Raw genomic sequence first — 72,089 nt, 5'->3', positions numbered from 1 at the left:
TAATTGTTTCATATAATACTGTGGTCTCTCTCTGTCTCTACAGTTAGTTTCCCAGCCACCCTCCCTGTTCTTGTTCTGGTATTCATCTTGGTGGCTTTGGAATTGCCTGCCCCTCCTGTAAATTTGTGTTTGAACACTCCTCCTGGATCTATCTCATTTGGTCACGCAACCGAGTACAGTGAGATCATATTTTGACTTCAGACACTCCTACCAGTCCCATCTGTTCAGCTCTATCTCAGCTCTATTCCAGTCAAGTGTCACTACCTCATTCTACCTAATACAGAGAAAACATTTGTGAAGGGCATGCCACTTAGGTGCTTAATTTTGAATTATTTTCTGTTTCCCCTTTCTCCCTTTCCACATTCCAAAAAAAATTCTAAGCTTGTTTCTTGCCTTCCCTGTAACTAATCTAGTCCAAATACAGACTTGCTGTAACCATGATGGTTTGTAAGCTTCTGAGCCCCCAAAGCCTTTCTGTGTTGGAAGGAAGCCTTCTTGCTTATCAGTGGGAGTGGTAAGCACTAGGTAGCTAATCTACCACAAGAGTGGTTTCTGGCCGAGAAATTGTAGTTTATTGGCTGTTTGGGCAGTTTTTCCAGCTCTTTCAACCTTCTGGTTTAAAAGCCCATGTTTGCACTTGTTTCCCACCTTTCCTGTAACTAGTCTAGTCTAGATACAGATTTGTTGTATCCAGGACTGCTTGTAAGCTTCTGAATGCCCCCCCCCCCCCAAGCTTTTCTGTGTTGGAGGGAGGCCTTCTAGCTTATCAGTGGGAGTGGTAAGCACTAGGTAGCCTATCTACCACAAGATTGGTTTCTGGCCAAGAAAGTGTAGTTTATTGGCCGTTTGGGTAGATTTTCCATTTCTTTCAACCTTCTGGTTTAAATGTCCGCATTTGCACTTGTTTCCCACCTTTTCTGTAATTAGTCTAGTCCAGATACAGATTTGCTCTATCCAGAACTGTTTGTAAGCGTCTGAGCCCCCCAAGCCTATCTGTGTTAGAGGGAAGCATTCTAGCTTATCAGTAAGAGTGATAAGCACTGAGTAGCCTATCTACAACAAGATCCAGGTACACATTTTTAGTTTTAGCACTTGAATTTGCTTATTCGTGCTCAGCACTTGTTCAGAACTTGTTGTTAGCACTAAATAAACTACAAATTACTACAGCACTCAACCTTCATCTTTACCTAGAGGAAAATAGTTTTTGTACTTACTTTTGTACTTACTTACTTTCCTCACTTGCTTAAAGAAAAACAGCTCTTATACTCACTTTCCTCACTTGTCTAGAGGAAAGTAGTTTTTTTATTCAGGCATATCCAAGGGTCAGCTCCCAGTGTTCTCTCCTGTCTATCTGATGAATCTGGGAATCTTGGGGCAATGTAGCAATTGCCTCATGTACACAGGCAACCCTCTCCTCCTACCACCCAACACCACAACCTGTGAGAGATGCACTTATCTAGCCAAACTAGAGGTTAGGCTCTCTCCAACCAAGAGGAGAAGGTAAACACTTGCACCACACCACACTCATCAAATACTCCCACTAAACCTACACCACCAAAATCCACACATAGAAACACAAAAACATTTGTGGAGGCTCTCAATAATAATCTGCTCAAGCAACAGAGACCTCCAAAGCAGAAATGCAAATAACCTCCACCCCCCCCAACACAACCCAAGTAACGCATAGCTCGCAGACTCAGTGTGCCACTCAACCAGAGCCAATAAGGCAAAACAACGTACCCAGCACACTAGTCATAGGTGACTCTATAGTCAGGCACACTGATGTCCCACTCACCAGGCTAAACAAGAAGAAGGTAACTGTCAGCTGCCTGTCAGGTGCCAGGATCTGCCACGTAACCCACGCACTTAGGTCACTCCACAAGTACAAATAAGACTCTATCATTGTACATGTTGGTGTGAATGACCTGATACGTACCTCCCTGGACTACATGAAAAGAGACATGGAAGACCTCCCTAATCTTGTAGCCCAGGCAGGTATGACCCTAGCCCTGAGTAGCATCCTGCCATCGCCCAGAGTGATACCGCAGTACAAGGACAAAATGATTGACTTCAACAATAGGGTAAGCTTCTGGTGTCATTCTAAGGGGATCCAGTATATGTATGCCTGGGACGACATGGTAGACAGACCACAATGCTTTGCCTGCACCTCTCACCCCTGGGATTCTGGATACTGACTAAGGCTCTTGCTGCCCCTATAGCACCTTTTTTAGGCAAGGTTCAAATGACAAATTCACCACCATAACAGGAAAAGGGTAATGCTACTCAATGCTAGAAGTCTAAATCTCAAAATGTACTCCCTCAACGCTCTCCTTAAAATGGAGAACATCTTGATATCTGTGCAGTGATTGAGACCTGGTTCAAGGCTCCAGAGAGCACCCCTGCATTACCAGGCTATAACTTATACCACAATTTTTGGCCCCCTAACCTGGACTGGAACACCAAAAGTGGAGGTGTGTCCATGTTCATTAAGGATATCCACACCTTCAGGCTAATTGCTTAGCATATACAGAGAAATTAGTAGAAATTGTTATGTTTTATTGGACACATTTGTTACAAGATCCATGCTTGGGTGAATTGTTACCTCAAAAACCTATGGTGTCTTATAGACGTGGAAAAAGTATTAAAGATATGCTAGTTCATGCTTATTTTATTTTTTCTGCTGCCAGTCTAACTAAATGTATGTCTGATTATGGTTTTAAAGCATGTGGTCATTGTAGTATATGTAACCAAACAATAAATTCTTTTGACTGTATAAATGGAAAGAAATTTAATGTGAATGGTAATTTTAGTTGTAACACAGAGGGTATTGTATATGTACTCAAATGTGAATGCAATTTATTTTACATAGGTGAATCAAAAAGAAGTTTTCGAGTCAGGTTCTTAGAACATCTGAGAAATATTAAAAATGAAAAGGTAGAAAGCCCTTTAGGCTTTCATTTTAAAAAAAATATCATAACAGTGATGGTAAGAATTTAACAGGCACAATTTTGGAAAAAGTACATTGTGTGAAAGGTATGTGCTTGAAGAATAAACTACAATGGAAAGAAGCACTGTTTATTTTAAAATTTGACACTTTACACCCTAAGGGGTTAAATAGAGAGCTTGATTGGAAATGGCTGCTATAATTAATTGTTTTATTAGAATAGTTTTTTACTATATAAAGGAATGAGAAATGTGTTTTGTTATACTCTGTTAAAAGGCTTATGCCGAGGCGCTGGAGAACATCAATTGTTGGTACTATAAAATAAATTCTTTGGATATACTGGCTGAGTCATTTCCTGGACTATTTTTCCTTCTTGGTGGTTTAATATAATTGCTTAGCATAATGCATCTAAGGTTATCCAAGTGCAACTAACTCTGGGCAAAACTGCAATCCAAATTGTAGCTTGCTACAGATCCCCCACCATGCCCCAGGATTCCCACTCCTGTTTTCTTGATATACTGGAAAATATTAGGGTTCAACCAAACACCCTAATAATGGGCAATTTCAACTACCCCACCATTAACTGGGAAAACTACTCATGTACCAACTCCTTCACTCAACACTTTCTGAAATTCATAAATTCCAATGCCCTGGATCAACTTATCCACACCCCTACCAGGGGCAACAATATCCTAGACCTAGTCATTACCAACATGAGTGAACGGTGTTCCACACCTGAAGTCAACTCCTCATTGTTCAGATCCGACCAGAAGCTAATCACCCTAGATATCCACATCCCATCCCCACCCCTGCCCCCATCCCCCATTAAGGAAATCATGGCAAAAAAATTCTCCAAAGCCAACTTCATGCTTTTTAAGACAGAAATGGCGAACTTCATGACACCCATGCAGATGGACAATACAGTTACGACTGCTGAATCCTACACAGATGCACTCTATAAGCACTTACACAAGTGCATGGATCATGCTATCCCAAACAGAACCAAGATGCTATCCTCCAAAAAAAGGAAGCAAATCTGGTGATCCCCTGCCATAAACAAACTTTACAACAGAAGGAAGAAACTGTTGCAAAGGAGAGTAAAATCCCATGAGTGGAGTTGTTCCCTGGTCAGCCTCAGTAAGAAGCTGTGATCCCCTTATAAGATCCTCCAAAGCTAGGTACGAAAACAAAATCACCACTGACTCTAGGGACAACTACAAAGCATTCTATAGCTATGTCAAGAATCTCAATGGCAACACAAAGATCTGCTCTGAGTTACAGCACAATGGCACAAAAATTACAGAACCAACTTATATTGCCAATGTCCTGGCAGATAGGTTCATTGTTAACTTTACCCTCCCTCTCACTCCCTAAAGGGCCCATATCTATACAGGAATAATGCATATTCCCTGTAATCACAACTATGCAGGTAAAAGCTGCACTCTCTAAAGCCAAAGACACAGCATCCATGGGACTGGACAACATCCCAGGCTGTGTTTTACATGAACTTCAGAACAAACTGGTTCCCCACCTAAGCACCATGTTCAATCATAGTCTCACATCAGGTTTTGTGCCCATTGGATGACACACAGCAACAGTTATCCCACTCCACAAAGAGGGAGCCACCACTGATCCTGGGAACTATCGCCCTATTAGCCTGACGAGCCTGGTCTGTAAGGCCATAGAATGTATCATCATGGAACTCATAAACAAAGACATTGGTAACCTCCAAACTCTGGACCCCACTCAGTTCGGGTTTGTGAAAGGCAGATAATGCCTCCTGAACCTGATTGACTTCCTTAAGGCAGTCACCAAAGCTGTAGACAAGGGTAAGGTGGTTCACACAGTCTATCTTGACATTGCCAAGGCTTTTGACACCATACCCCATTCTGGAATTATAGCTAAACTCTCTAAACTAGGTATAAATCCCTACATCACAAGATGGGTTGCCAGAACCCACACTGTAAATGGTGCAGACTCCAAATTTGACTTCAAACCGGTGACAAGTGGAGTACCACAGGGTTCAGTCCTGGGACCTCTCCTGTTTGGTATCTACTTCTCTGAAGTACAGGCTAACACAGAAGGTTCATAGGTTCATAGGATCATAGGTAGGTACTAGGCCATCTGCCCAAGGGCATTTATAAGCCTAGCCAGAATGTGTTGGCTTTCACCTCCCTTTTAAATTAGTTTCCTGGGCCTCTGTCTAGCAGGGCCATTGAAGTGATCCCCGGGGTGAATTTGCGATTTCCCATCCACTCGTCAAGATTTCTCATGAAGAGTGTTAGTGAGGGGCTCTGCCTAACATAAACTGGGATTCTATTCCAGAGTGAGGGAAGTCTCCGGGACAAGAATCTATCCTTTCAGCATGTCCTGTTTATTGTTGTGTTGAAGTTTAATTTACTGGAGCATGTGGCTCTAAGAGATTTGGTTTTCTTGAGGTAGAGCATGCCCATTAATTCTGGGTTGGACATGGCCTTATACATCAGGCAGAGATCACCTCTGAGCAGGTGGTAAGCAACTGAGTAAAGCTGGAGTTTCTTTAGTCGAGCTGCATAGGGCATCTGCTTGAGGCCCATGATCCTCTTGGTGAGGCACTTCTGTAGCCTTTCCAGCTGTTGGAAGATGTTGAGTAAGGTACATTCCAAATGGGGCATTGTACTCTATTATGGGCCTAATGAGTGATGAGTAGAGGGGCACAATGACCTCTCTTGATCTAGATGTGAACCCTTTCATGATTAGGTGGGCTACATAGAAAGAATTTCTAACCACTTTGGCAATGTGGTTATCAAAGGAGAGGTTGTTATCTACCTGGGTCCCCAGGTCCCTAATTACATCTTCTGTACTTAGTGGATTACCACCTATGTGATAATTCGTGGGCACTTTGTTTTTCACAAAGGGGATGACTATGCATTTTTTAGGATTTAGCTTGAGGCCATGGTTCTGACACCAGGTATCTGTCTCTGTGAGACCCTTCTGGAGGATGTCTGTGTCAGCCGGAGAGTCGATTATGGCCCCCAGTTTGTAGTCATCTGCAAACTTGGTTAGCCATAGTCCTCCCATGCTTGCCTGTACCTCAGAGAAGTATATACCGAACAGGAGGGGTCCCAGGACCGAGCCCTGTGGGACGCCACTTGTGACTGGTTTAGAGTCGGACATGGCACCCGCAACTCTGACCATGTGTGTTCTATCCGTGAGCCAGTTGGCAACCCATCTCGTGACATAGGGGTTAATGTTCAAGCTGGTGAGTTTATCTATGATGCCAGAGTGGGGAATGGTGTCGAAGGCCTTAGCGAGGTCCAGATAGGCTGTGTGGACTACCTTTCCTTCATCTATGGCCTTGGTAACTGTTTCAAAGAAGTCAACTAGGTTTAGGAGGCATGATCTTCCTTTAATAAAGCCGAATTGGGTAGGGTTCAGTGTCTGGAGGTTCCCAATTTCTCTGTTTATGAGATCCATGATGATTTGCTCCATAGCCTTGCAGACCAGGCTAGTCATGCTTATAGGGCGATAGTTCCGAGGTCCTGTTGTGGCACCACCTTTGTGGAGTGGGATGACTGTAGCTGAATGGCATACAGCTACAGTCATCCCACCACCTTTGTGGAGTGGGATGACTGTAGCTGTATGCCATTCTTTGGGTACATAGCCTGTGGTAAGGCTGAGTTTGAACAGTAAATTTAGGTGAGGGTTTAGTTCATTTTGGAGCTCATGTAAGACGCAGCCTGGGATACCATCCGGTCTCATTGATACTGTGTCTTTAGCTTGGGAGAGGGCTGTTTTTACCAGCTTGTCTGTGATGTCTGGGGCTCTGCATTCTTCTGGGATGGACACGGGCCCTTTTGGGGGTGAGGGGGGGGTAAAGTTTGCACTTAACCTGTCAGCCAGGACATTGTCAATGTCAGTTGGTTCAGTGTATTTTTTGCCATTTTGCACTAGCTCAGAGCATATCTGAGAGTTTCCATCTAGATTCTTGACATAGCTAAAGAAGACTTTGTGATTATCTTTAGAGTCTTTTGCAATTTTTCTTTCGAAACTGGCCTTGGATGATTTTATGAGGGATCGTAGTTTCTGGCTGATATTGATCAGTGATGCCTTTCCTTTTTGGGATTTTGCTCTATCATGTAATAGTTTCCTCCTTCTGTTGTATAGTTTATTTATGGCCGGGGACCACCAGACTGGTTTCCTCTTTTTGGAGGAGTGAGTCTTGGTTTTACTTGGGATGGCTCGATCCGTGCATTCCTGTAGGTGCTCATAGAATGCATTTGTAAAGGATTCTGTGGTTTGGGCAGTATTATCCTTTAGCAGGGGGGCATGGAAACTTTCCACCTCGGTCTTGAGAAGTGAGAAGTTGGCTTTTGAAAAGTTTTTCACGGTGGTTTCCTTGACCAGGGGTGGGGTCGGGATGTGGATATCCAGTGTGATTAGTTTATGATCTGATCTTACCAGTGAGGGGTTTACATCTGGTATGGAGCACTGATCCCCATGTTGGTGATGATCAGGTCTAATATGTTATCACCTCTTGTGGGCGTGGTGACCAGCTGTTCCAGGGCATTTGAATTTATAAACTCTAGGAAGCGTTGGGTAAAGGAGTTTGTACTTGAGTAGTTATCCCAGTCAATGTTTTGGTAGTTGAAATCTCCCAATATCATGGTGTTTGGTAGGACCTTTATATTTTCCAATGTTCTCAGGAATGCTGAGTGGGGGTCCTGAGACAAGGTAGGTGATCTGTACCAAGCTATGATCTGAAAAGCAGCTTTGCCCACCATTAGCTGCACAAATGAGGCCATGTGCTGTGCTACTAACCTGGAGGTGCGGGTATCCTTTATGAAAATGGATACACCCCCTCCTTTTGTATTTTGGTCCAGGTTCGGAGGCAGAAAGGTATGGTATGAGTTGTATCCTGGTAGTGCTGGGGTGCTCTCTTGAGCCTTTAACCAGGTTTCTGTTACTGCACAGATATCAATTTTCTCCATGCTAAGAAGTGCCTCGAGTGCATGCATTTTGAGGTTTAGACTTCTTTGGCTAACGAAGTTCACAGATGACTGCAAACTAGTAGCCATAGTTGAGTCCCCAAATGGTGTGGACATCCTACAGGAGGGCCTCACTGAGACAGATGCCTGGTGTCAGAGCCATGGCCTCAACCTCAATGCCAAAAAGTGCATTGTCATCCCCTTGGTAAAAACTCTGTACCCATTAACTACCACATAAGCATCAGTCTACTTAACACTGAATGTGTGATAAGAGACCTTGGGACCCAGATGGACAATAGTCTCTCCTTTGATAATCACATCCCCACAGTAGTCAGGAAATCCTTCTATGTGGCACACCTCATCACAAAAGGGTTCTCAGCTAGGAAAAAAGAGGTCATTGTTCCCCTCTACTCGATACTCATTAGACCCATTATAGAGTACAACACCCCTTTTGGAATGTACCTCGTACGTCATCTACAGCAGCTGGAAAGGCCACAGATGTACCTCACAAAGAGGATTACTGGCCTCAAACAGATGGCCTACATTGACCGTCTCAAAAACCTCCAGCTTTACTCCATAGCATATCGCCTACTCCAAGGTGATCTCCGCCTAACATATACAGCTATGTCAAACCCAGAGCTTTTGGACATGCTACACCTAAAGAAATCCCAATCCCTCCGAACTACATGCTCTAGTGACCTAAACCTTTTCACTGCAATAAACAGGGCATGCTGGAGGCATAGATTCCTGTCCCAGACACTTCCCATACTCTGGAACAAGCTACCCATCTATGTCAAGCAAAGTTCCTCATTAGCACTCTTCAAGAAAAATCTTGGTAAGTGGATGGGAAATAGGAAATGCACCCCGGGGATCACTTCTGTGGCTCTGCTCGACAGGGGCACAGGAAAATACGATAGCCTAGTACCTACCAATGAACCTATGAATTTCATAGTGCATAACCTTCAGAAAATGCTTGCTAATATGAAGCCTGCTATGCTAGCAACTTTCTAAGTATATAAGGTCAATATTTAAAACCTGATTTGGATTTTACATGTTTGTGTCTGATTCTTGAGCAAAGAGGTTAAAAGATCATGGGAGGTGCAATGGGATAAACTGTATGGTTCTTACTACAGCAAGATATTTATACATGTAGGTCATTATTTATGTATTCTTCCATTCATTTGCTCACAAGCAAACATCTGATGTGTACTCAGACATACAAGGAGCAGTAGCTGATGGTCACGCGCATGTGTGTGTGTGTGTGTGTGTGTGTGTGTGTGTGTGTGTGTGTGTGTGTGTGAGTGTGTGTGTGTGTGTGTGCAGCATGTACATAGGAGCAAGGTTGCCATAACGGTTAAGGTCTTTACCTCACAGGCACAAGGTAAAAGGTTTGATTCTTACCTCTGATTATTAGCTAAACTTGTGATAGTCTGCAAACTGATAGCTTAGTATTTACATATGAACAAATTATAACATATGAGGTGGGAACAGCTTTCAGGATGGGGGTTGGCATAATGGTTATAGTATTTACCTCATAGGCACACAGCAAAGAGGCTGATTCTTACCTTTGAAAGGGAAATTGATTAGGCTTAAAATGGCCCACAACAGCACGTAGCCTAGTATTTACTTATGGTTCCTGCATCCCAAAGTAGTTGTGGAGTAATGGAAAGACTTAATTACGCTAAACAAGTGCATCATCATATGAGTCATGTTCTTTGGTTATGAACCCCAGTTTTCTTATTGTGTTGAATGTTGACAGTGTATTTATTATTTAACTGCAAATAAATATTTTAACTAATACATTTTTATTTAGCTTGTTTTTTGCAGGCACACAGATGAGGCACACACTATTCTTGGGTTATAACTCTACTATGTAACTTAGTGTGAATGAATAAGATTATTAGATATTATTGAGCTATTTCCTGTAACACAGCACTTGTTTCAATCAGCTTTTGCTTGTCTTCTGTTGGACTCTGACCAAATCATTTTACCAGACAATACTCCAGGACAGCTAATGAAAAGGGGATATCTGTGTCCAGTGGACTGTCTCAGGCTGTTAATAAATGCATTACACATTTGTCTTTTGAATTCCTGCACCCTTCACATAGCTGCTAAGTAATACTTTATTATATGTTACTAGATTATGAATCTCAGCATGTCTCCTGTAGTTTAATGGGCTGACACATGCATTTCCAACACATCTGAATTTGAAGGAAAGAGAAGTTTACTATTGTTTTAAATGTTATTCTGTTTTTGTTTAGCAATTGTCTGCCAGAATTTTTCCTGTAAAATTTCAAATAAGTTTTAAATTAAATCCCAGTCTGTGATCAGTGCAAAAGGGTACAACCTGCTGTTCTTGAATTTGTGTTATGAGACTCGTTTTTTTTCTGTTTTTATGGAGGTATAAATGTCTTCATCCCATTCTCCCACTTCTGTTGTATTGTTAGCTACCAACTTGATTTGTTATACTGCAGCATGCTAACATGCTAACACTTCATCCAAACTATAATCCTTGAGAATGACAAATGTAGTTGTTATCTGTGTTGTGCATATTTCCAGGATATGTCAAATATGTAAATACATTGTTAAAATGTGGCATTTGTTGTCTTACATAGAGAGGTATAAGGAAATTGTTCTTCATGTGTAAAAGTAGATTCCGAGTGAATTGCTACCATGAGTTATATCCAGAGTGTCACTTTAACAGTGGCAATAATCTAGAGCCAAGGTTCACACTGCCGGGTGGCTATTTATATAAATAAATACATTTTATATATATACACACACACACACACATATATACATACACATATATCTATATCTATATATATATATATATATATATATATATATAGATATGTATATATATATATATATATATATATGTGTGTGTGTGTGTGTGTGTGTGTGTGTGGTTTACTATCGTATACTTGAAGTTCAAAACAAAATCCTTCCAATGTCTCATATTGTTGGTCATGAAGTTTAAAAACACTAATTAAGTCATTATGATGTTATAGTCATATGGTATAAAAGAAGGTCAATGGGATTGTTTTTTGATTCTGATGAAATCCCTATGTATAGGGAAGAAAGCGCTCAATCAACTTATTTTATTTGTTAATAAAGAGTCAGTGGTGAATTCTATCTCAGCACTGTTTTTCTAATGTTATAGTGGACCTTGGCACTGTTGGGTTCATTAATTCATTGTTTTTGTCGACTTTGAGCCTTGAGATGGATTCACAAGATGACATTCCTGGTATTTTGTCACCAATTCGGAGGGCAGAACTCTACCAGGTTCAATTGGAACTGGCGAACATTAAAGGCGAGCTCACACGCTTAATTGAGCTCTTTACTTAGTCAGATGGGGCTAGTACATACACGCAACTAAAGAGGAAATGTTTTTCGTCGCCGGTTGATGACAATATGTTAAGAACGCAGCGAGGCGAAAGGCCGGGTGTGGACATCTGTGGGAGCGAGGCGAACACCAACTCTAATAGAAGCTTTAACAAAGTAAAACGGACTTCTTTTGACCAACAAAATGATAAACAATCTAAAAATAAAAACAGGTATGCCCAAATGGGAGCGAGACCAAAAACGCTTGAGCAGGGCTACCATCACCAAAGCAATGGGAATATTAGTAGAATTGCTGCTTACAATGATCAAGAAGGGGGTAACCCATTGGAAACTACAAATGCTTCATTAAGATTTGTGAGTAATGGGCAAACTAATAATAATAATTTTAATAGAACAATGCTAAAGAAAGGGAAGGGATTTGATTATGTACTGAATAAGCAATATGAGTTTTCTGACCAACAATTAACAGAGAAAAATGGTAAAAATGATGAGAATTTTAATGTGAATTCAGAATATTCTCTTAAAGACATGATATTTGCCTTTAAATCTAAGCTATTTTCATTGAAAAAACTGCAAATTGAAAATGGTTATCTAGCTGAATGTATGTTGAAAAAGATTGTTCCAAAGGGACTTAGAGTGTACAATTTTCCCTTTGGTATTGAGTATGACGATAGTACTAAAGCAGAGTTTATTGAAATGTTTAACAGACATGGTATAGAACTAGTGGAGAAGATCATAACTAATAATGACAAAAAATCAGTAATTTAATTGAACAAATGGAACTGTTGAATGGCAAGATTAGAAATGATTTAATATTTTCGGATCTGGAAGACTTATATTGTAGAAAAATTGAAAATGTTGATTTTAAATGTGACAAATTATTTCAAACAAAATGTAAAAAACTGAATCGTGATTTGAATGAATATAAGAATAATAAGGCATACATTATAAAAACTGACAACAAAGAAAGAAAAAGTAATAAAGTTTGGCATAATAGGTACCAACCCAAAACACGAAAAATGGAGGGCACAAAAGAGAACATTGACTATATTAGTAGAGATTATTTAGACAACAATGAACATCACCATTTTCAGTATCGACAAGAATGGGATGTAGGCCCGAAGGAAAACAGGGACCAGTGGAATACGGGATGGAAAACAAACAGACAAAAGAACAAGGGATGGTAGATTCAATAACACAAGAAGGAATTGTGTACACTATGGGAGGGTGCCATATTTATAATTATTCAGGGGTCGAAATACAAAAAGAGCGCTTTCAGTTATGCACGAAAGGCTTAACATTTGTTCCTAACAAACCTTTTGACTACGTAGAAACAATCTTAGAACTAAAGATGTTCATTAGGAAACTGAATTTAGCCTACATGTTTTACGACCAAACACAGACTGGAAATGCACATAAAAATACTGAATTAAAAAACAAGAGTACATATAATCCACCAATAGACCCCACGCTTAACATCTTGGAAAAAGCAATTGAGGAAGACATTTACAAGTTAAAAAGTAATGAAAAATATGGCCTTATGAACTACAACTTAAGTAAAAGGGAAAATGAAGTTTTACAAGATTTAAGAAATGACGACACTATTAGGGTTATGAGGCCTGACAAGGGAGGAGGGATGGTCTTTTACAACTCATTTGAATACTCCCAAAAGATCTTCGAGATTTTGAATGATATACATACCTACCAACCCACATCAATTAATGAAGTTAATATAAGCTACAAAAGAATTGATTTCTATTTGGAAGACTACCTTATAGAAGAAAGAATCTCAGGGGACTTATACAAATTTCTTAAAGTGACAAAACCCAAAATTGCAACTATTTTTGGAATACCAAAAGTACATAAAAGGTTGGACCAACTGTCTTTCAGACCCATAATTGATGGAAGGGGTTCCAAAACCTACCCCTTTAGGGTTGCAATTGACTTTTGGTTAAAACATCAGATATTAAATGGGGAACACTTAGTGAAGGATTCCTGGGATTTCTTAACTAAGGTAAAAAAGACCTTTGGGAAAATGATTTAACTTTTTTAACAATTGATGTAGTAGACTTGTTTTGTAGCATCCCTAAAAAAGAAGGAATTGAATACTTTTCAGGGAGCCTTAATAACAACACCCACTTGGATAATAACAAAAAAGAACTAATAGTAGACTTTATGGAGATAGTGTTGGATAACAACTATATTCTATTCGAAGGTGAATACTACAGGCAATCAAAAGGAGTAGCTATGGGGGCGTCTTGTGTCCCAGTTTTTGCTAATCTTGTGCTTTTATAATGGGAGCAAAATCAGGTTTTTAAATGTCAATATCATAAGTACATGAAGTTATACGTCAGATTTCTTGACGATATCTTTATTTTATGGAAAGGCCCTGAAGACTTAATTCAGGAATTAATTTTATATCTAAATGGTAGTACAAGTTTCTTCAAATTTACATACACATATAATAAGAAAGGATTGAACTACCTTGATACATACATAGAGAAAGGAACTAATGGATTTAAATCCAAAATTTACAGGAAACCTACTTTTAGTAACTCTTATTTAGAATTCTCAAACAGCCACCCGACCAAACAAAAGAATAGTATTATTAAGGGACAAATGATCAAGGTTGCAAGAATGACCTCTGAATGGGAGGACCTTGAGGACGAATTAACTCAGGTTTCCAAATTGTTTGAGGACAGGGGCTATCCAAAAAAAGTGATTAAGGAGTACAAAGAATATGTTTTGGGAGAATGGGGCAGTAAATATAAGCCCCTGTTAGGTAATTATGAAGGTATGGGACAAGTTACAAACACAAGAGAATCTGAAACCATTAGATTTAAAAAAGCTATGGTAATACCATATGGGAGTAAAGCACAAGAGGTTGAAAAAATAATAAACAGAAATTGGGCTATACTTAAAAAATAATCAAAAATTATGGGTTATAGGGGGACACAAACCCAATTTTGTTTACAAATTGGAGCCTAACTTAAAAAAACCTTTGAAAACGGACAAAGAATAAAAACATGGTGGTACTAAAAAATGTGGACGTTGTTCCCAATGTAAATATATTTACACCAATGAAAACATAACAATAAACAACATTTTTATCATCCAAAGTCAATTTGGTTAAGGGTAATTGTCAAACTAAAGGAATAGTTTACCTGGCTATTTGTAAATCCTGCACTTCTTTTTATGTAGGAAAAACGGAGAGAAGACTAAGGGACAGTATTTATGAACACACATCAAATTGCCACAAAGAATTTGAATAATGCCTTATATAAACATTCTTTAAGTTGTAACAGTTTTATTGAACTTAATTTTGCCATTTTAGAAAAAGTGGCACATCAACCGAGAGGCGGTGACTATAGAAGCCACATAGAAGAGAGGGAAACATGGTGGCAAATCAAATTACAAGCTGGTCAACTGCCTGGGTTGAATTAAGTGATTTCAACCAAACCTATTTTAAATAAAAAGGTTTTAAATGTAAAATGAAATTAGAAGTAGTAAACATGTTTGTTGTAACATTTTTAGGAAGTTTTTAACCAACTTATGTATTTTATGTTTTCAGGAAGTTTTTAACCAACCTATGTATTTTATATTTTCATAGATATTTAATAGAGTCAAAATGTCTCATATTGTTGGTCAAAAAGTTTAAAAACACTAATTAAGTCATTATGATGTCATAGTCATGTGGTATAAAAGAAGGTCAATGGGATTGTTTTTTTGATTCTGATGAAATCCCTATGCAAAGGGAAGAAAGCGCTCAATCAACTAATTTTATTTGTTAATAAAGAGTCAGTGGTGAATTCTATCTCAGCAGTGTTTTTCTAATGTTATAGTGGACCTTGGCACTGTTGAGTTCATTAATTCATTGATTTACTTATGGTTCCTGCATCCCAAAGTAGTTGTGGAGTAATGGAAAGACTTAATTACGCTAAACAAGTGCATCATCGTATGAGTCATGTTTTTTGGTTATGAACCCCAGTTTTCTTATTGTGTTGAATGTTGACAGTGTATTTATTATTTAACTGCAAATAAATATTTTAAGTAATACATTTTTATTTAGCTTGTTTTTTGCAGGCACACAGATGAGGCACACACTATTCTTGGGTTATAATCGCTACTATGTAACTTAGTGTGAATGAATAAGATTATTAGATATTATTGAGCTATTTCCTGTAACACAGCACTTGATTCAATCAGCTTTTGCTTGTCTTCTGTTGGACTCTGACCAAATCATTTTACCAGACAATACTCCAGGACAGCTAATGAAAAGGGGATATTTGTGTCCAGTGGACTGTCTCAGGCTGTTAATAAATGCATTACACATTTGTCTTTTGAATTCCTGCACCCTTCACATAGCTGCTAAGTAATACTTTATTATATGTTACTAGATTATGAATCTCAGCATGTCTCCTGTAGTTTAATGGGCTGACACATGCATTTCCAACACATCTGAATTTGAAGGAAAGAGAAGTTTACTATTGTTTTAAATGTTATTCTGTTTTTGTTTAGCAATTGTCTGCCAGAATTTTTCCTGTAAAATTTCAAATAAGTTTTAAATTAAATCCCAGTCTGTGATCAGTGCAAAAGGGTACAACCTGCTGTTCTTGAATTTGTGTTATGAGACTCGTTTTTTTTCTGTTTTTATGGAGGTATAAATGTCTTCATCCCATTCTCCCACTTCTGTTGTATTGTTAGCTACCAACTTGATTTGTTATACTGCAGCATGCTAACATGCTAACACTTCATCCAAACTATAATCCTTGAGAATGACAAATGTAGTTGTTATCTGTGTAGTGCATATTTCCAGGATATGTCAAATATGTAAATACATTGTTAAAATGTGGCACTTGTTGTCTTACATAGAGAGGTATAAGGAAATTGTTCTTCATGTGTAAAAGTAGATTCCGAGTGAATTGCTACCATGAGTTATATCCAGAGTGTCACTTTAACAGTGGCAATAATCTAGAGCCAAGGTTCACACTGCCAGGTGGCTATTTATATAAATAAATACATTTTATATATATATATATATATATATATATATATATATATATATATATATATATATATATACACACACACACACACACACACACACACACACACACACACACACACACACACACACATATACATATATCTATATCTATCTATATATATATATATATATATATATATGTGTGTGTGTGTGTGTGTGTGTGTGTGTGTGTGTGTGTGTGTGTGTGTGTGGTTTACTATCATATACTTGAAGTTCAAAACAAAATCCTTCCATATCTGCAAATCAGATGTGCAAAGTTGAAAATATCAAGTAGGTCAGAATGTCAAAGTGCACACACCAACATCATTGAATTTGCACTTCTGTCATTCAAGTAAGCAAGTCCATAGTGTGCAATACAAAATGCCATCTTTTTGCAGGGGGGGGCTATGGCCCCCTGCACTTCCCATGTGGGGGGCTATGCCTCCCACACCCACTGCAAATAATATATTCCAACTCCGGGATCGCACTACAGTGGGGAAAAGGGGTATTTCCCGATCCCCACTGTACCGCAATCTAAATTCAGAATGCCTAAGGCATGTGTGAATGCACTGTTGCATTTGCGATTCTGAACACTCGCCCTTCTGCAGGTTAGACGAAATGAGAATCATCCAACTGGTGTTCCACATTCCCCTTTCCATCTAACACACACACACACACACACACACACACACACACACACACACACACATATATATATATATATATATATATATTTTTTTTTTTTTTAATATATATGTATAGATGTAGATAGATAGATATATTGCTTCAGATATCCTACCAGCTTGCTACTGTATCCCTTTAAAGGAATTCTGAGGCTGTCATTACATGCAGCTTCTGAGCACACTTTGCAATACAGGGGTATTTTTTTTTTTTTTTATTGGTAGAGCTGGGTGATTTTAAGATATGTGTGCTTGTCTTGGATGAGCATTATTTCTGAGTAGCTGTCTATTGTTTGTGTTTTTTGTAGAAGTGGGTTGCAGTTTTACCTTGTTGTTAGATTGCATGCCATATTGGTACTTATATGTGATTCCCCTGGCTAGCAGCATTCACATAGTTCAATCCTGCAGATGTAAATTTGTCAATGTTTTCCCCATACATACACATTAAAATCAATATGTTTAATTTTAATGTGTATCTCTGGATACCACTTTTCTGTAGTGTACTTGTAGGGGGTCCACATGCATGATACTCTAGACAGAGGCAGTCACTTTTTCCTGCATAAGAGTACTACTTATGCTGTATTTGTAAGTCTCAGGAGTGCTTATTTACCAAAATATTAGGTTGGCAATGAATATCTATTCATGCATACCTCTCAAGTGTACCTCATTCCGAGGAATGTACCTCACTTGGGATATTAAAAGTGGGTTGCAGTTTTACCTTGTTGTTAGATTGCATGCCATATTGGTTCTTATATGTGATTCCCCTGGCTAGCAGCATTCACATAGTTCAGTCCTCAGATGTTTTCCCCATACATACACATTAAAATCAATATGTTTAATTTTAATGTGCATCTCTGGATACCACTTTTCTGTAGTGTGCTTGTAGGGGGTCCACATGTATGATGCTCTAGATGGAGGCAATCACTTTTTCCTGCATAAGAGTACTACTTATGCTGTATTTGTAAGTCTCAGGAGTGTTTATTTACCAAAATATTATTTTGGCAATGAATATCTATTCATGCACACCTCTCAAGTGTACCTCATTATGAGGAATGTACCTCACTTGGGATATTAAAAAGTTCATGTTTCTCAAAGTTCCACATTGAAAGGGTCTGCCACATATTTAGTGTTAGGAATTTTTTAACTGATATCTAGGGTAAATAGAAATGAATCATATTAATTCATTAAAAGATCTTTTTATGAGTAAAACCAACATGTTTTAATCATCCTATGATCTTCCCAGATGAAGTTGTTAGTAAGACCTTAGTATGTGTTCCACATTTTGCCCATTTGTTCCACATTATGAGGGTTAGTGTTCCTCATTTTGAAGATAGAAGGTTGAGAGCTATGTATTCATGGGTGGGATGTTTTTTCTCCCTGCAGCTGATCATTGGCTGACACTGTTGCCTCTGCTGTGCACTCTTTTATGCCCTTTGACTTATTCCAACCCATGGTCAGAGTTGATGAAGATACTGACGGATCCTACTGCAGAGGCATATTGCTGTCAGGGTTATTTTTCTCTTTATGCCCAAGCACCCCATTTCCTTCTCTGCATGCCTGTGCTTCTTTACAGTTGGACATGCGATGGAGACATGCATGATGCCTCAGCCAATGTGCTGCATCTATTCATAATTTAGGACATGACCCTCTTTATTCACCCACAGCCTCCACCAGGGATCTAGTGCAAGAAGCATGCAGGCACATAGCTTCTCCCAGATTGTGTTGAAATGAAACATAAAATAAAACATGTAAGATAACATCCCCTCACCCAAATAGGCATGGCCATCCTTCACCTGGTGTGCATCAGACATGTGTGCCACTAAGTAAAATTTTGGTTGCCTGAGCCATAGTTAGGACTTAATCCCTCTACACCTGCCAACAGAGAAATCTGAAGATAATTTTTGTGAAAAAGCTGAGATGTGGTCATTTTAGTGGTTTCTGAATGAATATATGCACCCCTTGTAGCAATGCATAAATGTTTTCCTGGATAAGAAACATTAAGAACATAAGCTACATCACTTTTTAGTGTCTGCCCATTGGCACATAGGTCTAAGGCTGTGAGATGTAGTTCTCCTGGTACAGAGATTGATTCTTTCAGCCCGCATTTGACTACTGTGTAACCTTGAGCAAGTCACTTAAGCAGTCATACCATCTGATTAACAAATGAATACTATCATTCACCAGTGTTCATATTGTTCCATTGTATGTGCATAATTGTATTGTTCCTACGTCTTATCTCTTTTTACATTGAGGATTACACATCACCTTTGCTTAACTGATGTAACCCTTTCTCTCCAACATTGATATAATCCTTGTTCAAAAACTGCAGTCAAACTTTCCCTTTTCTACCTTTGCATATTTGTTGGAAAAGCCATGAAATGAATACATGCTCATTCATACACAAATAGGTGTATCAGTGTGTGTTTGTATAATAATACCTATTAGTTAGCCATGTAATCCCACTGGACACATAGTCCCTTTTCAGGGAGACCCAGGAGCAAGGAGCAATGTTTGGCTAAGTCACTTGCTCAAGGTCAAACAGTAAGCAAATGAGAGCTAAAGGGACTCAAACGCTGTACCACAGGAAATAAATATTGCAACCATAATCTCTGAGCCAACTGCCAGGAGACATGCATATATGTATAGGCACACATGTATGTCTGTGTACAGGAAAAGCCCTCACAGAAGTGCTTAATAGTCAGAGCAAAGTAAATATTTTCTGAGTAGCATTAACAACACTATTTGAACTCCACAGCTGTGGAAAAACACCTTTCATTAATATTATGTACATAGGGCTGTAGATCAGACCCATTGATAAATCCTTTTGGGAAAATGCCAAGTCTCCAAAAAGGATATAGTAGCCTGCATAATTTTAATTTATCATCACTTCTGTTTCCAGTCTTAAAATCTCGGGTCTTAAATACTGGTAATTAATTATTTTGCACTACATGATGTCTAACTGTGAGAAGATTTTGTCATTCTGACTATCTTGAGGAAATTACTGTGTTTTTTTTTTTTTTACATTTTGCTATAAGATTGTGATAACTGTCTTAGGACCACTGCAGAGTTGAAAAGGATCTTTTCTTAGGTAAAAAAATAATCAAACAATAAATAAATAAAACAAATAAATAAATCCATAACTAGACTGACTGTGACAATTCGATAGTCTGCGATTCTAGTGGGAGTCCTGAAACTGTGATATCGAATGACCGAAAATGAGGACTTACACTTATTAAGTACAACATCACCATTTCTCAGAATATTCCCTTTTTTGTGAGGTATGACAGTCTTACAGTTGTTACAGATGAGTTCAAAGAGTGTGTGGGGGGACCTACATAGGTGGGTGCAGGGGTGCTGCCCTCCCTGTAAACACAAATTTAAATGAGACCAGCTGTTCAATATTTTCTGTTCTCCCATATTTTCAGACTTTTTTTAGTTCATAATTCCACATTTATTGAATGTTTAAATTTCAATAGGTAGTCAACATAGATATATACATAAAAAGATATATAAATAGATAGATAGATAAACAGTAGTACCTGCTTACATTGTGTCTGCTAGTTTTACAGATCTTTAGTATCTAGATTGTGTGGTTTCCCTGCACTTGAGCTCTAAAACCAACATTTTTACATTAAGAGGATTTTCTGACTGCACTCTTCTGGCAGAAATGTGCTATACCAAACCTATGTGAGTTGGGAGCTGCTGGTTGAAAGCTCAATGCATGTTTTCTTGATTAGTCTGTAGGCCTTACTGCTATAAAACTTTTTTTATTCTACATAAGCCCAGTGTTTGTATGGGTTTGAGCTTATTTCCTCAGAGCTGCTCTTGGTTTGGCTACTTCGCCTGAGAGTTCCAGAAAATCTGCTGCATTTAAAACCATCCACTGCTAAATGAATGAAAATAACTATCATTTTGCACTTCTGCTGATTGCTTTTACTGTATTTCATAATAATTTTGTATTATTTGTTACATTTCTCGAATTTTAGTAGCATCTCAAAGCTGAACTGTGAATCTATTGCATCTAAAGTCATCTGCTGCTTAAACAACAAAAATAAGTATCATTTTGCACTTATGGTGATTATTTTTACTGTATTCCATAACAGTCATGTATTATTTATTATATTTCTCACACTTTAGTAGTGTCTCAAAGCTGAACTGTTTCCACTGCTGCTGTAGCACTTAATTGCAGTGTCTTCTAATTTTACAGGACTCTAGTATTTAGATTGTGTAGTTTCCCTCCACCTGAGCTCTAAAACCAACATATTTGCATTAAGAGGGCTTTCGGACTGCACTCTTGTGGCAGAAGTGTGCTGCAACAAGCCTCTCTGAGTTCGGGGCTGATGGCTAAGTTTATTATGTGTTTTTCTCGTTCATTCGTAGGCCCTCCTGTTGTAAAATTTATTTTTCTGATTCTGTATAAGTCCACTGTTTGTGGTAGGCTGCTGTGCATGCAGCAGCAGTTAGTAGTGGCCTGGACAGATGCAAACGCTTTCAAGTTAACATTTCTATTAGAATAACTATTTCTGCAACCTTCCCTAGTTCCCCTGCTGCCCTAGGAGCATCTGAGTTGTGCACAGAGCAGCTTTGCCTTGTTGGAAAGCTGCAGCTCACACTGAGCACAGCATCCATTTTTCATTTGTGTGTTATCATCCAAGTCCAGTTTAATCTACCCACTCTTCTCCCTGGTTAAACTCATAGTAAAAAAACTTAAACTGTGGATAGGCTCTTTTCTGCTATCTCTGAGGCCAGCCTGATGGACATGGGCATCCTGAGGCAATGTTGCAATTGCTTCATGCATACTGTTAACCACTTAATCCTGATACAAACACAGTATGTGACAGGTGTAGAAACACTATGAAAATAAAGACATGACTCTCACATACTGAGAAATTAAATGAAAGTTTGTCAGCACATGCACTTAATTTCCCTCACTAAACAAGGTCTCATTCTCATCTCATAAACCCACATATGCAGAGGTACTCCCAAGTAACTTATCAAAACCTCAGATGCCTCCTGTATGCTGCCATCAGAAACCAGATGCAAATAAAACTAAGTCAACCCCAACTACTCCATATAAAAATACACATCATAGTGTCTCCATAAGCAAGCACTAAGGCAAAACACTATGCATTCAAACAACTTGGTCTTAGAAAGTTCCATCATGAGACACACAGATGCCCTCCCTCACCAGGATGGATAAAGAGAGGGTTACAGTCAGTTGCTTGTCAGGGGTCAGGATTCACCAGATCACACAGGTACTCAGATCACTCAACCACAAGTACCAGTATGACTCAGTCATAGTCCATGCGGACATGAATGACCTGAAACATGCTATTCTGGACTATATGAAGAGAGGCATGATGGACCTCTCTTAATACATGTTGCAGGTTGGTATGAGCCTCACATTGAGCAGCATTCTACCCTCACCAAGAATGATGCAGCAATACAAACAGAAAAATTACTGACTTGAATAATTGGCTTATCTACTGGTGTCATTCCAAGGGGAACCAATATTTGTCTGCCTAGGATGACATGATTGTCAGACCATGCTGCTTTGCCAAAGATGATCTGCACCTGTCACTGCAAGGCTTTTGAATAGCGGCCAAGGCATTAACCACCCCATAGTGTTTTTAGGCAGTGCCAAACCAACAGACCTACCAACGTAACACATTCTTCTAGTGACAAGCTGAAGCTCAATGCTAGGAGTCTTACAAGAAACTGCACTCTCTGGAAGCTCTCCTCACCCCGGAGAATGCTGACTTCTGTGCAGTTACAGAGATGTGGTTCAAGTATGGAGAAAGCACCCCAGTAATGCAAGGTTACACTGCCTATCACACATTCAGAACACCATTGAAAAGGAAAAAATGAAAGCATGAGGTGTTTCCATTTACATAAAAACAATCATACCTCAAGACTGGTCAAGCAGGATGACTCTCTTGAGCTACTTCCTGTCTAGCTGACCATAGGAAAAATCCCCCACTATATCATCGTTAGCTACAGATACCCAACCATGAACCAAGAACACTACTCCACATACCTGAAGTTACTAGAATCACTTACCATTCAGCCCATCATACTACTCATGGGAGATTTTTAACTACCCCTTCATAAACTGGAAAACATGCTGTACATGACCACTAATATGCAGGTTTAGAGATTCTTGGACTTTGTCAGTGCAAATGCTCTGGAACAGCTGGTCTGCACTCCCACTAGGGGCTCAAATATCCTTGACATAATTCAGACCAGCTATTCTGGAGCATTTGGGCTGACACATGCAAATGCTCTGGAACAGCTGGTCTGCACTCCCACTAGTGGCTCAAATATCCTTGACATAGTGCTCTCAGATAGAATGCTATGAGAGCTGAGGCTATTCCCTCTATGGTAACTTATTTAGGAGATGCCTTATTTTTTAATAGTGTAATTAATCCTAGTACGCCCATTGGAACTGATAATTCTGCTACCTCTATCATAACACACCTCAATGACTTTGACCAAAAACTCTATAAATGCCGTAAATTACAGTTGGAGGTGTCCTATTTTCATGAGTGCATCTCTAAAAAGATTGTGCCCAAAGGGTTACGCCAATGGTGCTATCCAGTAGGGCTAGTAAATAATTCTGTGTTCCATCAGGAACTGATCACATGATTTGATCAGCAAGGCGTAGAATTTCTTAAAATGCTCATTAAACATTATACCTTGGAAAATGAGTCGCTCAGGTTTGAGCTTGAAATGTTGGAGCACACCATCACTAGGGACACGGATTTTGCAAGGTACAGATTCGATTATGGCAGGATTTTCTCAAGTATAGATTCCAGTTTGGCAAAAGCTGTTAAAACTAAAAAGAAGAAAATTGTAAGAGACATTAATGATTATTCAAAGGGTTTGGCTTATCCCCCGCCTCCAGAAACCTCTAAACCTATGGTGAATGCTCATGATTCACTTGAGCAATGCCCACTTGATGACGTGGACAATTTGAATTCTGGTGCCAGCATAGAGAATGCTGAACCAGACATGCAAACATCTTCAGTACGGCGCAGTGAGCGGATTAGGAATAATCAGCATCAAATTAATAACTGCCAACAAAGAGAGGCTGTAAATAACAACAACAATCTGAGTAGGAATAATCAACAGGGTTTTCAGGAGCATCGGGGGAACCAACACAATCAATGGCGGAACAGCAGGAACCAGAGACACCAGAGGAGATGCCAGAATTGGCGAAGAAGATGAATCAGGACAATTTAAAAATCCTTGTAAATCTGGAAGGAGATTTTAAAATCTTTAATTTTACTTCTCTTGACATTAATAATGACATGGTAAATGTGTTTGCCAAGGGGCTCTCCGTTGTACCTGAAAGAAGGGCTGATTTAGTCAAAACTATTATTGACTTGAAAATTATTTGTACGTAAACTTAACTTGACATGTCTTATGGGTGTTAATTCTTCACTCACTAATACCTTAAAAGTGCCCAGCTTATTTAATCCTCCCCTTCAAGAGTCTTTAGCTATCTTTGAAAAAGTTTGTGAGATGGACCTAAGAGCTATGTTATCTAACAATTCAAACAGCACGAATGTTAAAAAGAATATTTCTTCTGATGAGTTAGATTTCATTAACTTGTTAAATTCATGTAACATCAGAGTCATGAAGCCTGACAAGGGCAGAGGTCTGGTCTTTATGGACAAAACCGAATATACAAATAGAATGGAAGTTTATTTAAACAGTGATGTTTATGAGTATGTCAGCCTTAATAAAGTCAATGGCACTTATAGGAGGATTAATAGCATTTTTAATGATTTATTTCTAGAAGGGAGCATAGACATTGATACACCTCAGTATTTGACAATGCCAGCACCTATTATACCAATGTTTTTTGGTTCTCCTAAAATTCACAAGGACCTGAATAACCCCCCATTCAGACCCATAGTGTATGGGAGGGGGTCTATTACATATGCAAGTGCTAAATCTGTGGACAATAAGTTAAAACCTTATATAAAAACTGAACCACAAATCTGCCATGACTCATGGAGTTTCCTCGAGAACATCAACAAATTTAGAATTCAATGAGAATTTTATCTTCCTCATGGCAGATATTAAAGATCTCTACACAGTGATACCACAAGAGTTAGGTATTGAATGGATTAGAGAATTTTTGCTTATGAAAGGGATAAATGGTGGAGAAATTTATGTAATCGAAACCCTTCTAGACATAGCCTTGTCTAACAATTTTCTGTGGTTTAATGGGTAATTTTTTCTTCAGAAAACAGGTATTGCAATGGGTTCACCCTGTGATAGCAGTTTTGCCAACTGCATGATGGCCTATTGGGAGAGAGTTTTTTTGTTTAACAACACAATGTTCAAAGATTACGTGGTTTGGTATACAAGATACCAGGATGACGTGTTTCATTTGGAAAGGTGAGGCCACCCATATAGAGTCCTTTATTGCAGATATCACCACTTTAACTGAGTTTCTGGAATGTACATTCCAAGTGGGCATAGATTTCATTAACTTTTGGGACATATATCTGTTTAAAGATAGTGTGAATAGTAGATATGCAACCACCATCTATCGTAAACCCACTTACTCGAATGCTTTTTTACATTTTTCAAGCAGCCATCCTTACTATCAGAAGAAGGCGGTTGTCAAGGGACAAGTAGTTAGGGCTGCTAGGATGGGTTTGAGTGACAATGATTACATGATAGAATGTGTTTTGTTAAAATCTATGTTCCTCAAGAGAGGGTACCCACTAAGTTTTCTTGAACACATCTTCCATGAGGTAAATACTAAAAGGCTGTCAGGGTATTTTAGACCTATTGTATGCAAAGGTTATGAAGCAATACATAATACGTCTTTTGAACAGCCAATTCAAAAGAGGGTGAACCCAACACTTGATACAGGCACAAGATTTCTTGTTACCTATTCTACAGATTCCCAAAACATTAGGGACATTCGTTTTAAGAATTGGACCATAATTTTGGAAGACAATGGTCTTAATAAAATATTGGAAGCAGCACCACAATTCACATATAGGAGGGGACCCAATATGAAATGCCTGTTAGAGAAACAAAGAAAAATATGTAAGGGTAGTAATATGGCAAAATGTGGTAGTTGCCCTCAGTGTAAATTTATTAAAACAGGCAACAAACTTTGTATTAGGGACAGAACATACAATATAGAAGGCAGATTTAACTGTGACACCAAAGGGGTAGTCTATGTAGCCTTATGCAAGGGGTGCGCATCGTACCACATTGGCAAACCCGAAAGAAAAATAAAACAAAGGATATACGAACACCAGTACAGCATACACAAACAGATTACCACAAATGCATTGGCAAAACACATCTTAGATTACCCCACTAATAAGTCTGTGTTTGCAGTAATACAATGGTTAAAACATAATATACGAGGAGGTCCATGGGAAGTTAAACTTGAGGATTGTGGGCTTATGTGGCAAGCTCGCACATTGGCCCACATACCTCCTGGCCTTAACGAATATGTATCAATCAAATGCCTTTTAAAGCTTAAAGCACTTGCTAGGTAGTGCCTATAGCTTGTGGACCAGCACTATAGTTTTTCTAAGTGTTTAAGAATATTTTGTATGCCTTTCTACAGTAAGTGTCATATTGGCCTTTGTTTGCCTACCTACAGGCAGTGTCATATTTACCATAAGGTTGCATTTATATATACCTGTCTACTGGACCATGTTTTTTGGTCTCTTATATATATTCATGTACATAAGTTGCATTTTTAAATGTAGAAATAATTAAGTAAAAATCATTCAATTTTTAATTTTTACTTTATAATTACTCACACTTGTATCAACTATGTGTTTAGCTCTCCTAGTGTTTTAGCTGAAAGGGTATTATACCTTGTTAATTTTTAATTTTTATTATATGCATGTATTTATGTATAGGTTTTTGATATGTTTTGCATATGGTTTTAAGTATACACATTGTAAATGGGGAAGATATCTTGTATTAGTTGAATTGTTTACTGTTGCCATAATGGAGTTAGATGTTTTTATAACCCTACATGAATTAGTGAATGTAATTTACTGATGATTAATTTGCGATTGGTTTAATTGCATCCACTTGTAAGTATATAAAGTGGTTAATTGTTGTCTTTTCTTTTGTCTGATGAAGTTGGAGCATTGCCTCCGACGAAAGCACTCACAATAAATAGTGTGGTCTGGAGCACTTACAGCCTGCTTGCTTTTTTGTTATTTTACCATAGTGCTCTCAAACATAGGGGAGTGTTGTGCCTCCTAAACTGTAATGTCCTCATTGGTAAGAATGGGTCATAAATTGGTCTCTTTTGTTACTTACAGTTTGTATGTTACTTACAATTATAAATGCAAATGATATTACTTACATAGGTTCATAGATTAGTACTAGGTTAACGACCCTTGTGTGTTATTTTAAGCCTAGCCAGTTACTATATATGAGAATCAAACTCTGCACCTTTTGTTTGTAAGGTACACACTTTAACCATGATGCCAACCTCCCAACCATTGAAATAAATGTAATGGTAGAACTGCCATCATATGCTAAAACCATAAAGAATTTTTTTAAGGCAAATTGCCTTGTATTAAGTGAGAGCATAGGTAATTTTAAAGCTCCCAGAAAATATGGAGGCCTATGCAGAATTATACATGTATGCTCTGTACAGCCACTTATAACCAAAATAAGTCCTCAAGCACCATTCAGCTTAGATGCAACCACAAATGGAACACCAAGTGCAAGTAAAAGTAAAAGTTTTATTCTACAAAATAACAATCCAGTCAAACACTTTCATCCTAAAACATCAGGACTTCTTCAGACTGGTGGACTTCTTTAAGAAGGTCACCAAGGCCATGGATAAGGGTAAGTCAGTGCATACCACCTACCTTGATCTGGTGAAGGCATGTAACACAATACCCAACTCTGGTATTATAGATAAATGCATACAATTGGGCATAAACCTCTATGTCACCAAATGGATAGCCAAATGGCTCATGGATAGGACACGTTGTTAGAGTGGGGGAATCTATATCCAGCAAGAGGCCAGTCACCAGTGGAGTACCACAGGGCTCAGTGTTTGGCCCTTTCCTGTGTGGGATATGCTTCTCAGATATCAAGGCAAATGTAGATGGCCTTTGGCTGACCAAGTTTGCTAATGACTGCAAGTTGGGGGCAATCGCTGACTCCCCAAATTATGTTGATATCCTACAGAAAGGACTGATGCAGATTAATGATTTGTGTCAGACATGGCCTCAAACTAAATGCAAAGAAGTACATAATAATACCCTTTGGTCTTGGTGACCTTCTTAAAGAAGTCCACCAGACTGAAGAAGTCCTGATGTTTTAGGATGAAATTGTTTGACTGGAAAATCAAATACACCTGCAAATTATAACATTGATAGCAGCCCCCTCCCAAGAGTGGACCCAGTGGTGAGAGTCCATGGTGGTGAGGAAATCCATCTAAATGGCTCAACTTATTAAGTAAGGGGTGGCATTGTACCACTGTACTCAGCCAGTCATGTACAATGCCCCCATTTGTGTGTATCTTGCCAGGCACATGCAACAGTCGGAATGTCCTCAGAGGTTCTCACCAAAAAATACAGGGCACAACCAACATGTCATATGCAAACTGATTAAAAGCCCTATCACTGTGAGTTTCCTACCGATTGCTGAAGGGTGATGCATGCCTGACCTACAAGGCAGTCTCTGTCCCAGCCCTTATAAAAATGCTGCATATCCACAAAACTAACTGCACAAGGGTTACCCAATCCAAGAAATAACCTGATCCCTGACATGAATAGATCATGCTAGAGAAACAGATATATGTCCCAGAGATTGTCCCTCCTCTGGATTAGGCTTCCTCTTCACAAGAATCAGATGCCTTCCCTGACCAAATGCAGTTTGGACCAATGGATGTGAAATAGCAAATTTACTCATGAGGTGGTGTCCATATCCCTTATGGACAGAGGCAGTCTGTAAAAAAATTGTCAAAACTCTGCTTCTTGGCCCTTGTTATCTTTCCTGTATGGATAGAAAGTTGGGTAAAATCTAGGTAAAAGTGTCTAGACTTGTAAGGACTTTTGAGCCATTAGCCTAGTAATCTACTATGAACCTATGATTGATTAATAGATAGATAGATAGATAGATAGATAGATAGATAGATAGATAGATAGATAGATAGATAGACAGACAAAGCATTTAACTGCACAGATGTTTGTTTAGTAAAGGTTACAGAGAAAACATTTAAAAGCTGCTATTTCTTTTGAACCTGCATGAGTGATCTCTTGTGCAGCTGACTTTTCATTTAAGCAACAGCCTATCATGTCTATGCCATGCCTATATCCAAACTTGATATGTGTTACAATAGAATAGCCAAATTTGCCACCAAGGCCAAATTCTCATCCCACCACTGTAACTCACTGAAACAATTAGGCTGGTTGGAACTACCCACCATCTCTCATTCACCCAGCTAACTACAGCACACAAAATAATTTAAAGATCCATATACTGTCCTGCTCTATCAACTCTACTTGCCAAATACCAACCCAGCAGGCAGCTAAGAACTGAAAATCATCTACTTCTAAAAGTAGAAAAGCCCACCTTACCGGTTGGTCGACTGCTCTACTCCTTCACCATCGCCATACTATGGAATTTGCTTCCTCCTTCTATAAGAAACATGGGCAGCATCACCACCTTCAAACAAACACTGAAAAATCATTTCAACTCTTCCTGGCTATGTACCTGCTCTATAACCTAACCTCTTCCTTCTCCTTATATTATAACTAAATTCCTATGTTTTTTACTACTAGTGACTGATGATACTTTCTCCATATTTATTATTTTTTTTCTTTCATCACTTGTTGATACTGGTACAATAATGTTGATTAATTTATCTCCATGTTTACCACTCTGAATTCATCTGGCAAACAACTAAATTCCTGCTTTTATGTATATATTCTGTATATGTTACTGTAATCAAACCAACTAAATTCCTGACTTATGTATATATTCTGTATATATTACTGTAATCACTATGCGTAACACTGTTTCTACTTCTGTACCAATTAATGTTTCATTTTTTTCTGCATCTGTGTTCTTGTCAGAGTTTTTCTCCCCGGGTCTCCACCGAAAGTGGGCTCTTTTAGGTCCAGTGGACTTTCCCAGTAAACAAATGCAATAAATAAATAATGTTACTTTAGCAAATGCTTATAACTAACTGAGTTCCACAGCACCTGAGTGAAGCTCTGAAAATACAAGCTCCATCTTGGTAACCACCACTTCTTGATTCTAAACTGTATGCTGAAAATTAAAGGCTCACTAATTTTTCTTTAAAACATCTATATTTAACAGAGTTCCATGAACTCCCACATTTATGTCTTGATAGCTTCCTGTTCAGAATTCACCTGGCCAATGCACTTTTATGTAAATTTTAAAGCTGGTTATATTCACACATGCAGGTTCCTCCCCAGCTTCCTGTAAGTATTGTTAGATTAGTCCTTGAAAGAAAATTTATTTTTTGGAATTGTAGTTAGTAAGTTTGTTCCTTAGAATTAAACTTATGGCACTTGTAGGGTAATATACAAACACTACTGAAGCCATTTGCCACAGTGTTTTTTAGTCAAAAATTCAGATTTGATTTAAGAATTTTTTTCAAGGCTGTTCATGCATTTGCAGATCCACTGAAGAACAATAAAACTGCATCCTTCCTTTGAAACCAAAGTTGTTAAAAGTTGTCAGAAACCTTTTTGCTTTTAACTATTCTTGTTATGGTGTAGTAACTGAAATATGAAAAGAACAGTCTTTATTAAGGTGAAGAGGTCCTCATCATGGTAGTATACAGCACATTGAAATGGCATGACAACATAGAGGGAGATCTTCCATTTGCAGTGCTAGCAGCCAGAGATGCTATTATGGGGGGATTGGTTACAGTACGTCATTTTTTTCCTCCTAACAGTCTAAAGGACACCCTTCTCATGCTCAAACATCTTCAATATGGAGAACATAATGTGACAGATACTGGCCAGTTACTGACCCTACCTCAAGCATTTGATATCACTGTTTTTAAATTACCTATGTATACTATTGCAGAAGATTACAAACCTGTTTTAGGACTAAGGCAAAACTGATTTTCTGTATAATCACTAAGATTTGTCCATTGTATATAAAATATTAGTTCTGGCAAGCCTCACTCCCTGAGGTAGGATCATCTCTGCTTTGCTCATTTGTCTCTAGGTAATGCATTTTTGGGCTGGGCTGGAAAGTAGCACCACCTCTAGTTTCCTTTCATGGTACTTTCAAGGCAAGTCGTAAGTCAGTAGCTCTCTTGTTATATAGCCTTTTAGTTTGCTGTATTACAAATTGTATTAGTATCTAAGCTGTTTTCTTACTGCATACTGTGAGCAACTGTAGCAAGACCTACACCATTCACTGCACTGGAAGCAGTGCCCTGTAGCAATATAACCAAACCTACATCATTTGCTGAATTGGAAGCAGCACTCTGCAGCAATGCAGCAAGGCATATATAATTTACTTCACTGGAAACAATGCAGCAATGTAGCCAAATGTACGTTGTTTACTGCACTAGGAGCAGTGTTTTGTAGCAATGTAGCCAGACCTACCTCATTCACTGCACTGGATGCAGTGTTCTGTAACAATGTAGCCAGACCTACCCAGTCACTGCACTACAAGCAGTGCTCTGTAACAATGCAATAACTACCCTGGAAGCAGTACTCTTCAGCAATGCAGAAAGACCTAGAACATCCACTGCCCTGGAAGCAGCACTCAGTAGTAAGTAAGAAGCACTGCTTTTCTGAAGTGTCCTTATTACTTGGCGCTAAAAACTTGAAAGCACTCTCATGGGGGGACAGGTAATTCGGCTTTATTTTATTTATGTTAGTTTTCTTACATTGTTCTTCATTTTATTTCAAATAGCACAGATGCCATTCTGCATTATATTATGAAAATAAAAAAGTTAAAAAAAAAAATGTTTGTTTTTTATTTTACATTTGTTGACTGGGAAATTCCAACTGGACACAAGTCCTTTTGTCCTATTTCAGTGGATGGTCAGGGAGAAAAGCTCTACAAAACGCAAAAAACAAATAAATCATCAGTAACACAACTGATTAAAGTACATACAGACTGCATACAGATACATCAAAATAAAAATAAAGATCTAAGAATTCTCAAGAACTTCAAGAAAATGTCATCTCAATGAGCTGGATAAATTTATACTCCTATATCCTAGGAAAACACAGTGCTTTCTCAGTATCCAGCAAATATTTTCAAAAAATAAAAATAAAAAAATGCATTATCCATTTTAGAGAGCTTGTTTGCTAGGCATATATGCTGACTAGTGCATATCCTTCTTGAATATATAATAAAATGCTATATAAAATGAAAAATACACCAGTTGTTCATAGGTTCATAGGTTCATACTAGGCTATCTGCCCTAGGGCATTTATAAGCCTAGCCAGAGTGTGTATGGCTTTCGCCACCCATTTTAAATTTATTTTGCTATGCCCTTTTTCGAGGTTAGTATACTGCGCTTCTGTCTAACAGTGACACAGAAGTGATACCCGGGATAAACCTACGATCTCCCATCCACTCATCAAGATTCCTCTTGAAGAGAGTCAATGAGGGACCCTGCCTAACCTGGGATTTTATTCCAGAGTGAAGGGAGCCTCTGGGTTATGAATCTGTCCCTCCAGCATGTCCTATTTATTTCAGTGCTGAGGTTTAAGTCCCTTGAGCGCGTAGCTCGATGGGATTTGGATTTGTGTGTTTGAAAGAATATACAAGCAACATGTGAAAAATAAATGATACACAATCTACTCAAGAAATTTATAGCAAATAAGTATCTATATGTATGAATAGGCTTACCTTCATAGAGTTGAAAGCACATCCTTTGAATGTGTAGATAGGTGAACCGTTTCCATGAATTCCATCCCACCAACTTCCCTAAAGTTTGCAAAAACAGCGAAAGTTGACATTTCCAATCGTTCCACAGCTGAAACAAGTGCTACCACAGGCCAAAAAGGGGGCAAGATTTTATTTGGAACTTCGGTTTTCGTGGTTTTGTGAATTTGCAGTTTTCAGTTCATGGCAGCACTTTCGAGGATGTGGCTGTCGGACTTATGAATGTAAACTATATGAATATATGATAATTTCTGCAGCTAAGTTTGCATGAATAGTATAAAATAAATCCATGACGAGACACTTGTCAGGCCTCTATTGTAAATTGACAAACACATGACAAGTCATTTGACAAAATATACACACATAAGTAAATGAGAATTTAAATAAATAAATAAGCACATACATAAATAATACAGTTAAGCAGGTAACATAGTGTTAAACAGGAAATGTCAGCCTGGAAATAAACTTTTCAAATGGCTTATAGTTAACATATGTGCAAATTAAATAGCTTAATCCTTTGAAATGAAGCCTGTTAATCAAATGTACTTCATATATTCTCAGAAAAAATGGAATAATTTCCAATCTGTAAGATATTCATTTAGACTGATTACAATCAGCTGAGTGAATCTGGCTCCCAAAACTCTACTTGTAAACTTATTTTGCAATGCTATTAACTCAGTGAAACAGTGTTTTCATTAGTCTCTGTTTATTTTCTATGATTACCAGATGGTTCCATATTTTACCCATTTCTTCATTTTACAATGTCTTAACTCTAATGCAATTTGCTGTTTTATTCATAAGCATATAGCCGGTAACTCAATCCCTTGTTATGCATTGCTGGTGTGAACAAATATAGCTGTTTGAACATTTCGCAGTTCAGTTATCTTCACGGTTTCTCCGTACTACTCCCTGCATGTACTCCTCGGATCTTGGTATTTTCCGGTGCTTTTGATTTTATTGCCCCTAAAACTGATTACAGTAATAGAGCAATAACCGCTGCTAGACATGTCTGACATTTATTCTGCAGGACTGAAAGTTTTGCTCTATAAATGCTAGTGGAAGTTTTCTTTTTTTTCCTGTATCAGTAAATTTTTTGCTTGCAATGACTGTTTTTGTTTCATTTTGTTTGTTTGTCCTTTGAAAGTGAAATTTGAAAAAGTAAGACATTTAGAAGAATACATTATTGTTTTTAAGTCTTGATACATTACCTAACATCTTTCTTCACTGTGTCTATTTCTTTTCTACATCTAATTCTAATCTATTTAAATTGAATTTGTCCTCAAGTAATAAATTTAGTGTGCTAATTAGCCTATCTAGCTACAGAGCCGGTACTTTGTAATACTTACCTCAGTAACAGTGCTTAGATATACTAACAAACAATGTCATTATATAAAACATGTTATGTTCATTGATGCTAAATAATTAGAGGGCCATGTACAGGTTAGCTGGCATTATCTTGCACAGGCTAGTTATCTGATTAAATAGTTCGACTTTCTGTTCATGTTTTGCAAGCTAATGATAGATTCCAGATAAATGTCACTTTGGGAACTGGCTGTCACTGTTAGATTATTTATCAGATGTAGCACTAACTTGCATTCTGTATTATACATATGGTTTATTACATGCCACATGAGTATGTTTATAATATTATGCCATAACTTGTCAGATTTTCAGACATTTTGTTCCATACATACAGTATACTACTGTTTATCTCTTCAACACATACATTAGCTTAATAAGTAGAGATGCACTTTATGAATTATGCTGCATATTTGGAAATACTACCTTACTATTTGTTTAGTAAAGAAAGTAATTGACATGCACAGCTATACTAAGAGCACTTGACGAAGACTGAAAATGAAGTACTTGCCAGTTACTACTGTCACTTCAGTGCATGTTACTAGTCAAAAACAAACCCATTCCATTGGGTGTTTTCCCATAATCAGATACAACCGGGCAATGACAACTAATGTTTCTGAAGTAATCAGATGGCACTTGTCATGTCTTAGGGGCTTCCCACTAGTGATCTTGACAATACACAACTGATTGAATTAGGTCAGGGCACAACTGCTTTAAAATAGTTCCAGTCAGTTTGACACAAGGATAACATGTTACGATGGAGCCAAAGCTCGTTGTTATATCTGTTTTTAATGTGTAGTGTTACCATTTGCAGGAACTAATTAGTTTACATTTTGTTTATTAAGATGTGTGATTGTGTAAATCCCATTTGTACCAGAGGGCCAGGGAGCAAAATATTATACAATGAATTTAATTTGAGCATGGCAGCAATAATAATGCCCGGTGCACATGATATGGAAGAAGTAAGGATTACTGCAGACTTTGATAAGACGTCTAGTTATGTGCCACTAGTACTCTTCTAAGCTTGAAATGATAGTTTGTCAGTTCAGTAAACTTATTTTTTCACTGTTTATTGAAAGACATTTCTAAGCTTTTCTACACTATTCTTAGTCATCTGGAGCAAAATGGTGCATGCCTTTAGAGAATGTGGGCCTATATTTTGTTAGTGGAGATCAATGAAGATTTCTGATGTCATATGATGTCATCCAAAAGACACCTCTTTTGTAGAACTCTCAATATTTGAGTAAGACAAAGGAGTGTGGCATTTTCAATATGGATTCATAGAAGCAGTGTAGTGACACATTTATGACCAGCTGGACCTTTAGAATGGAGTAATCAATATGCTACACTAACTGTCTGGTCTGGGGATAGTCTAGATATATAGATTTCTAGCGTTGATGTCTTTTTCTACATGACTATTTAATTGTGGGATCACATAAAACAGTGATCATTAATGTTTTCTGCTGTAACTCCTGCAGTTTTAAGAGATTGTTTTGCATTAATGTTGTTCTACACCATTTCCATAAATTTGACCACATAGGACTCAGCTTCACCATATTACATATAGCAGTAAATTTCAGAACAGTAGGCTGTATATTACTATAAGGCAGATAGTGAGCTACATAAGAACTTGTTACACATGTACTGATCCTAATCCTTCTAAAAATATTTATTTAAAGTTTATGCTATTTTCCAATCATCTCCTGATATCTGCATAGCAGAAATCAGGGAATCCTAAGGTGCCATCCTATTCCAGTGCCATCTTTAATGAATTGTAATAGTCAGGCCATTTGCGCACATGGCATATACCTTCAAGTGCTGTGTACAAGATGTGTCAAGAGTAAATACATCAGTGAGTGCTGCAGGGCTGTAGGCGACCATGGTATGTAACTGATTAGATACTCTCTTCAAAGGGCAATGCATTGGACATTGGCAAGGACATGTCCACCACTGAGGCTAGACAACCGACACTAAAGCAGCTAACAGAGATAGAGAAACTCCTGTTCTGCCCACCTGGGAAGCATAAGTGGAACCTCATACCTGAGAATGGCTTAGATGAGGGAGCTGGGCTGGTAATGACCACCCTAGTGTCTGTAGGGACACTACACATCACTAATCATGCACTGCATGTGTGATGGGATTGTTTCAGCAAAGGCCTTCTGCATATCTGTCTTGATGTCTGTAAATGTAACTACTTAGACATCAAGGTATGTGTGTCTCCATATGGTATGCCTGCAGCCTGTTGTCTACCACTATACATCCTGGATAGGGGAATAAGCATATATGGGAGTGTTATACAAAGTATCATGTGTTCCTGCTTTCTATTGAATGTGGGACCATCACAATGGAACAACACATGTCTGGTGTCTGCAGGTTACCTTTGGCTGATAATGATGACAATATGCACATGGCACAGTTCAATAACATAGTGGCATTCTCTGCTAACCCACTGCTGTAGGGTTTATCCAGATCCTCAAGTCACAGACCTCTGTGGAGGTACAGAGTGACAACACAACCTTATTGGCACATGGTGGACATGTTGTAAATGTAAGCCCATTTCAGGGTCCCCATAAGTCTCCAACCCACACAGCATCTGAAATTCAGACTGCCTTTGGTGTGTACATACCCATCATAGATAGAGGAGTGAAGGTTTGTAGAATTGCAATTATTCTAGGTCACTCAGCATCATTCAGTAGATAGGTAGTTCAGCTATCTTGGCACAGAGAGATGCTTCAACTACATTGTGAATATGGTGAGTGGGCTTCATGGCTTGCATGATAATATACAACATCTGTGCAGTGTCACGGAATATAAGGACAGGAAACAGATGCTACTGTTGTGATTTCTATTGACAAATGTCTGCATGGGTGCTTCAGTGAGATTCAAGGTAACGGCCTTCTGGTTTTCCTCTGCAAGCCATGCAGTCAATGGCCTTGAGATGGTCCAGATACAAGGTGGCTTGGCACATGCTGACCCTACTCAGATTACACAGACTGTTGCTGAGATGGCTTCACTGTCAGCTATGGCAACAAGGCCTGCCTATCCTTGTTGGCGGTAGTATCGCAAACATGTGACCCCGCATCAAGCTATTCATAAATGGCCAACTAGTTCTAATTCTTCAGTATCATCTTTGGGCAGACAAAGCACCATGTCTGTTCATGGCCATTGTCTGGCTCATGGACAATGAAACTGTGTAGGCTCTCAACATGGGACACCCCATCAGGGTGCATGCACATTATGTGATAGTTCTGTGTCTGCTGTGTCCTAGACAACTTTATGTCCTGAGATCACTAGCCACCACAATAGATATTGCTGGTTACAACATGGCAATTCATCCTACCACTGGGTGATGTGACCCCATGACTCCTACCATTGCCTACCAGAATAAATACCTACTGGATTTATCTCACATGACACTAGCTCATATTAGTGTCACATGTCACTGTGTCCTCCCTTCTGTACTATTTATTATGACTGTGGTCTGCCCATCTCATGACCTGTGTGGGCAGGTCAGCTCTGATGCACAGTGTGGCCAGTTCATGAATTACTGTGCATAGCTGGGGTGGAATAATGCGTGTATCCTTTTATTCTGTGTTGTTTGTGTCCTTGTCCACAGTTGTGTAATAGATGCCACCTTCTTGCCTCTCTTGTGATGTACTAACTTCTGCCTCACATGTGGTACTGCTACTGCTGTCTCATTATCCCCAGACTGTAGACATAGTTTTTCCACTATTGACCCTACTACTATGGTGGGCCCTGCTGGAATGTTTCTTTGTTATCCTAGTTGTTTCTGCAGTGTCTTATTATGCAACATGGCACACACCATTTCAGTTTTGTTGCAAATCTCAGGAGTGTATTGCAGTACCTTACAAGACATATCAAGAAAGGGCATTTTGGGAAACATCCCTTAAGTTATCTGAATAAGTGCTAAAGCAGAATAAAGGGGAAAACTGTCCCACATGCAATGTATCAGGGAATGCAGATGGCAAATGCTGATTCAGTGCCAGACTGGGGAATTACACAGGGAGCCAGAACACTTAGAGATGGTTCTGATGTCTATAGCGAAGATAGTTAAAACTACACATACCTTTTTATCAACTAGGATAGGTAATCCATGCATTTCCCTCATTTCTGCTTGTGGGTGACATAGTTCCATTAGGTCATGTATAGTCTTCCTGTCCACACAGTAGTGGTCCAGTATCTCCTGGTAAAGGAGTAGGTGCTGATATATGGGGCACTGGTTGTACATTTTGTGTTGGCACAGATAACTATGGTAGGCCATGTCAGGGACACAGGCCTTAGTATCAACAACTAACACATGCTATTCTGCTGAAGCTGATGCTACTCTGAGCATTTGCAATCACTAGTACTCTATAGAAATCCAGTGTACTGTACAAGCTTGTACTATAGCAATGTGGCTGTTTCATACATTTCTAAATTAATAAACCTAACCCTAACCCTAATATTAAGTTTATCCTTGCCCAGACCCCAAGTCCTACACATTACTTTACTAAAAACCCCTTTGCTAATTGGACTTCTACCAAGATGACATTTGATCTCATTTCTGTAGTTGAGGGTTACTAATACAAAATATTCACTGTTTTGTGAATGGTTCTTAGTAGTAATTCAGTTTTTTGTGACTCTCTCCTTTGTGTTCAACAAATTTCACACACAGATTTCAATGGTAACTGCTACAGTAACAGGTAATTCTTTATTTGATCTCTGTTTTGTATATTCGGCCTTTCATGAGAGAATCACATACATACAGAGGTTGAGGAAAAAAATATTCCTATGCTCCTATGGAATTTAAATAGAAAAATTATTTTTTTTTTCTTTTTTAAATTGCAGTGACTGGTTGCTGCATTTGTAGAAAGCATTTACTGCAGTTTATGCCACATACACTAAGTGCTAAGCACCTCAGTTCTTACCACAAATGCAATATCAGCATACATCTTTGAATGTCAGTAATGCACTACTCTGAGGACTGATCAGCATCTGCTGATCTCACCCGTTAGTACTATGTGCCTGTCACATCTGTCCCCTCCCCCTCAGCTATATGTATATACATATATATATATATATATATATATATATATATATATATATATATATATATATGGCTGAAATATTGACATCTGAAAAGATAGTGCATTCATGTTGGCAATACAACATTGAGAGGCTACGGATCATGATTCAAGGATTAACCTCAGAGCATATAAAATAAAATGTACTTTTTCTAGCGGGACAAGCCTCTCTGCACCTACACAGTTGCTGCTAATTATATATAGTAACTCTGAGATCAAACAATCCTGAAGAAAAGGGCATAATGCCCTTTCTGGGGATTGTCAGTCTCCAACACCAGTCGATTGTTTGTGTAGACCAAAATGTATCGACCAAACAGGTATTGATATTTGAGCATTTTGTCTAAAAGTGTTTTATATATATATATATATATATATATATATATATATATATATATATATGTAATAAAAAGAAGAAAAGTGCTCAAACGTCCCCCAGTAACCAAAAAAATAGGCACACATAAGGAGAAGAACATATGCAATTGCCAGTCAAAACCTCTTTGGGTCTCCTTTATTAATATGCAAAACACTGTGCTCACATATATACATGACAATATTGAATATCACTAAGCCAGTGTTCAGAAAACTGTGGACTGATGACCCTGCTTTTTCTATTCCAAATCCAGCAAAACTCATTGGGGAATAGTGATGAACTTCCAACCCACCCCCAAAGCCAAAGGTCATTCACGAGAGTTGCCGGCTGAATCAGGAGTCAGTGAGTCAGCTTTTTTGAGCTGTAGTTTACTGAACTGCAGCTTGATAAAGTTACGTATCATCACAAGTGATTAACAATGACAGGTGCAAATAACATAAATTGCCATCCAAATGCATTAACTAGATTGTACAGATGGTGTTTGAAACCATCCAGTACCAACTAATTGTGAAGAGCGGTTCAAACTGGCACCACACACAACTGGTACCTTGCAGGTTAAAATAAAAGAAAGTAACCCAATCTGATTCAATAATCAATTAATAAACTGCAACCAGGCCCCAGAAGCATAAAAAGAGTATGCCCTGCTGTCCTGAGAATGGGCTTTCAATATCCACACCCAGACAGGCTACTTACAAAGTGGAGCCACTGGCCGAACACCCAAGGTCATTCTCTCTCCATTCTCTCAGTGAATCATAGTGTCTTCCAGTGCTCCCTATCAGTAGTAACTTCCACATCATCCCCTGGGAAGACTGAGCTTGGTAGTACTGCCACCATTCTAAATAGGACTAGAGACACAGACACACAAGCCACTGGACCACTGTTGATTTAGTCAAATATAAATATATAAGGATTAATTTGTCACTGGTAGTAGCTTCAAGCATCTAGCTACTTCAGAAGGTAGATATTTGTGCTTTATAAGCTAACAATTTATCATATCCCATTTTAAGATAATGAATAGCAGTGTAGACATAAATAATAAATGCCAGCCACAATAAATAAACTTTACTTAAATTGTAAAGTAAACAATGCAAATACAGGTTAAATTTGCAAGGATCTGAAAATGCACAAGGAATACCAAAGTAACAGTTAGTTTTTCAGTCAGAGTGTGTAAAGAAGATTCTGATATACAGCTAACTAAATATCCTAACTGCCTTTTAGTAAACATTTACTGGACCTAAATTCTCTAAAATATACAAATTACTAAAAAATGCATGCAGATGCAGATTATTATAGTAGTTATATGAACATACCAAGGTGGTCCATGCTTTGATAAGACTCAGGACTAAGACCATCTGAAATAGTTATACATTTCAGTTCCTCATTTCTGTTCAGATAGTCCAGGGATAATAATATTCCCCCGGATTCACTATCCTTCCATGCAGGACTAGCTTAGTCCTGCACAGAAGCGGCCGTTTAGGAGCAGGATGGCAGCGCGCCATGCATATTAATGATCCGCGCTGCCTGAGCTCCTAAACACACATGGAGCGTGTACGAGTGCAGGGGGTGTGTCTGAGAGCAGAGCTCTCAGAATATACATGCCCCTGCAATAAAGAACAGCAGAGTATGAATAAAAGAATGAGCAAGACCACTCATAGGTGTTCGCATACTCCCAGCAACATCCCCCCACATTTAAAAGAGCAATAGTTAAAACATAAAATATAAAGCATTTTTTTTATGAAACAGATTAAATTTAACTGTAGGTGCACAGGTTTTCCCATCGCCTATCTACAGTTAATGCAGCTTAAATGGCACAAGAGGATAACAAGCAAGATATAAGCAAATGAAGCAGTACAGCAATAATGTAGCGGGCAGAACATTTGCCTTACGAGCAGTCATTCCCAGTTCAAGTTCCACTCCAATACAATACATTTTCCATGTCAAATCACTGTATGATCAATTTATTTTGTTGCATAACCTACGTTAACCTATATTTATAACATTTATATATTTATAACATATATTTGTGAACTGGAGTATTGCATTAAATGCAGATGTGAGGTGTCATTGTCATAATGTTACAAAGTCCACAGATAATCACAAGTGCCCCATACAGTATATGTACACAGGAATCAGGGATACAAATGGAAGGTAAAATGTGTAATGAATGATAAACCATACAGTTGCCAAATCCACCACCTTCTCAACAACCATTAGACATTACTTTCTAAATGAGTGTGGTGGTAAGTGGGAGTAAGCACTAGTAAGCAAGTGTAAGCACTATTAAGCAGTAGTAAGCAGGAGTAAGCATATTTAAGCAGTAGTAAGAGAGTTTAATCCAGTTTGCATGGGGGTAAGCAATGCGCACACAGGTTAAGCAATATTGAAGCTAACTCTCTGTAAGCATATTTCACCAAAGGTTAGCATAGCTTACCTTCACACAAATCCATGCAAATCCACTTACAATTGCTTAAAAGTGCCTTAATCACTCTGTATGCAGCAGCCGCTGTTCTGATCAGAAAGAAAATAAGCAGCCTTTGCAGGTTTTGAACCCAGGACCCTGTACACTATAGTTAACCACTAAGCCATCACAGCAACACATAAGATTGAGGAATCACCAAACAGATCCTCATTATAGGAAATTCAAACTGAACATGTGAAAGGAATCTATATACAGTCTTATGTTGTATAACCTACTACGTAACATAAATATGTGAACTGGAGTACTGCATTAAGCCCATATGTAAGGTGTCATTGTAATAAAGTGTTGAAATCCCCTAATAAACACAAGGATCCCAAACAGTGTACGTACACATGAATCATGGATACCAAACACATATATAATGTAATGAATAATAAATCAATGCCACAATGCAAATATAATGCAACTTAAATATTAAGCAACGCTAATCATTGCACAGCCCAGCTTAGTAGGTGTAAGCAATGTGTAGGCCAGCTAACTCAATCTGCCCATTGGTATACCCCTTTAACCAATGCCAGCCTTAGGTAAGCAGGTTTGTCCATAGCTTAGCCTTTTCAAAACCATCCAATCATGGTGAAGTGCAGGAATCAGGCCCTATTTAAACCCAACAGGTGGGAATACATCTCATAACTTGTTGTAGCTTCACCTTGTATGTCTGGAATGGGAGAGGGTGTGCTCTTTCAGGCACAGTGCTGGGGTATCCAGGAGTCCAGAGTCATGGCAGAACTCCTTGTGAAAGACCATGACATGAGACTGCTGCAGGGCCAGTACCAGGGTTCCCAATACAAAGCGGAAGCCTGGGACCATCTCGCCCATGACCTCACCAGTGCCACTGGCATACCCCAAACTGGTGAGCAGATCAGGCATCACTATGCCAACCTGAAGTGGCAAAAGGGGGATCTCTTGGATCAGTGGCTTCAAGAGGCTAGGAGGACAGGGGAGGTCCCAGCCATGTGTGAGTATCAATCCACTACCAGTTTAATAATTGCCAGCTCATGTATATTATGGATAGGTATGGCTAAATATTCCTCCAATGTCGTTCACAGTGGCAAGTGAGCGGGCTATGAATCAGGAGGCCCATGGATGTCACTTGGAGTGGTTGTGACGTGAGGCAGGTTAGTAATACTCTTGCATGTACTGTCATAGGAAATAAATCTAAAAGTAGTAGTAAGTTAATTGCCTGCATAAAACCTGTATTGTTTAAGGCATGTACTGCATACACCAGAGAATATGGCAGGAAGAGTCTCATATAGGTTTTATGTAAATAAAAGCATAATAACCTGTCAATAAAGTTCTAACTGCTGGACCTCATGAGTTTACTCTGGTATCATATGGTAATGTAGATTTGCAATCATTTAATAGTATTGTTGTATTGAGCACTGTTATCCATGCTGTGCTACATAAATAAAATGTGTAGGAATGTCTGTATATGATTGGTGTAATCCCAAGAGGACATATAGTACAAATGATGTTCAATGTTTTCAATATTTGAAATTCCATCTCTGTGTGGAAGATTTTCAGTCCATATATTTCTAGTTAATCACTGTATATTAATCAGATCAGACAACAGTAGTAGAAGTAGCATTCAAAAGTAATCCAATTTATAATGATGTGGTACTCTTAGATTATTAAGTAGATTATTAAAGTCTGTGATTTTATCAAGACAATATACTACATGGCTGGAAATATATCAACTTTAGTTCATTTGGCAATCAAAACAAAATATACACTTAAATTTCAACTGATAAATGGTATATTAAAACCAATTTGTAGAATAAAATAAAATAAAATACAATTAGTCATGTAAACACTAAGTTCCAGTTATATATATATATATATATATATATATATATATATATATATATATATATATATGTCCCTAATGTGTGGCTATGTGGCTATCTGTGTTGTATCAAAGGCAGAACAGTGCAGCAGACAGTGAAGGAGTTTGGGAAGATTGTGGACCTGATGTCTGAATGTCTGCCATATATATATATAGGTATGTATATGTGTATGCATTATATATATATATATATATATATATATATATATATATATATATATATAGAGATATATACATATATACATGTATGTCTACAGATATACAGCTACCCATATGTAGACATATATAAACACATATATACAACATAATATATATCAACACACACACACACATATATATATTTATATATATATATATATATATATATATATATATATATATATATACATATATATATATATATATATATATATATATATATATATAGTGTGTGCACATGTCGACATATATACAAACACACACATATATGTTTGTAAATACATGTCCCCTATATTACAACCACAGTGCTGCATGCTATGTGTGGGGGAACAGCACACATAGCAATACACACAGATATATACAGCTGTAAGTGTGTGCAACATGGATGATTATTTTCCATATGAACCCCTTGTTGGGACCACACTGCCCTTGTCTGTGAAGTAGGGAATGGAAATATGGGGAAGGATGGTAGGTATATTTGTGGAAATGGTCCGGGTTATTAGATATAGAGGACAGCCTACAGGGGTGGTATATGGCATATGTGGTGGGTAAACACCCTGGATGGTGGGTGTGGTCTGTGATGTGGAAGCCCCGTGGGCTCCCATATGGAAACAATGGGAAAAAGCCTTCCTGTCATTGCTACTCACAACAGAAATCCACGGCCCTGAATGTGCCTTGTCTCGAGGCTGACAGGAGAAGCATGTGGACCCTGTGAATATGTACTGGGTGCCTCAAGGTGATGTAGCACATCCCACGTGTCTGTGCAGCCCCCTATGGAACAGACCCTGGACCAGACCTCGGGTGACATGATCATGTCTGTGTGTGCCCCTGGGGGGGACAACATCCCTTGAGGTGGTTCCATCTGAAGGTAGTGCTGGACCAGTAGATGAGGAGGCCCCAGGGTGGGTCATACATGTGAAGTGGTCTGGTAACATGGCCAGATGAGGTTGGAGAGGTGGTTCTGCTGGCAATTATTCCATAAACATGCTATTTTGTCACTGTTATTGAACATATGTGGGTAGTAATAGTCTACACAATCCTGCAACATGTACAACAGCATGCATCAATATCCCTAATAACACAAAATGTCAGATGTGCAGCAATCACATAGCAAGCATACCACATGCATATATGGAACCATAGTGGCCCTGACAATGGCATGCAGGTGAATAGTCCATAACAGGCCAGCAATGATAGTGTCCACACAGTGAACATAGCTGTAGGTAAGCTGTAGCCATCCCTATTGAGTTGTGTGAACAGTTTGTTGTTGCTGATATGGTGCGGGGGGTGACAGAGATGTGTAACTATGGTAATCTTGCTGTATGAGTTGCTCAGACCTGTTTCCATCTTTATGTCTTCAGGCAGGATGTCCCATGGATGCCTACCTGCATATTCAGTGGCAGAAAATGACATTGTGCTGAACTACCTTATCCAGCACTACCCTGTCCTGCTTGGCAGGGCTGCACATGAGCAGCAGGAGTGGACCACCCTGTGGAACAATCTAGTTCACAGGGTCAATGATGTCAGCCTGCATAACCACTGATATGAGCAGGTCTGGCATCATTGTTCTGACCTGCTTTGCAATGCCTGTCGGCATGCTGCTGCAGTCTGCGGGATCACCTCGCAATGGGGGGGGGGTCATGCCATCTATCCCCGACACGTGTTGAGGAGCTCCTTGCCAGCCTCGTGGCACCTGCCCATCCACACACCCAACAACTGGCATATACCATTCTGGAGGTTGGTGCTACCCACACACCAGCTGAAGAGCGTGCAGGTAAGGCCACAGGGCACATCAGTAGACCACTGTTGCATATGCATCTGCATCTGTACAGGTAGATCATGCAGATTTGACATGTTTTATATATAATATATATATATATATATATATATATATATATATATATATATATATATATATATATAGTTTATTGCTGCATAGTAGTAATAAACAGATGTGCATAAGTTTTGTGGATGTGTACTGTTGATGTACTGTAATGCTGCACCCACCCTATAGCAATGCCACAGCTGTGGCTACTGACATCACATCTCTCACACTCTTATGTAGGTCCCTCTGGTATACCACCAAGGCAGCAGCCTGTAGCTGGTGAGTATGGTTTATGTTGATGCTTGCCAATACAACTGGCATGTAATGTCTATAGCATATTCCATGCACACATCTAACACACCTACCCATAATGCATGTAATACTTGAACATGTACAGCATGCATTATGGTATATTCCATGTACACATCTAACACACCTACCCATAATGCATGCTGTACATGTTCAAGTATTGTTGCTGTTAAATGCGCTGCATCACAGTGGTGACCATGATGGGGTATTGTAAGGGTATGTCAGATACCTGCAAGATAACTAATATCCTGTCATTGTAAAATGTGTCCACGGGGATTAACATAATGTTGGAACACATGGCCTACAGTAGGGACATGTGTGAAACATCACCCTTATACAGTGCAACAACAGTATATATGCCAGTATTACAATGGCAACTGTTACAGATCTACACTATGGCATAACGTATTACTGTGGTCAACATTATTAGCTGGGACTAGGCTGTAACACGTGGTGTTCAGTGTATGGGACACTGAAAACTGACACACATGTGTAGGCCATACTTGTCAAGCATCTGCAAAAAGGCTGAAGGTATGGAGGATGTGTCAGCATGATATACCAGTGCACTGCAGCAGAGATCCTAAGGATGCTAAGAATGTCTGTATCTGCACACATTCAGGTTCAGGAACTGTGGCAGAGCAATAGTGACAGCAGTGTGTGAACAGCAAGGGATCTGCACATGAGTAGATCTTGCAATCATGCAGAGTTGGGGGACATGTGTAGGGCAGACTGACCATACACTGGCAAATGTAGATGGCCCCATGCTAGTATACCCCTGGCAGGAATAGTGACTGCTGTAGTACACATAACAATAGGTGCAATAAACTCTCATGATAAGGGTGTGCACACATATGCACACACGTAGTGTATGCATTGCGGTCAGCATCCGCACACCTAACACATTTCGTAGACCCTGCAGGTGAATGTGCAGGACATATGTCACATATCAGGCTCATGTACTGTTAATATATGCAGTGATGTGGTCCCATGGCAGATCAAGGAAGGGTGTGTCATATCAATAAGGGTGTGTACACTCCCCATAGCCACGGTATGGTCTGACGGTTGTCAGTGTAATAGTATTGGATTGGTCATACATGGTCCGCTGATGTTGAGATCTGTAAACCAGACATCAGGCATTCACAAATGACATCTGTCCACATATCAATCCAGGTATGTGTCACTGAAAAACATAGGGGCTGTGAGCATTAGAACTGTCATAACTGACACAGTACTACACATTCAGCAATGGGTTGTACACCTGTGCGGTTTGGTGCACAGTACATGGCAGGGTGCCAAACAGGTGAACAGCAATACTGTGTACATGGGTGCAGTGTTTTCCAGGGGAAGGGGCATCACCTACAACACAGCCCATGCATCACAGACATGTATACTGTTACTAACATGGATTGACTATAGCTGCACTGCATGCTGTTGTGTACCATATGTTATGCATGTTGACAAATGGGTAATGGGAGGACTGTGTGTTCTATCTTTGTGCAACCTCACCTGTATGTGTGTGTGTGTGTGTGTTTGTGTGGGTGGTTGGTTATTTGTCTGTAGGTTTAATCTGGTGAAGTGGAGGGAGATTGATGCATGTAGGATGTGTGTGTGCATGTGTGTGTGTTTATGTGGGTGTCCCTGTATGCACATGTGTGATTGTGGGGTTGTTCATACGGCAGTACTTCCCTTTGGGTTCGTGCAGTACATGGACATGGACTGATACATGACACATCAGGAATACTTGTCTGGTATGTAATCACAGGACAGCTGATAGTATAATAAGGTCTGCAGCATGGAACATGCATTGGGAGGGAAATTGCATTCAACAGAGAGCTGAACAGCAACCCACGTATGCAGCACTATAGATGCATTGTTGGATTACTAGACAACACCAGGGTGTGTATCCATATATTACAGTTGTCGCATGATAGGTTGATTGAGCAGCATATCTGGCATATACTGAGCAATACTTACACATGACACTCCAGTGCATGACATTATGGAGTTAACGTAGTTGCCCCTCACATATAGGGGCCATGCCCACGCTGTCCGGACATACACAGGGTGAACACTGAATGACAGCAGTGAGGCCATGTAAAACCTACTCCACTCAAGTAAAGGAATGATACATTAATGAGTGATATTAATGAATGTATGTTACCAAGTGTGATGCAGGATGGGGAACTTATGGGAATAAATGTGGGACTGTCTGTAAAATCACGGACATGTAGGTATTAAGGTGGAATGTGTGTGTGTGTGTGTGTGTGTGTGTGTGTGTGTGTGTGTGTGTGTGTGTGTGTGTGTGTGTGTACTGTTATGCAATGCTGTATAGGTCCTAAAGTGCATTTATTGTTTTCCCCCACAGGTGGCGAGGTAGGTCAGGGTCCCTCCTGCTTGTAATCTGATGTTGGTGTCCATAGACACCGAAGATGATGATAATACTGTTGAGGCACGAGTGGGGTTGTCAGGGGCCAAAACTGTGCCATCATTTGACATCCCCCTATTAGCCACCCCAACCCCACACACATTTTCAGTGCCTATACATACCCCATCATCAGTGGGCATAGCAGAGGGACAGTTGGTGGCGGGTGGCAGTGCACAGGAGTGTGGTATCCATGCCTACTGTGTCTGGTCACAGCAGGCATAGCCGGATGTCTTGGAGAGCACCACATAGGCAGATGTTCCAGGGTGCTCATGGTAGGGCCAGTGGTCATCATGCCCCTGGCAGAAGTGCCACAACTGGCACCACCAGGCACATGTTTCAGGCTGTCATGGGGGCACAGGCACGTATGCTACTGTGGCTGCAGTGGGCTGCTGTCACATCTGCAAGCGACAACTTCCATGAACTGTCTAGTGCCCTCCGTGCTTATACCGAGGTCATGGATAGATGATTTGATGAGATGATGGGCCTCATTTACTGTGGTTTGTCCATGCTTGAACATGTGGTGGGAGTACAGTGATATCCATGTGGATGTATGCCAGCAACACCAACAGCTGTTAGTCAACGTGGATGTGCTAGGACACCAAGGTGCTTCCATAGTGGCAGTACCAGCCTCAGCACTGCGTGGGGTGCTGTCCACACCACATCACAGCAGGCTATGAGCAGGTAGTCCTGGCCAGTCCCAGGTAGGACCTGGTTCCAGCATACATCTATCATCATCAGAGGAGAGTAGCACATCAAGGCCTGTACCTAGACATGCCCATGGAACCCCTGGCAGGCACAGTCTGCGTGTTTGTGACTGGAGGTGGTGAAATGCACACCCTGCCAAGTATGGTATACAGCTGTCCAAAAACACCTGTATAGGGCAGCCACATGGCAGAGCTGTGGGCATGCATACCCACACACTATTCTAATACACCTAGGGCAGCCCCATACCTACACACACTACATCACCATGCCCATTTCAACTAATTACACCTCTCACCCACACACATGGTGTCAAATGTATGGCCCACCCTTGGCCTCTGGCAAACCAACAACACACCCTGTGCATATGATGATACATGTGCCACATCCCTGTCATCCATAACATTGATGCAGGTACATGCTAATATGGTTCTGATGATGACTGTACTACAGTGTACCAATGTACTGCAATGTAACATGGTGTCAGGAGTAATGTTTAATGCATACATGTCAGGTAGTGTAGCCATCCAGCAATAATGCATTATACCGGTTAGGAACACTGGGTGATTGTGGCCTCCATAATGTTATCCATTTGTGTTGTAGGTGTACATGTACCAGCAGGAGGATGGTCTGCAGTCATATTCCACAAGGGGTATGGGACTGTGGTGATACCATGCCTGTGACATATCCGGGGTACAGTTGAACACATGTCACAGGTTTGTATAACAGTTATTGCCTGTGCCACATGGACAAATTGCCCACTGAGACATGTATAATCTGCAACCTGATGTAGGCCCATCCACATACCCGCACACTCTTACTTGGCAACACTGGGACTCGACCCCTACCTAAGTATGTAGTGCTACTGAACTGTGTGGCTTTCATTGCAAACACCACACAGTGTTTAGGGTGAGGTGTGTTCCAGGTTACATGTTACATACAGAACATCCCCAGAGATGTACAATATGGTAATGGGGGATGTAATGGTTGTATATGGACAATACATAGTGTGACAAACCATCATATACACATTAACAGGCACAACAAACTAATGGGCACAGTATTTTTTAACATAAGGGGTGGCGTAAGCCACAAAAACTCTAGGCTAGGCTTATAAATGCCTTAGGGCAGATAGCCTAGTATAAACCTATGAACCTATGAACCTATGTACAGGCAGACACGCATCCAAGAGACCTGGGCCTATTGGTGCTAACTAACTTGTCCGTGTGTCCAATGTATTACAGGTAGCCTGTACACAGCACATGCATAACTGGGTTGGATTGTGGTATCAGTTACCTGTATGGTTGATGGTGACAGTGGTCACCATAAAGTGGTACATGGGACATATACCGGGTGTACCATGGTGTAATGACAGCGTACACAGCATCTGCATCCCCATTGGATATTGTACTCACTGGAACTCATGATGACACTCTGACATACTCATCATCACACCTTGCCCATGACTGAGATACAACCCATTGTATATCACAACAGTGGTACTACAGGGATATGCATCTAATGCACATGCCACAGGCATAGTAGGGTGTTGCATTTTCATGCCTTACCTATGGACAGCAACAACACTATCTGTACTACTGTGTGGCAATGCATATTGTAATAGGAGTATGCGGCCTCGGAATGCTGTACCCTACAGATATACAGACATGCACACATACGCACACTTGCCAGAACTCAATGGGTATCCCATGCCTATTGACCTATTTGTATAACACTGTTGTGCTGGTGCTGCAAGGCTCATATAGCCAGTAGGGAGAAGAACATAACAAGGTACATGTAATGTCCAATACAGCAGCAGCCACATTTGACTATGGCAGTGGGTGTTGCAGTAGTTGTGAAGGCCCTCATGGAATTCCCAACTACAAGTGTACTAACACACAGACACTGCTATCCTCAGTAATGCACATATACACATGTGTCAGTACTGGGGTGCATCGCTGCAGGTGGTCATAGCTGTGTACCTGGCTATTGTCCATGGAGAGATGAGTTGTGTAGGGAATGTGTTTACAGTGGTATCATGCCACCTGCCATGTGCCAGCAGGCAATCTATCAACAGAGACCACTGTGGTGACCCTCAGGGTGAGTGTGACATGCATCAGCCAATCCTCTGGGTGCCTCCTGCACATGGCCACTGAGGTGGGTCTATATCACTTTGACGAAATGGCAGAAGTTCTAACACCATATCTTCGAACTTCTAACCTCGAAGTGCAAAATCATTGAAGGCTTAGAACAGTGATTTCTTTCCCAGGGAAAAATATTGCTGTTCCAAGAAACACACACACAGCACAAGCACACCAGAAAAACAGCAATCCACACACATACACTTAAAATTCTATATCTAACCCTACACTAAATGGTACATACACTACTATCTATCCACTTACCTTAACCCAAACCCTAACCCTAAGGTCCGTCACTATCGCACACTGACCTGACCCGCGCCCTAACCATAACTCACATATCCAGCCCTAACTCTAAAGTCTGTCGCTATCGCACACCCACCTTACCCGCGCCTTAACCCTAACTCACCTAACCCACGCCCTAACCTTAATGTCTGCACAATCGCTCACTTACCTGAATCCAACCCATAACTTTCCACTACAGTGCTGCAAATAGTGAAGCCGCAGAAATGGCTAACCCAATTCTTTCCCTGGGAAAGAATTTGGTGTTCCACAGCTTTGTGATAATCAGTTTTCGAACTTCACAGTTCTAACATATGGTGTTCGAACTGCTGAAGTTTCAACAAACTGATAGGAATCTACTGAGGTGATGCAGATGACATGTATACAACATGTATTACAACACATGGTTAGTGTCTGTGATGGAGACCTGTACCCAAGCATGTTCTGTTGACTGTGGTAGTGTAGTGGAGGTACCTGTGGCATGTGATGCATACGGGGTGTTGTCTCCTATATGTGCCAGTTATTACACAGCTGGGCAGAAATGTCAGTGTCAATCACGCATAGGTTGCATGTACATATCCAAGCTGGATACCTGCCATCTGCACATCTGTACAGGGAGTTACAGACATCAGCTTGGCAAGTAGCTATGCAGTAGGATGAATGTGTTGACAGATAGATGTTTGACAACAATATGTCTGCCATTACATGTTGGAAGCCCTCACTAACATGTGCTGTACAGATGGTAGTCTACAGTTACATTCCACATGTCAGGTCATTATTCAGTAGGGGATATATACTGTGACACAGCTCACACACCAGGCACACGACAGTGAGGTCTCAGAGTCCAGTTATGCTTGCATGTGTGCTTGTTGTCAGTACTACATTTAGCACTCTACTCTTGCCTGGGAAAGCACTGTCAACAGTAGTACTGCCGTGATACACTACATGCCAGTGTGACAGCATGTACCCTGGGTTAATACCCCTGTATGTAACACATTCACATGGATAGCAGTGCTGTACAGGTCTCATATACTTGTGTGCCCCAGGCATGACACTCACACCCCTTGCTACTGTAATGACAGCACATAGACACATGTATTGTACATGGCATTATGTGCACTTATTACAGATATCATTACCCTGCTATGTTATCAGACTGGGTGGTGAGCAATGGTTACCAGGGCTAAGCCATGCTTAGCAGGTGTCAGCATTGCTGTAATATAACAGCTAAGCAGATTTGTGCACTGGTAAGCAAAGCCTACACGATGTAAGCCCTCGTACATTTAACCTAGCTTAGCACCACTTAGCTTCGTGCAAACCCATGCAAACAGGCTTAAAAGTGCTCAAAACCACCTTACCCACTCTGTATCCAACAGCCCCTGTTCTGTCCAGCAAAAATTACACAGCCCTTGCAGGTCTTTAACCCATGACCCTGTACACTATAGTCACAACAGTTAACCACTACACCATGACCACTGAGAAGACAGTTATTTTTCCAATATATCTGTCACTACACATATTGATTAGTACTGAACAATTCCTTTGACTTCCACAATTGTGTAGTACTTGTTATTGATATTACTGTTGCACAACATATGTTGTTATATCAAAATGTACACATATCAGATACATATAGTGAGCTACATCTGGGAAGGTATACACAACCGTGATGTTTACACATGACAGGAATATGGATATATACATATACATATACATATGTTGATATATGTGTACATGTACATACACATGTATATTCATACATATGTCTGTCTACACATCTGTATAGTGCATCATATATATGGCCATTTGTAGATCTCTTTGCATATATATATATATATATATATATATATATATATATATATATATATATATATATATAGATAGATAGATATATATGCATGCACATCCTTTGTGTACAGATATACTTATTTATGTTGATATATATGTAGATATCTATAACTATATGTGCATACATATCTATTCAGATATACCTATTTATGTCGATATATATGTAGATATCCATAACTATATTTGCATATGTATCTATATCTGTATATGTGTAGACATATATTGATGTGTATATGTATATATTTGAGTGTTTATATGTATATATATATGTATATATATATATATATATATATATATATATATATATAATATATATATATATATATATATATATATATATATATATATATATATATATATATCCATATATGTATGTAGATATGCATATGTGTATATATATCTATATAGATATATAGATAAATATAAATATATATATATATATATATATATATATATATATATATATATATATATATATATATATATATATATATGTTTACCATATGTCCAGAACATGGAGTGGAGTCCTACCTCAGCACCAATAGTCCCAACCTTTTAGTGTTAGGGGATGTCATGTATGTATTGCAGGTATATATGTAGACTGTTGCTACTGTAATAGGTGTTGTCTTAACAGACATGTTGTGTGTGAGAGGTCACATCTGCTTTGGACATGTGCGCCATTGACTACTGACAGACATCCTAAGGACATCATAGTACAGTACCTCTGCTAGCACAGGAATGATCCTGTGGACTACATCAGAGATATGACCAATATATGTGGACAGTCTGGCACTCTGTGGTCAGTCCAGACATGTATACATATCCCCTCTATATGAGACATGTGGACCACTCCTCCCAATGTGGATGTTAATAGCTATGTACATGGGTATATCACGTAAATACTGGACTACATATGCCCACACAGTTTATGCATGCACACACACCAGTCTGTCCTGACACATAATACCTGGTAGTGCAGAGGTCACATGGCCACATACTACCCAGTAGCTAGTGACATACATCTGTACAGAATCCCACTGCTTTGTCAGAAATACACAACAGTTATGGTGGCCTGGCAGCAGTATGTCTTGCAAATAACTGGACATAAGAGCACACTTGGTAATTACACTAGGCTGCTAGGCATGTCACAAAGCACTGTGCAAACTACGGGCATACTGCCACAACACTGGACTACATTTTGTATGGGGAATACACATGTACCTGTCATTATAGCAGGCTCTATATGCATGTCACATCACAGAGTAACTGACACCTGTGAGAAAGTGCATACCCACAACCAATGTAAACACAGCCACATATTGTACAGAAGCTTAATATGACACTATATGGACTGTCTGATAAACACCATCCTCATATGTGCCACTCACACACTAACCTTACATACACTGGGTTATAGCACAGTGTGCTCCGATGGCTGTCTGTGGTATGGGACACATGTCTGTCTGGCCCTACAGACATGTGAGTCGATAAGGTGCCATATACTGGAGCAGCATGTAACATTAGATAGAGCAGGACCAAGAACAATGGCATCTACCACAGTATATGCACAGCCCAAGATGTGTGTGTGCAATACACATACTGTCAACAATCACCCTAAGTACAGAGACCCCAGTACTGTACACACAACCTCAGAATGCCCAATTTATGTCCTCAAAAACAATACCTACTATACATAACATGTCTAGCAGTCTGATATCTGACTGGCTTGTTATAGTGTATGATGTCAATAAAGGTGTACAGAACATATGCACCTCTTACTGCATGACATATGTACAATGATTGACAGATTTGTTTCCTGGAGCTATGAACACTGGCCCAATATTGGCATGTTGCTGTGATAACCTCATACATTTACTGTCATACCAGGGTTTGTTGTGACATATGTCCTATGAGGGATATGAAGTCAGTAACTCACATGGCTGTCACCATGTACAGACTGCAATCCTCACACTATGCTTCTGCAGTTCTCAGATAGGCATTCTGTGAATAACACAAGAAACAAAAGGCTTCACACACTTCCCAGTCTGCAGATGACCCTACAGGTGGGAGTTTCCTCAAAAACATAGCACTGTTATGACAGGTATTAAAACATGTAGACCAGCCATATCCTCACACAACCTGTTAAACTGACATTACTCCAAATGCAGAATAGCAACACTTACATTCTGTAGGCATGTCTGGTACATCCCCCGCCTGTCTTTTGGCCTGTTTCCACAGTGTATGTTGTTAGAGGTAAATCCCAAAACCATATGTGATGATGTTTTCCAAACACCAGATCTAGGCCCTGCTCACACTGAATGAAAAGGCCCAACACCAACATGATGTTCCTAGATATTGGAGTGTGTTTCCATGCAATAGGCTATGGGAATGTTACCATAGCTGTTCCACATGCAGTCAGCTAGAGGAGGACTACAATTCATGCAGAGGCCATCAGCTGATCATGAGCATCACTTACAAAACACAATCTGCTGCCTAAGCAACACAGGTGTATTTCTACATATCCACCAGAGAGGGGGTGAGAGAGACAGACAGAGACAAAGTAAGTCAGGGAGGGGGTGGGAGAGTAAAAGCTAAACAAGTTTGTGTCACACACCTACCAGTACAGGGTGTCAAACCCCTGACTGACTATGTATTGCTATCACATGTCTATGTGGTTATTGCATACACCACATAGCTTGCATGCTGGGGAGCTGTCCAAATGTATATGTGATGGTGAGTGACATCTGCAATAGTGATATTGTAGCAATACAATATGTGTAGTACACATGCCTGTACACATGAACAGGTGTCGGTGTCAGCACAGCCACACTCTCTCAAGAACTCACACACATTGACACACTTGGCAGAGTCAGGAATACACTTCATAACTAGTTAGTTTGCCACAATACAGTAATGCGCAGGTATCACATGCATCACAGGGGTTATCCAGAAGTTATATGGGAAAAGGGTATGTGAAGGTGTCTGACATCAAACAGCGTGCTTCAGCATGCCAATGAGAGTTGTAGTGAGTGTGAATGTGGTTGAAAGCATCATACACCACACACACACAGACATAGGGTGCCAGTACTGACATGCATGGGTGCATTGCTACATGGGTGTGTAGTGGTTGACTGTGCCAGAAGGCTATATGGCTAGGTAAAGGGTATACCTTGGCATAAGGCCATATGACAGTGGCCTGCAGTGTGGCTCAGGGGTATAGTGTCTGGATTGACCCGCACAGGTGGGTATTGTATTCACCATCCAGTCACCTGAGTTACTATTGTGTGTGGCCAGTGCTGTGCAATGCTTGCCATGTATGTGTTTTATAGTCCATGACATGGACAGTGTCTGGGATGTGCACATGTCCCACATGCATGTACAGTGACATGTGGAACTGTACCTGGGGTGTCTGGCCCATGTTGTGTACACAGATTGTTATCATCAGATGTGCCAGTCCTAGCCTCATGTGTCAGGAACTGGTAATGGACACCAGCTTGAACCTGCACCTACATTGATAGCATGATACAGGTATTCCATGGTGTCAGTGGCATCTGTCCATACAGAGCTTGTATTTAAGGCATGGTATGTCCTTTGTGCATCACATTTAATGGCAAAACAGTTGTTGCAGGCATCCAGTGGGGAACATAGTGAAGCCGCACTGTCTGCAATTACATGCCTTTTCTACTGATGAACAGGGTCCCATGCCCTCTGTAGTCCACTGCAATCACACCATGGTTACTATCTGTGGGCAATATGCAGGGTACTACCAACATAATGTTTGTTGCCTAGGCAAGTGTGTTTGTGTATGAAAAGTGGGTTGAGAGGGTTCTCTGGGTAATACAAGGGTTGCTTACTTTGTTCGCCAGGCCTTGATGTCACATATAGGGGTATAGATTGGCACCCCAGCCTCTCAGCTATTTGACATCTGTTATCCTTGTAAGGTGGACATTGTGACATATAATAGGGCCACCATATAAGAAATTTGCAAAACCCACTCCACAGTGAGTCCAGTTGTTACACACTCACAGCCACCTCCATACAGGATATGAATGACAAACACAGACACACACACACACACACACACACACACACACACACACACACACACACACACACACTAGCCATGTCTGGGATTAGAACTCCTACCTAACTAGTTTATCACACTACAGCATTACGCAGTTATAGGACGTTCCACAGAGATAACTGGTCCCTGCCTTTCCCAAAGGTGTATTTCATTGGAATTGACATCAGCAGGCTTGCCAAAGTAGGTCAATGGAGGTTATAGTGACTGTGAATGGCCTCAAAAGCATTGCACCCTACACAGACAAATAAACCCACACACAAAAATCCACACTCGCCATGTCTGGGGATGGAACCCCCACTGAACTGTTATATCACACTACAGCATTATGCTGTTACAGGATGCACCACAGAGATTAACAGTCTACTCTTTCACCAAAGGTGTATTTCAAAGTGAATGGCATCAGCAGGCTTGCCAAAGTAGGGCATTTGAATTGTAATGAGTGTGACTAGCCTAAAAAGCATTGCTCCCTACACAAACAGGGGCACACACACACAGTTACTATGTCTAGGATTAGAACTCATACCTAACTAGTTTATCACACTACAGCATTACACAGATATAGGACGTACCACAGAAATTACTGGACTACTTTTTATCCCAAAGGTGTATTTCAAAGTGAATGACATCAGCAGGCTTGCTAAAGTAGGGCATTTAAATTGTAATGAGTGTGACTAGCCTAAAATGGATTGCTCTTTACACAGGTAGGGGCACACACACACATACACACACACACACACACACACACACACACACACACAATTGCCATGTCTGGGATGAGAACTCTTACCTAACTAATTTATCACACTACAGAATTATGCAGTTATAGGCTGCGCCACAGAGATTACTGGGATAAGCCTTTCCCAAAGGTGTATTTCAAAGTGAATGACATCAGCAGGCTTGCCAAAGTAGGGCATTTGAATTGTAGTGAGTGTGACTAGCCTAAAAAGCATTGCTCTCTACACAGACACACACTTGCCATGTCTGGGATCAGAACTCTTATCTAACTATTTTATCACACTACAGCATTACGCAGTTATAGGATGCATTACAGAGAGTATTGGGCTAGTTCTTTCCCAAAGGTGTATTTCAAAGTGAATGACATCAGCAGACTTGCCAAAGTAGGGCATTTGAATTGTAGTGAGTGTGACTAGCCTAAAAAGCATTGCTCCCTACACAGACAGACACACACACACACACACACACACACACACACACACACACACACACACACACACACACACACACACACACACACACACTTGCCATGTCTGGGATTAGAACTCCTATCTAACTAGTTTATCACACTACAGCATTATGTAGTGATAGGACACGCCACAGAGTTTATTGGGCTATTCCTTTCCCAAAGGTGTATTTCAAAGTGAATGACATCAGCAGACTTGCCAAAGTAGGGCATTTTAATTGTGTGTGTGACTAGCCTAAAAAGCATTGCTCCCTAGACAGACAGAGACACACACACACACACACACACACACACACACACACACACACACACACACACACACACACACACACACACACACACACACACAGTCACCATGTCTGGGATTAGAACTCCTATCTAACTAGTTTTTCACACCACAGCATTATGTAGTGATAGGACACACCACAGATATTATTGGGCTATTCCTTTCCCAAAGGTGTATTTCAAAGTGAATGACATCAACAGACTTGTCAAAGTAGGGCATATGAATTGTAGTGAGTGTGACTAGCCTAAAAAGCATTGCTCCCTACACAGACAGAGACATACAGACATGCACACACAGTTGTCATGTCTGGGATTAGAGCTTTTACTTAGCTAGTTTATCACACTACATCATTACACAGTTATAGGACATGCTACAGAGATTACTGGACTTTTCTTTTCCCAAAGGTGTATTTCAAAGTGAATGACATCAGCAGGCTTTCCAAAGTAGGGCATTTGAATTGTAGTGAGTGTGACTAGCCTGAAAAGCATTGCTCCCCAGATAGACAGAGACATGCACACACACTTGCCATGTCTGGGATTAGAACGCCTACCTAACTAGTTTATTACACCTCAGCATTACACAGTTATAAGATACACTACAGAGATTACTGGGTGATCCCTTCCCCAAAGGTGTATTTCACAGTAACAGATATCAGCAGGCTTACCATAGTAGGGCTATGGAGAGAGCAGTGTGTGTGCATGGGCCATAACCCATTCATCTAGAGGTAGACACACCACGCTCAGGCACATGCAGGCTTGTATTCCGCAAGTATGTGTATACAACTGCTAGACTACTGCCTTGTATAGTCATGTTGCACAGCTAGCACTAGCACCACAGATTCTTTAATGCGGAGGGATACCATTGGCTAATTTCTACAGTGAGTGACATTTACGCATCATGGAGTTGTAGCCATTTGGCTGTGTGCTAGGTGGGACAGGCCTTGTGATGGAAGGTTCTTTGTCACTTTCACTCTCTTCTATACATCTATGTATGTGTACTTTTGGCATATTATAGTGTGTTGTCCTTGGATATATGTGTGCATTCCTATCCAAAGTGTGTGCAATGCATGACTGGTGCATACTGAGGAGTGTATGCACTAACATCTGCAACTGTAAGATATGTATGGTCCATTGTTGTGGGCTTCATTTCTCTAAGTGTGTGAGTATGCCCAGTATGACCTTTCAGTATGTGTTGTCTGACATTGCCTTCATTTCTGTAAGTGCGTGAGCATGCCTAGTATACCCTTCTGTATTAAATGTGTGGATCTATTCCAGGTAGACTGTACTCCAGTGCAGACCTTTGTATTCTACACCTACAGCTAGCAAACTGTTTCTGCAGGATATCTGTAGATCAGGTGGAATTATGGGGTCAAACTGTGCAAAGGATAGTGGGTAATGTAGGTGATTGTGTCTGTGCTGCTTCTGCTACATGGTACTGGTGTTAGCAGAGATATTAAGACATGTGTACTGTTATACGCTGCGATGTTTTATGTCCTCAAGTATTGTCAGGTAGACATTTTTGCTTGCAGTGATGTCTTGGGGAACACAGGGTGAATGCAGCTGTGTTGAGTATTGTGGTCAACCGCTTACATATTACTGAAAAGTGATGCCATTCTAGAAGGGGAGCTGCAGACACTTGGTGCTGTGTCTGTGTATCCAGTTCAGCACCTTGGTACAGTGATGGCAGAGGATCCCATACTTGTATATCCATCAATGTGACAGTATGGCCTTAACGTGCTGTGGCAATACCTCACAGCTGTACAGATTCACACAGGTTACCCAGAGGCAGGGGTCAAATGTCAGGGCATTACCCCTACTGTGGTGTACAGGCAGGTTTGTAGCCACCCATTTTTGTGTTTGCAGCCAGGGATAGTATGTGCACACGGCTGTGTTTTGACTTTGCACATTATATGCTGCCCATGCTCCCACCCCCCTCTATTATTCTATCCTATTCCATACATTGTGCAAACATTCTCTGATGCTTTCCCTATAGTTATCACCTCATCACAGCTGTGTTTTGGTGCTGGTCTACAGTTCATGCTGTGGGACATGGTGGACATGTTACCGTAGTTTGTCCACATGGCCTTGCATATGGGTTATGTGGAGTGTGTTATGATGTTATTTTGGTCTCCATGACATAACATACTTTGGCAGTACGGGTGAGGCGAGGTCTTTGGCAGAGGCCTGTAGGCCATTTGGTGGTGATGCAGGCCAGCTGTAAAAGGCCATTGCACTCTGTCACTCCTACAGGGGTGACAGGGTATGTGTGCCAGGTGTTCATGCCAATACTTTCTATCAGTATTGATCAGGTGGTGTGGATGCTGGCAGGGTGCTGCTTACAGCTAGGGACACACCTGCATGGGACACCTGCACTGCATGCTGCATTCTTTCACTATTGCCATATATAGGTGGGGGTCATATTGTACCCATTCTGAACAGAAGGGATAAGACCGGAGAGGTACCTGTGGGTTGTGTTAGGGTGAGCTGGGTGCATGTGTGCTATGGCTATGGACACTACTTCATCTGACTCACAGATATGTATGGGGCATTCCAGTTATGCTGGCTTGTGCAGGGACATCAATGTTTCTCAGTACATCAGTCCTATCACCTTTGTGATCTGCAAGTGTTTGGCCAGATGACATCGGTATTCGCTACTACAAGCCCAGATAATGTGATGCATACCTGTATGTACAATTCCAAGGGTGCGTCCATTTCATGGTTACACATTACACACTGTATGTCGGGGGTACTTTTCTCTGTGTACTGCTTGTATATCTAGCCCAACAGTCATGCCATGTCCATCTTTCAGATGGTGACACATTACCGCAAATAAAATCGCCACTAATTCCAAGGACAACCACAAAGCATTCTATAGATATGTCAAGAATCACAATGGCAACACCCAGATCTGCTCTGAGTTACAGCACAAAGGCATGAAAATGACAGAACCAACTGATATTGCCAACATCCTGGCAGGTAGGTTCAGTGCTAACTTTACTCTCCCCACCCCATAAAGGGCCCATATCTATACAGGAAGAATGCAGAGTCCCTGTAATCACAACTACACAGGCGAAAGCTGCACTCTCTAAAGCCAAAAACACAGCATCCATGGGACCGGACAACATCCCAGGCTGCGTTTTACATGAACTTCAGAATGAACTGGCTCCCCACTTAAGCACCATGTTCAATAATAGCCTCACATCAGGCTTTGTGCCCACTGAATGGCGCACAGCAACAGTTATCCCACTCCACAAAGGGGGAGCCACCACTGATCCCGGGAACTATAGACTTATTAGCCTGATGAGCCTGGTCTGAAAAGCCATGGAACGTATCATCATGGAACTCATAAACAAAGACATTGGTAACCTCCAAACTCTGGATCCCACCCAGTTCAGGTTTGTGAAAGGCAGATCATGCCTCCTGAACCTGATCGACTTCTTTGAGGCAGTCACCAAAGCTGTAGATGAGGGTAAGGTGGTTCACACAGCCTATCTTGACCTTGCCAAGGCTTTCGACACCATCCCCCATTCTGGAATTATAGCTAAACTCAATAAACTAGCCATAAATCCCTACTTCACAAGATGGGCTGCCAACTGGCTCACTGACAGAACCCACACTGTAAAAGTTGCAGACTCCAAATCTGACCTCAAACCAGTGACAAGTGAAGTACCACAGGGTTCCGTCCTGGGACCGCTCCTGTTTGGTATCTACTTCTCTGAAGTACAGGCTAACACAGAAGGCCTCTGGCTAACGAAGTTCGCAGATGACTGCAAACTAGGAGCCATAGTCAAGTCCCCAAATGATGTGAACATCTTACAGAAGGGCCTCTCTGAGACAGATGCCTGGTGTCAGAGCCATGGCCTCAAGCTCAATGCCAAAAAGTGCAGTGTCATCCCCTTTGGTAAAAACTCTGTACCCATGAACTACCACATAGGCAGCAATCTACTTTAACACCGAATGCGTGATAAGAGACCTTGGGACCCAGGTGGACAGTAGTCTTTCCTTTGATAGTCACATTGCCTCAGTAGTCAGGAAGTCCTTCTATGTGGCACACCTCATCACAAAAGGGTTCTCATCCAGGAAAAAAGAGGTCATCATTCCCCTCTACTCGACACTCATTAGACCCACTATAGAGTGCAACGCCCCTTTTGGAATGTACCTCACAAGACATCTGCAGCAGCTGGAAAGGCCACAGAAGTACCTCATAAAGAGGAATACTGGACTCAAACAAATGCCCTACACTGACCGCCTCAAAAAACTCCAGCTTTACTCCATAGCATATCGCCTACTCAGAGGTGATCTCTGCCTAACATATAAACTATGTCAAACCCAGAGCTGTTGGACATGCTACACCTAAAGAAATCCCAATTTTTCCGAGCTACATGCTCCAGGGACCTAAACCTTGTCACCACAATAAACAGGACATGCTGGAGGGATAGATTCCTATCCCAGAGACTTCCCATTCTCTGGAACAGGCTACCCATCTATGTCAAGCAAAGTTCTTCATTAGCACTCTTCAAGAAAAATCTTGATGAGTGGATGGGAAATAGGAAATACACCCCGGGGATCACTTCTGTGTCTCTGCTTGACAGTGGCACAGGAAAATAACTTTCTTGGGTGGTGTAAGCCAGGGAACCTTGTTGGTTAGGCTTACGTAGGCCCTTGGGCCGATAGCCTAGTACCTACCTATGAACCTATGAACCTATACATTTACAATGGCTTACTGCTAGAAAGTGTTGTACTGGGGAGCATTGTCTTTGGCACTGCAGTTGTAAGGACTTGGCCCTGTCATTGGCACTAGTGGGCCATGACCACCAGGTCAAACCTCAACATGCATGCATACTGACCACTCTCACACAATATGAAACACACACCAACCTAACACACGCATACCTGCATATTGTACAAATGCTACAATCTATCCTGCTACCTTGGCCACCTCGGGTCATCTGTGCTCCACTGCTATTATACCTACACATACATGTTACTACATGCCTACATCGGATTGGAGGGGTGGCACACCTGCTGTTACTACATTTCTACATAGGATTGAGGGGTACACTTGACTGTTACAATGTGTTTACATTGGATTAGGGGGGCACACCAGACTGTTACTACATTTCTACATAGGACTGGGGGTGGAGAACACCTGACTGTTTCTACATGTCTACATAGGATTGGGGGGGCACATCTGACTGTTTCTACATTTCTACACAGGATTGAGGGGCACATCTGACACTTGTACACATTTGCTATGACTGTACTGGTATGTCAGGTACTCAATTTCATTCTGTATTCTAACCTATCATGCTGACTAGAGGCATATCAGTGTACTACAGGTCTTAGGTTTGATTGACCTACATATCAGTTTCTGACATCTTACCCTTCAGAACTAACATCCCACTGCCTGACCTGATGTAGTCTGTCTGTATAGGCCTGGGGGGGAGGTTACCCATAGCCATCATTCAGGGGCCTTAGCACAGCCTGTGTTTCTGTTTGTCTACATTTGTCCTGCTGGCTGAGACTGTTGTTGGGTATGTGAACCTCCCTGACTGCCATGTATGTGTCATATGGACACACATGTGGCCCAGCACATTTCCTGTAGTGGGTTTTGTCACTATGTGTAGTACTGGCTACTATGGTGACACCAGTATTTGTTACAGATCTCATGCTGCCTTTATAGGTGTTTACTATCTGCTGGCATCCCATTCAGCCACCCACTTCCCTTGCATGCTCACATCCATACCATAGATACAAGTAACAACACATACTACTCCATTCGGCAATTGGTAAGAAGATTGACTTACCTTGTGGGTGTGCCAGTATTGAGGATGGTGCTGGAGAGCTGCCTATGTTGGATGCACATAGTACGCTACCTATACATGGTTGAGCACAGGTAGTGTCATGTTTGGTATCCCTTTTACTGTATGTGTGCATCAGAGAGAACTATCATTCTCTGGGTCCCTCCTGTGTCAGAGTATGTGCGATGCATTGCCTCTTTGCCAAGGCCAGGGCATGCTGGGCATGCCTCCTTCTGCGTACTGGGGCAGGCTCAGGTTGTTCCTCCTCTGAGTCACTCTGTGCCTGTGCAGGCCTTGGCAATGGTGGGTGGCTGTGTGGCACTGCCCTGTGCTGTTCCTGCTGCAGCTGTTTACACAGGATCATACTGAGTAGCATGGCACATATGATGACAATTTGAGTACATGTAGCTGAGGAGTACTGCAAGGCTCTACCAGATGTGTCCAGATACTGGAACTGTTACTTGAGCATCCCAAACACATGCTCTATTATAATTATGGTCTGTGCATGTGCCTCATTATGGGGTTCTTGTTCGGGTGTGTGTGCATTTCTGAAGGTTGTCATCAGCCACGGCTCCAGTGAGTAACCAACATCCCCCACTAGGTGACCATGAGGGATGTCCCCATTGGCAAATCTCTGGTACAGCTGCATCAGATGCCAGGTGTGGGAATCGTGATAGCTTCCAGGGCAGCCAGCACACACATTCATTATCATGCCCTGGGCATTGCACATGACCTGGCAGTTGATGGAGGGGAAGCCCTCGTTGTTAATGTAGACCATACCCCGCTCCTCAGGTTGTGCTTTGATGCATATGTGCATGCAGTCTATAGCACCCACTACCTCAGGGTAATCTGCTATTTGGTGGAAGAGACACATATTGCTGGCCAATGTCTCACGGGTTTTGGGGAAGTATACGTGCTCACCGGCATATGCTCACATGGCATCCAGAAACTGGTGGAGTACCCAGGATGCTGATGCTTGTGAGATCCCCATGATTTCCCCAGTTGGCCTTTGGTAGGCACCTGTGGTTAGTATTCTTAGGCCTATACATATGTTGGTATCCACTGGGATGTGTTCCCCTCTGTTAGTTCTGTGTGTCAGGCGTGGCTGGCACAGCTCAACAGTTTGCTGTAGGAGGTCGCTGTCCACCCTACAGTGCTACACCATACCCAGCTCATGTAGCCCCTGGTAGGTTACCCTGGGTCTGTACACTCTTCTCTGTCTCCTCACTGTGGGTTGGTCAACAGCATTCCCATCCTCACCACTCTCAGCCTCTTCCACATGTTGATGTATGATAGCTACTGCAGCCCTATCATTTTGTTTTTTTTTGTTTGTTAAAATTTCCCCACTTGTATACACTGGTGGTATAGAGTATGTGGGAAAAACCAGAGGGAAAGGTGTTTGCATAATTTACAGTAGTGTTCTGGGCAGGGCTGGTCTGCTACTTGTGTAATTGGCTGATTCTGATACATTTCACCTGCCAGCTATGCTAGTTCTCCCTGATTACCTTCCTACTGCTGTTTTCCCTTCACACTGCTTTCCTATTTAAGCCCAAGGGAGCACCGCACAAACACTGTGCTCAGATATACACAGAGCTGCTATTTCCTGGTTTACTTTTTTTTTCTTTAAAACCTGGTGCGTGGCACGCACACCCACTTAGGCAATGTAAAGAGTGGTAGGCAGCCTCAGACACACCCCCTTGCTTAGCTCTGTTAAGCTAAGGGCAAATCCAAGCCACAGGGCTCTAATACACTTACAGTATGCCTGACACACACCCCTATGATGTCAGCTAACTCCTAGGCTTGCACCAAGCTATTCCTGCTCTTCCACTGTTGGGTGCTGACTAGCTCTGAGGGGAAATCTGTGTTTCAGTATCATTCCCCTCATTTGCATAGGATTGCCTGCTGATGCATAGTTACAGGTCCCACACTGAGCCTCCCACCTTAGCAATCACTATTCACTGGCCATGTTGTCTTCTGCCTGCCTTTGAGTATAATGGAAAAATAGTGATTTTGGTTAGAATGCTTATTTCAATTTTTTTTTTTTTGCCCGATGTCATTTGCACGCAACTGCCCTATGCTTAAACAGCCGAAATCGACTAAATAATAAATAAAAGTTATTTATTTATTTTTTTAATTATTTTCCATGCCAATGGCCATATATTTGGCCATTGGCATGATTTACTTGTTATATACACCCTTTATTTGGAGCTGTCATGGCTCCGTTTTGTAGTTTGCAGAAATGTACTCAGTTATTAATGGAGTACATTTCTGCAGATTACACTAGTCCTGCACGGCCGGCTGACAGCTTCCTAGGTTACAAATTCACCTCATTTGCATGGATTTCACCTGCAAATGGGGCAATTTGCATACAGGAGCTGTGTCTGGCAGGACTAGTGCAGAAGCGCTCGTGCATGTCCCTGCAGCTTATTCCTGGATCGCACGACAGATATATTGCTGCTGGAGCTCCTGCACTAGTCCTGCACACCGTACAGGGCTTGCTGAATCCTGGGGATTATATCACATTATAACCATTTCTCTGGAACAAGGGTTTAAATACATCAGCCCCTTTCCAGATCCAGTAAATAACAAACCAATAGTAATCAAGATCATATGCATATCTCTCAACTGTTTTCACATTAATGCCTGCCTCCATTCACAGTTCAGGAGAACTGTTTCTTTTGAAGTACACTTTATTTACATTTTATGACTTGTTAGTTAACTGAATTGTGAAGTTACATTTCTATTGCTGTTTCATGCATTTCCCTTCCTTTATCTACTTTATTATATTTTCAGAGAAAGGGTCATAAAATTGCACACATTTAGCTGTATTACCTATATGAAACAAGAGTGAAAAACATTACTGGCACCCCCCTGACGTCACAAGTCTTTCTGCTTAAAAAACTTCAAGCAAGTCTTTATAGGCTTCCTTCAAGAATCAAAGTTTGATACGAGAGTGCACTCTTTTTGTACATTGCCCTATACATTTTCTCAACAGACAATCTACATTAACATTAGCAATACCACTCCAGTGCTTAATCATTATGTTATAAGACTGCAGGACTAAACTCCATATAAGAAGTATCTATTCTGCCCATTTGCTCTATGTATTTTGAAAGGGTTATGATCTGTAAGCACCGTAAACTATCTGCCATAATGCAGGGTTGTAGCTTTTTGCAGAGGTCAGACTAGGCCCAGACAGTCCTTCTCTGTGACTGTTTAGACTTCTCAATGGTTTGAAATCTGTGTTCAAGTACACAACATGGTGCCCCTCTCCCTCTGAGAAAACGTGGTTAGGTATAGCATACATTCCATAGTTAGAAGTGTCTACCTGTACAATGGATGTCTGACTATAATCAAGGCTGGCTAATGAAAATGCTGTCCTCTTTTGGGCTGCATATGTCAAGGTCACCTACCAACAACTCTTGGTCAAGTCATTAGTGGTTAGTCACTGATTACAAACCCTTTCAAATGCCTGTATAAAGCTATTACAATCATCATCCTCCTCTTTATGCTTCAGAAAATGAGCTGATTCTTTAGGGGCATGTCTTGTCCTAACTATAACTCATATGTATCTACTGAAATATTATCATCTCTAGTTTATATTTGCCCTACTACTCTTTTTTTTCTGACTCCAGCTGCTGAATTTTGTCAGCTGTTGCAAGTTCAGTGGATCTCATTTTAAGGTCAATGTATGAAATTCCAGTTTGGTTGAGGACCTCCTGGAATAAAAGATGTTGTCCTTTGTCTGGCTCTTGTACAACAATAGCTTCTGCAAGGTTGTCTCCAGGCTGCATTCCAGATAGACGCAAAGTCATATCTTTAGACATATTGACATGCTGGATCCCCTTTGCTTTGCACTCCCATGTCACCTGTGCCACAGACGTTTTTGCACAGTTGTCATAAGAGCTCATTTTCTGTTTACTTTTCTAAAGTAAGCTGACTAAAAATGAAATAACTGCAGTGCACAATCAAATCTTTTTATAGTTTACCTTGTGGCTGACAGGATGTACACATGCCTATGGTAACAAAACTGTATTAGGCTGAGAAAGTTCAATTCCAGTATCATCAAATGTGACCCAGGTGGCAATGTGGCTGCTGAATAGGCCCTGAAGGCTCAAACATGTAGTGCAGAGGCAGAGAGGATGCATAGCAGATGTTTTTGTGTAAGACGAGTGCAGTTCTCACCAGTAGAAAAGCAGCTCCTATACATCACTGAAGCTGCCCTTTTGGAGTTATAATGAACCCTTTTCAAAGCATAGACATTTGAGGCACTTGCAAGTAATTCCCAAAAGTTGGTCATTGTTTGCTATGGTAGTACTTCAACATTCTGATGGTGGACATCAGTAATGAGAAAAGCTATCAAGTTGAAAAAAAATAGCCTTCCATGTAGTGTTAACAGGTAGGGCACCCAGTTGAGACTGATAGGTAATTACAGGCCAGAAAGGCTGCAGCAGTTGCCAAAGCAAATAAACAGGCATGCAAAGAGTTTGATACCAAGAGGAATGAAATTCAGGTGGTCTCAAAGAGGTTCTGCAAAACCATCACTGATTGGAAGGATAGAGCAGGATATTGCTAAGGTTATTTATTTATCTATTGGCTTCCCAGGCTCTACCTGACCCAAGTCTGGGGCTAGTGAGGAGGCTGAAGGTGCTGGTGCAGTTTCATACTGTTGCTGGAGAACATGGCCAAATTCTACCACCCTGGTGCTGCTTTGCTAGCTCAGATACATGCTTTTTAGAGGTGCTCGGGTATTTCTGTGCTTGCACAACCTCCTGACCAAGCAGTATACCACTTACAGTATGAAGATAACCAGGCTCATAATGGTGCTATTGTCAAAGTGAGCATATGCTGCCTCACTGCACCACCCCAGGATGGGTGAGTCAGCATTGGCTACTCACTGTCATTCATCCCAATCTGGTCCCTTCATCACCAGTGCTATTAGTCAAGCATGGGTCATCCAGGGAGCAGTCATAGCTTTATCTCTCTGTGCCATGAGGCTGGATGATATTGCCCAGATTGTTGTCAACAAGGAGGATAAATACTGATGTCATCTGCAGGCATTACATAGCGTTTTTTTTTTTGAACATCGTGGTTATGATCAGTTTTTGAGAGCAGAATCATAAGCAACTAGTGGAATGGAGACCATAGCTATAGATGAGGTCACTGTAGCAATAAAAGAATTCAAAACTCAAAAGGTTGTATGAGTTATTCAGATCTTCTACAAATGGTAAAGAAACTGGGCATTGCAGGGCTGTCTGAGTTAATGCAACTTTTCAGCATTGATTGGAAAATGGGGACAATGCATCTTGACTGCAGAATTGGAGTGATGAACCCCATGGTCATAAATGGACCATATGTTTAATGAGGATCAAAGAATATTCAGTCCTAGCCACAGAACAGTGGATTGATTACATGTCCTTGCCTAACTGGACATATATTGGGATGTCACCAGTATGGTATGGAATTGTATGGTCTATATGTGCTTAATACACCTAGAGAAGTCATATGAATGTGCACTCTGTAAATTTTTTTTGTGGAATATGTTGCAAAGCATGGAGTCAAAGGCCAATACCATTTGGTCCCTCCATCTGAAGAGTAAGCATTATAAGATCATTCTCACTGTTAAGTGAAGCATGTTCATGCTGGTCAGTCTGCACCAGTAAACATTGTCTTTTTCCCCTTCCTTTTTGTGCTTTTCATCAAGACCAATACAAAGTTTAGAGACTGTACTGTTGGGGAGCAGACCAATGGATCCTTGTTGTATGTAGATGATCATGCTCTCATGTCTTCAAGTGATGCAGTGGAATGGATCTCTGGTATGAATCATGGTTCACTGGTGTGAATCATTTGAACTAAAATCAGTATCTTCAAATCAGAGATTTTGGATACCTCTCGGGAAAGCTTTGACTAGTCCATGGAGATGACAGGGAGCACATACTTCAAGTAGTGGAGTTTAATTATCTTGCATTCTTGTTCATAAATGAAGGTAGAAGGGGATCAGGAGCTTGGCCAACAGACAGATACAGCAGTAACAGGAATATAGGCTTTAGACGGAATGTGATGGTAAAGACATAAATTAATCATAAGGCAACAATCATATTTGGCACTTCTCAGCTACAGTCACAAAATGTGTTCAGTGACTGAAAAAATGAGATCATATATACAAGCAAAGAAAAATAGATTCCTTTGAAGAGTTGCTGGTGCTTTCTTATCAGTAGGCTGAGAAGTATGGCAGTCAGTAAAAAGAAGGATCTCAGAGTAAGACCATTGCTCCACCTGGCTGAGAAGAGTCAGGTATGCAAGCAATAATGCCCAACAAGAGTGTGTGTTAATGTGTAATTAATCCCACCAAGGGGTGTTGTGAGGTGCGATGCTGCAGGTGGAGGGCCTCTACACCCCTGGAAGGGCAATTACACATTAACACACACCCTGGAGGGCTTATTGTGCTTAGAGAATTGGCTCCCTGAAAAGTTAATCTAAGAAAAGGAGAAAAAACACAGTGGAAAAAGCACCAGTAATCTGACAAACACCAAGCTACGTCGGAACCAGTCCCAAGAAGCTTTTATTAACTCACAAAGGTTAAAAACATAAATGCTCAATTCACCAGTGCATTTTCATCATAAACTTCATCAGATGTGTATCCCCTTTCACAAAACAACATCAACATAGGTAAGATGACAAGTTGAAGAGGAACTGATTCTGCAGTGACAGTTTTAACACCTCTGCATTAGTGTGGAGAGAGAGGACTATCAATTCCTCTTGAACTACAAAAGAAAACCATGAACAAAGGCCTGCAATTTAGCTACTTTTCTGGCTGTAACTGGATAACATCCAAGTATAGTGTAAAACAGGGTCTGAGCCAAACAAAAATGAAGGTGATTAGAGACAGAAAATAAGCAGTCCTTTTACAGAAGGTAAAGAAGATAACATTGACTCACACAAATCCCATTATATGTCAGTGGCATGGTAACTCACAGTT

This window comes from Protopterus annectens, chromosome 1.part2 (genome assembly GCF_019279795.1).
Source record: "Protopterus annectens isolate FY-2018-M chromosome 1.part2, PAN1.0, whole genome shotgun sequence".
Classification (NCBI taxonomy): Eukaryota; Metazoa; Chordata; order Ceratodontiformes; family Protopteridae; genus Protopterus; species Protopterus annectens.
This window is presented reverse-complemented; position numbering follows the sequence as displayed.